Genomic DNA, 60,324 nt, shown 5'->3' on the forward strand with positions numbered 1-60,324 from the left:
TGTTTTAGTGATTTAGCTCAGACATCTTCTGGTGTTCCTGCTGTGAACTGGTAAGAATGTCTCCCTTAGTACTAAGGTTAATAAATCTTTTAAACTGAAGATACTGCTTCTGACCATTTTTGACTCCTGGTTTCTCTGTGCATTTTCCGGTCCGTCGTGAGGAGAGATTTTTTAAAGTTTTGAGTTTCATTTAGGTAATATTTTGTCTCCTCAACACTACATTTTACAGTAATTCTGATCGACAACATTTGTTGTGTCCTTCTTACCGTTTTAAATGTAAAGTTTTATTTATAATGGTCACATGGATTGGCTTTGACGTTGAGTTTATCTGGTAATTTAAAAGCCTGTTATAACTCAACTGTATTGATTGTCATTGTGATTCTAATGCTATTTTTGATTTCTCTTTTTTTAGTAACTATTAGGGTCTGATGTGACTCACGTGGGAAAAAAAGCTTCACAGAAATTATATCAAATCAAAGAATGAAATCCAGATTTTTGTTTAGTTGTTTTTTATCAGTTTTGGTTTACAGCTCTATTTCACTGGAAACCTAATCAATAAAGTGATAGGTTGTGAAAACACTTGACAAAGGCTTTTTTTTCTGCAGACCTTTTCTCTTATGAGTAAATCTCTAACAGAAGCACGAACTCCCAGTGATGCTCTCTACTTGTGTTAGTGATGTTATTAGAAATCCATAACGTACGGTTAAAAATATGTTCAGATAATGGGTTTTTAGATTGATCTCTTCTAAAATTTTGTTTCAACGATTATTTTGATTATTTAAAAGAAAATGTTTTTGAAGGACTGATAAGACATGCTGGAATTAAACTTCCAAGTGTCCTGGTGAAAAATCAAAAGAGCTATTAGTGAGTAATTCCAGAAGTTGAAGGCCTGAATTGGAGCAGAACGAGTAAATCAGTAGAAAATCCATCAGAATTAAAGGTACTCATGCAAACTATGAAATTAAATATTAAAGACAGATGTCCTAAACTATATCAGTGTGCAGTTTGAAAGAGTTTACTTCAAGTTATATGAAATTCTGAAATGCAGGTCCACACTCGATGTAAACAAACCACTCAGCTGAATTATTCGAAAACCAAACCTAATCTATCCTTTTATGTGCATACTTTACTCAACAAATCTGAGCATTAATACATACCAATGCATCCAAACTAAGATTTCTTTGTCCAATATGGCTCTTAAATGGAGGCTGCCATTGTTGATCTGTTTTCTGGCTGTTTCCGGAGGTAAGCAAATGCAAGTAGCTGGCAGCCATTCACCAATTTTTAACCCAACTTTTTGAATTCAAGGATGCTTGAACCATCAATATGAATAAAACATTTGTGCTGATTTTGTTTCTAACTTTATGTTGGGGGGGGGTTGACCAGTTTTTATGACATTGCAGTGAGTACCTTTAAAATTATCTATGCACACAACTCTGATAATCCTCTGTCATGATGTACTCACAGAGCATCTTGGTGACTTGTCTCCTGTGTCCATTCTCAGCGCTTAGCTTCCTTCTGGTGTTGCTGCAACAGTTCCTCCCCAGGTTCTTCCTGGCGTGCCGCCTTTCTCTGCCCAGATGGATGCCCATCACTAAGTACAGCATGCTAATAATTATCATGGGCATAAAGTAGAAGCACACAGTTGTGATTTGCATCACTAAGTTATAAATCCACAGGGGTTTGATCACAGTACATATGGCTGACTCCTCCAGTCTCTCTGGCAAGTAGAAGATACCGTGCAGTGAGGTGTTAGGGATCGCACAGATCATCGACACCACCCACACAACAGTGATGACTCGCTTGGCATGCTGGTTGGTTGACAGGTATCGTACTTTGAGTGGATGCACGACAGCAATGTACCTCTCCACACTCAGCGCAGTGACGTTGAGGATGGAGGCAAAGCAGACCGTCTCGAACAGGAAGGTCTTGAAGTAGCAACCTCCCTCGCCGAAGGGGAACGGGTAATTCTCCCACAGGTCATAAATCTCCAAGGGCATCCCAAACATGAGCACAAGGAGGTCCGACACCGCCAGGCTCACAAGGTAAAAGTTGGTGGGGTTTCGCATCTTCTTGTGCTTCGCTATCACCGCACATGTGAGCAGATTTCCCGACAGCCCAGTGAGAAAGATTAGAAGATAAACTGTGGTCACAGGGAAGAAAAAGGGAGATCGTTTCGGGCCAAGGATGTCAATCAAGTTGATTTCTGGAAACTGCTCAATGCTGGTATTTCCTGAGGTGTTTAACGACATGCTGGTGTTGTAGAGGGGTGTGGATAAAGTGGAACTCTGCAACAAAAGCTCCATTGTGGTGAGAAGAGCAGGAAAAATAGTGTGAGATGTCAACACATCGTGTGCTGGTGTCTGGGTTGGTTCAGCTTCAGGGGTCTGCGTTTAAAAAAGGGGAGGGAAAGGAAAAAACAATGTGATAAACAGCACCAAAGGGATTTTTATAGGGGTCAACATTTTTCTTATTCCACAAGAATGTTTTTTTGTATTTCCGTTCTTTGTTAACTTTCCATTCATTTCTTAGTGGGACATGTCTAAAGTTAGGATTGTTCAGGCAAACATCACGGATACTGTTTATTAATTTGGTAAATATTACATCTGATAACATTAGCTTTAAAATGTAACAAAACGAAATCCCTGCAAATTACTTCAAATAACTACAAAAAGTAACTTGCAGTTTCTTGGTTGGTGTGCTTTCAATGCATTCAATGATTCGAAGGAAGAGTTATTTGTCAATCTACATATTTATTCTTTTAGATTTTGATATTTCCACTTGGATGGTCTAACATTTGCCATCCTTCTGGTCTAAAGCAGAAACTTTGTTTTTTTTTTGGATAAATTAGCTGCTGTTTTCTTAATAATCAAGATGAAAATTAGATTTTTGCTCAGGTATTTTCATGATTTTTTTCATTTGCTTTGGTTTTCTTTTAAGTTGAAGAGGAAAGTTAACTGAGATTTATATAAAAAATAAAACATCAAAAATAACACATGAGTTTTGATGTGTAACATATGAGTTTTGATGTGTAAAATAACACATCAAAACTCATATATATATATATATATATATATATATGAGTTTTGATGTGTTATTTTCCCCACAGAGCATTGCACACGCTCCATGTCAAAGACGTTATTGATCATGCACAGTGAAGACGAAACCGTTAGCAGAAAATCAGTCACTGAAGTGGTAGATTTCCCTGTGGGTGGGAGAATATTGCTTTTACTGCCACAATAATGGGGTTCAAATCATTCTCATCAACCATTGCCAGTTCAGGATAATTGCCATTACAAACACTGCAATGATATATGCTAATGGGATTCCTCTGAAATGGTAATTATGTTCACACTTCAAGCAAATCCAAGGTTGTTTGATTAAAATAGTGAAATTAAATATTGTTTTGAATTTTTTAAGTGATTGGGATTTTGAATGAAAATTTTAAGTAATCAGTAAATAAATTGTTACACAACATTGTTATTTCTTTGAGGATTTTGGGAATAAATATTGCATTTTTTTTCCTCTCCCAGAAACCCATCAATCAGAGCAAATACCGTTACGCTATAAGAAACATGCACATGCACTAAAATATCAAAAATAAATCCTCACCTTGGTGCTGAGGGTCCTTTTTTAAAATATCCTCTCTGAGCTGTCATGGTTGTAAATGAGCAGACAAACAGAGCAGATGAGATGAATTACAGATCTCCAAATTAATGTAAAAGTTGATTCATTCATTCATTTCAGGTCAGTCCAGAGAGGAGCATACAGACGGAGGGTCCACAGAGGAGGAGGAGGAGGAGGAAGATTGAAACTGTGCTGCAGCTGCGAGCCCCCCTTCAGAGAGATTACCTGGTGAAAGAGAGAGAACCAGAGGGGAGGGGAGAGGGGGAGACAAACCATGAGAAAACACGTGTCTCTTCATACTTTAAACTTGCATCATGTTTTCTTAAAATCCTAATATCTGAGCAAACGGAATGAAGCAACTTTGGAGCTTTAAATGCAGACTAAGAGTCATTTTAAAGAACACACTCTAAACTCACCCCTTCTAGCAAGATCCTCTCGAATCTTTTGAGTCGTGTGCTCTTCTGAAGAGAAAATAAATAAATAAATAAATAAATAAATAAATAAATAAATAAATAAATAAATAAGAAAGCAAATAAAGAGAAAGAAAAATTAAAGCCACTCAAGACACACTGGAAACTGGGACGCTCGGGAGCTGCAGCACCCCCAGCTGGAAGAAAGCTGTAACTACAACACCCCAAAGTGTTAAACAAATCCAGTAAAGATAATGATGTTGGTGTATGCATCTACAAAACAAACGATTCCTTTTATATTTTAAATAATAATTAGCTTCAATTATAAAACATTTTGTTTTTTTAATGTAGAATAAATATGACCTCATCCCACCTGTACTGGCTCCAGTACAGGTGGCTCCAGTTTAAACATTTATTGCTTCGTTTTAAAAGTCTGAATGGCATGGGACAACCTTATCTGTCTGAACTCCTGCTTCATCACACTCCAGTCAGAGCTCTGAGATCCACAAACCAGCTCCTTTTGGACATTCCCAGATTCAGACGGAAAACCAGAGGTGACAGAGCATTTTCAGTGGTGGCTCCCAATCTGTGGAACAGTCTATCTTTGAAAATTAAAGCTGCTCAGACCAGAAAGGATTTTAAATCTATTCTGTAAACCCATTTGTTTTCACTGGCTTTTGTTGTGGTTGAGCAGAACATCTCGACTTTCTATTTTTATTGATTTTACTGCACAAGTTTATTTTGTTTATTTGGATTTTTTTTATCTGGTATGTGGCAGACATTTTGGCTTAAAACTGTAGTTAAAGTATTATAAGGACAACTGTTCGCCACCTTTTGCAAAATGTTATATTTAAATGTTATATCAGCCCATATGCATAAAAATGTGACTACAGTAAGTTGTGCTTTATAAAGTAGACTGTGCAGGGAACAACTATTTGTAAATTACACTTAATTTCTCAGATATGCTTCTTTGTTCTGTGATCGACCAGAGTTTTACTGTCTGGACACAGTGAGGGGGGAGTTTATTCAGACAAGAACCACTTAGGCTGCCTTTAAGATAACTCGAGCTTACTTCTCAGCATGTAGCCACAGTAGCCACGGTTATAATGTAGTCTGGAGTCAATGTTGACAATGTACTCAAGTTAATTCCCTGTTTTGAAGACATTAAGTTGTGTAACATGAACAACAAAAAGCATTAAAAGCATCAATGCAGACTTCTCACATATGCCAAATGCATCAGGTTTCAATGAGCAAGGCATCTCTGAAGCATCACTTTTGGGTGTTCGGGTTCTTCCGAGCTAGAGAGATAATAACTGCGTTACCATGGCAACTTCGAAAAGGTTGGCAATCACTTCCTCAATCGTCATGGGGGCTGTCAAGGTAGAGTACCCAAATGCAGAGTGGACAAATAGGCAGCAGATAAATTAAACTAACAAAAGAGCTTTATTAACAAAAGGCACTACAAGCAGGAAATCCAGAACTCAAGCATGTAATCCACAGGCAACAAGACAAGAACAAAGCAAAACACAATGATTTAGCAACAAAAGAGTCAAAACAAGGATCCTATATACACACATAGTTAATAACACTATGAAAAATTAACACAATAAAATTCAGATGTGATCAAAATATCTAACAGGAAATAGAACTGAATAAAACGTACAAGGGCAAAAGGTACCACAAAACGTAACAAGGCTCAAGGGAACCAGACTACATGACATGAGCAAAGATGAACACAAAAACCAAGAAAACTTCACAAAACTAACTCAGAAAACATTTACTATGACGTGAGCAAAATAATCTTCATGCATATTTTAACACATCTAATATCTAAGTGTAGCCAGTGGAACAACTTAGGAAACAAAACAGATACAAACTAAGAAAAGAGAAAGAAATAAAAACAGTAATCTTATATTAGGCCATTTCCTATTTACAAGATTACTATTCCCTTTCTGTTAGGATTATGGTTTAAAGGCCCAAGATGTCAGGTGAGTACACAGGAGGAAGCTTTAATTGTGAATGACTAACAGGTGAGCTGATTAACTGATGAAGGAAGCTAAAAAAGGTTGTGCTAAAAATGCAACAGAAATGACCAAAAAGTCTCAGAATGAATGAAAGAATCCAAAAAGAAACCCCAATACAAGATCAACAACCAAAAACAATACCATGTCACTTTCTTCACCTAATTTCTTTTTTACTGTTTCTTTTTATTTGCTGATGGCTGAATGTTTTTAGTTCCTGCCACAGCTGGATAATAGGCAGATAAAGAACAGATCCCTATGCACTGAAAAGTAATTGAAAAGAGATGCCCAATGCATTAGAAGATCAATGCAAAGAGCTGGAGCTGAAGGTGATGGTAATCACTGAGGTTAATCTTACCCAAAGTGCAGTTATTACCAATGTTAGCTGAAGCTTTATCAACAGCTGCAACGATTCAGTAAGCACACACACAAAAAAAACAAGAGAAACATTTACAGGCATATACAACTGTTTCTGATTTTAATTATTAGTTTCCTAATTAATTACAAATTCACGCTCGAAGGCTGTAACTCAAGGCTTCAGTAATAATGGACATACAAAGACTCCTTCTTTTCACACAGGCTATATTAATCTGGCCAATCAGGTGGAAAATATTTCTTTATGTCTAATTTTAGAATCTACACCAAAGGACTAAAGAACATTTGAGTCATACCTTAAATCAAGTAGTTTTTGTTGAGTATAATTGCTTTTGCTCACTTTTGTTCATTCATGTTTGTTACCAAGAACCTTTATAAAATAGTTATTAAATTTATGTAACAAAAGATATAACAAGAACAGTTCTGGACAAATGAGATAATGAAATAATTCAGTGCATAATGTTGTAAAGTAGATAAGTACGAAAATAGAGTGTATTCATAAAAATTAAGAGAGTTTTACCATATTTCTTTTGTAACTGGCATTAAGCATTGTTTAGGTAAAAGTGCTGCATTGCAGGTGTGTCCACATTTTTAGACAAACCACAAAGAAAGAAGATAAACTTAGTGAAAAAAAAGAAGAAAATAGTTGTTTTTAGTCAAGACTTCAGAAGGTTTGACCTCGGTTGGTTTAATTCCCATGGTATGTGGAGGCACGCTGGTGTTCAGCAAACGATTGGATGTGTATAAAATGGAGCCCTACAAAGACAGTAAGAAGACCGGGGTGAAGGACAGGAGCTGCCAACTCATTCTGTGTTGGTTTCTGGCTTTGTTTAGCTCTGGGGGCCTTCTATTAAAGGAAGTATAGGAGGAAGAACGGTGCTGTCAAAGTATAATTCTTCAGTTCAGCTTGAAGCAGCAACTCCAAGACAAGCTATAATTGTCCTCATGGCAGCTCTTAATTACAGAATAGAGACTAGTAGTGTTTTCACGGTTTACCTATAATTAATTCTAAACAAAAAAATACTAATGTTGCTTTGAGTATTGCTTTCTGTAAATGAAGCATTTGTCATTCAACTAACTTCACTTCAGATTCTTACGTTGGCAATAGAGTAATTATAATCTTTGACTGTAGTGTAATTATACTGTTTGACTCGATTGATCATCTGCTTTTGTTGTTATTGTTGTTGTTTGTGCTCAATTGTGCATATTTAATCCTAATGTGTAGCTCAGTAATCTTGTCTGAGAAATGCAAAAGATGCAAATGCATAGCAAGAATCTTCTTGGACAAAACTTTGTGAAGATAGAAAAGCAAAACAACTGTAATATTTTATCTTTTAATAAATAACTATAACAGGGTAGTTTAAAATTCAAAAGAAATTAAATTAAAGTGCAGGAAAAATTTTAATAAAACCTTCAGAATTACATTTTAAAGTAATAAAGTCAATTAGGACTAAACGTTTTTTACTACTGGACTGCTATGATGTCTTTTTGTTTTTATGGCCTTGTTTTCTTGTGTGTATTTATTTTTTGTGTTTAAATAAAAGAGCAACAATTATTTTTGTGATTATTATCCAAACATAACCAGTTTTTGTCTTTCTTTGCACCTTTGGCTGAGAACCTTTTCCAGTGTGAACATTTAAACAAGTAATTTTTAACGCCTGCTTATGGAATTCAGATTAAATAATTTAAACACAATTTAAATAGAATAATTTGAAAATTCCATTTTCTGTTTTGCATGGCCTCCAAATGTTAAAAAAGGACACACTAAATAAATGATTAAAGTGAAAAGAATGTTTTCTGAAGGCTGCCCAAAAAGGTTTTCCTCAAAATCTTGAGGCTCATGTCAGTGGACACTTGGTGTTTTATCCTCTGAACCAGAGTCACATACAGCTGTTAAAAGCATGTCAAATCCGAAATAAAGCTCTTCCTTGTTCAAGGTCTCTTCACACAGAACAGGCTATATCTGTATAAAAATAACCTTCTTTTGAAGGCTGAGACATGTGGCACTAAAGTTACTACTTTATGTTGCTATTCATTTGTGTTTATTTATGTAGGAGTACATCTTTTCAGCGTCACTCAGGAAATATGCAGGCTTGTTCACGAGGCTCAAAATAATTAATTTAGATCCTGCAAGTTTACATCTGTTACCGCCTAAATTTAAGACATTTTTCATTTGTGAAAAAAGCAAATATATAGCCTAAGGCAGGTCTGTTTACACCTGACTTTAAGAGTACAATTGGAAAATTAGACCATGAAAATATGAAACTGAGGATACAGATGTTGCATGATTTACACCATCAAGGCTGCAAACTCATTAGGTTGTTGTTCATATCACTAATATTGCTCTAAGTAAAATAAAATCAGACTAGAATGATTAAAGCTGATACATGTTATCCACTGAGATTAGGAGCCTTTTATCAAATAGCTGAACATGTTTGTGTTTAAGCAGTGTTTCATCTTCTGATGATGTAGATTGTAGGTTAGATTATCACACGTGGTGTTGCTCAAGGACATTTTACAGCATGTTATAATACAATAAAGTACACAGACTTCAATTAAAAGCGGATGGATAATTTGTTCTAATAATGCTCATGTTACTTTATGAATTGAGTGTAGCTTTAAGCAGTAATTAGCTACAACAGATGTGATGAGCAGAAAGAGATGACTGATAATCCAAAAACAGTGAAGACCAGGAGTACCTGGAGAAAACACACAGGTGCACGGAGAGAACATGCAAACTCCTGCAACCTTCTCATTGTAAGGTGACAGCTTTATCAACTCACGTCATGTGATCTCATGCTTTATGCAACATCTCACCTGAAGTCAGAATATGTGTTGTCAGCTACTACCCCACCTACCTTTAGCTCGGCATTTGTAAAATTGACTGAGTTTTACTCATTTTTGTGAAGGTTTAGGTTGATTAGCTGTGCTCGTCAACATGAATGTTGGCCTCAAAATGTAACCATTTGTAGAAGCACAACCAATAAAATAATTCAAATCTGTCCAGTAAATTATGAGATATTTTTGTGAACAAACAAACAGGTTTTGACTCTAATAGTTAACTCCAAGGTTCTAAGCAATTAGCTATGAGGGCCATCTTTAATTGGGTTGAGTTTAAAAGTTAATCAGTGGTAGACGTAAACCCAGTGATGAACTAAAATCCATCTAGTGATTCATGAGATGTTTTGCTTGTGGTACAGACAAACAAACTTGCATGCACACAAATACAAACAAAGACATTATCACTCTTTTGTCTTTGGTCTAAAATTTCTCCTCTGAAAGTTCTATTTTTGTTCAATTTTCCAGCTCTTGCTCATTTACTTTCATTTAATTTTTAAATGAGTAACAAAATGTTAACAAAAATAAATAAGATTGGGACAACAGTGAGGCGCCTCCCACACCTGCCTTGTTGATGCTTATTGACTCTGAGTCAAGTAATAGATTTGTTGTTCTTTCATGCAGGCAGAAAAGGTTACATGAAGCATAATCAGTTCAGAAGCATTTCTTCGTACATAAAACATTTGACTTTTCTGGTGATCACCATCCCTCCAAAAACAGAACATCAATAAGTCTGCTCTCTCAATATTTTTGTGCCCATTTTAAATTCACCATCTGTAGCTCATCTGTGTATACAGTGCCAAAATGAGATTGTTTTAATGTGACTGAAAATGCAAATGCAATTGACTTTGCAGTTCAGTCACTGTAGACCCAAGATTGTTTCATCAGGTTCAGCTCATTTGTTGGTTTACACCCATTGCTGTATTTCAAGACTGTGACAGTAAAAAATAAATAAAATAAAATAAGGGAGAAACAGAAAGAAAAGCAATTAACTTTTTTACTTTGGCAATTTCTTCTCAAAGCCCATGAAAGACATTCTGGCTTTGAGAACACAAAAGGAAGAGGTTCAGGTTTTTCTTTGTCCCATTCCTCCTGCAATCATGTCCCTGGGGTTAAACAAGTCATCTAAAGCTTCAAGGTACTTTTCCAAAATAATGTCTCTTTTGGAAAAGTGTAAATAAACTTTTCCATAGGTGCTGGCATAACTCCATATAGTCACAACTCCTGAATTTTAAATTTGTTTCTGCTAACAAAATGAATGATCCTTTTGATTTTGGTCCAGAGGACACAGCATCAACTTCTTCCAAAAATAATCTGGAACACTGATTTGTCTTTTTTTCCACCATGTTATGGTTCATTCTAAATACCTCTAAGATTAGAAAAGAAGTCACTCAACCTACTGACAAGATTACCTTGTTGTTGTTTTTTGTTTGTTTTTTTTCAATATCAAAATGTTAATTGAGATTTGTCATTTGTAAATCTATATTTTGGGTTTGCTTTTAGTTCTTAACAAAGGTTCCAGCAAAAGAAGAAACAAACTTTGTAAGGTGTTACTGAATTATTTTGAGTTATAATCTGGTTTATCAAACATTACTTTCCCTTTATCTTTGAGCTCCAAATTTCATGTCATGGTTTTGGGGTTTCTTGGAGATTTAGTTGGTTTGTTTAGTTATTTTCCTCTTGGCTTCATTTTGTTCCTGTCATTTCTGACAGTCATCATCAGTGTTGAGTTTCTGTTTAGCTTGACATTTATTCAGGTTCCCAGTCAGTTTGTCCTCTGATCCTTAACTCGATACACCTGTTGCTCATCAGCAGGTTTCCCACCTGTTCTCACTCAGTAATCACCATCCTTGTATATAAGGCTCCTTGTTAAAGTTTTTCTGTTTTGTTTAACTCAGTCTGTGTTAGATCCTCATATGGAAATCTTGCTCTAGCTCAGTATTGCTGCATTCTTGTTTTGTTTGTTTTTTCCTTAAAGTATACCTTTTCTTTTCTTTTTGTTAATTACTAATATTTTTGGAGTCTTCCTGTCTGCTGCCAGCATTTTTGTACTCAAATCCCCGACCACCCACCGTTAAATGTTGTGACTGTTTTAATACCCATTGAAGAATTAAAATATGCAAATGCTATTGCATTTTTCACGTCTCTATAATTATCTTACATGCTTTGTTAGACCTTATGCTCATCTTTTAAAGAGAAGTTCTGAATCACTTTGTTGTGGACCCAGACACAAAAAAATATTTATCTGCAGTAATATAGAAGTTAAGATTAATTTCCCATTATTCAGACAAATCACATAATCTAAGTATTTTACTTTTATGCAGCTTTTTATGGTGAAAGTAAGCAACAAATGTTAAGGAGAAAAAAGAAGTGGGTTGAAAAAAACAGTTTGCAATAACCATTTATGCCACTAAGAGCTTACTGCCTCTTTTCATCAATTTAAACGAATAACACCTACTTCTGAGAATACACAGAGGCCAAACAAGAGAGCATGAGTAAATGTAAAAATGTATCTTGTGGTAAAATCTCTAATTGACAGATCAGTTTTTTATGCTTTGTTTTAACCAAACTAAGCCTAATAGTGGATTTTATTTCACAGCACACCCTTCTGGTTAATTGAAGTACAGGATGTGCTTTGGTCTTCATTGGAATCCTGAAGGAAGTGTTTTACTTTGCAGGAGCTTTCTTCTCCATGTGTGTTCACCAGCTCGTTCCTGCAGCACTTTACAGCAGGGTTTTAAAGCTTTTTTTTAAAATAAATAAATAAAAAACAGCTAAGTGGTGTGGACTTAACAGCATGAAGCTGTGAAAGTGTATATAAACTGTAACACAGAACCATTAGCTGTGTGAAGCAGCAGACTGGCAGCGTGATGTTCACAAACACTTTGAAGGAAACAAATTCATCAGAGGAATGTCACACTTGCTATATATTACTAATACTCATTGTTTTTGTGCTTGTCTTTTGATGGCTGGAAACTAAAGCTGAAATGGGAAAAAAAGACTATTGTATAGTGAATTAAAGGCGTCTCAGATTGTTTAATTACAGGCTTCTGAGGCATATTTTCCAAATAAATATGTGTTTAATCATAACTTTCAGCAACCTGGTGACATTACAGTTTAGTTAGTTAACTTTTTTTGATATTAACAGCTGATTTAGTTTAGCATTAATTTAAAAAAAGCTGCCATGCTGTCAAGTTGTTAATGATTTTATATAGTCTAAATGAGTATTAAATGCAACCATAAACCTTTTATGTTTAATAAAATGTAATGCTCTAAACAGATGGCAAACAGATAACATCCAGCTGTTATTTATGTCTGAAAACATGGTGATGTAACATCATCATAATGCAAGAAATAAACAAACAAAAACCCATCCACCATTCCCAGGGTCGGCTTTTTATTATTATTATTCTTTTCTTTAAGCTAACAATCAATTCAGCCTTTCGAGAATTATAATGAAAGTAAACAGTTTTGTTTGTTGTTCTTTTTCCAACGGTCTGTGTTTCAGTTGTTTCACAGCTAATGTTCCAGCCTTTATGCAACAGCTGCAGCCACTAAAACACATTTGTTGCCCTTGACACAATGGGTTACCAACAGAGGGCACAGTTAGTTCAGATTGTGACACTGAACACATCCACAGAAAATAATGTATGTGAACCAATATGTAGTCCTTGTAATCAACTGTTTTGTACTTTTAAAGTATAGCATTAATAAGTAGACATTTCTCTAAAATCTGATCATAATACACAGCATCACGTTGCAAGCATAACTTGAAATTAGCTGAATGCACCATTTGTGAAATGTTACAGAGAGAGTGTTGTATTTTAATTTTCAAAAGTTCAGTATTTAGAAAGAGGGAGAAAATGTTTATGTGCTTATACTGACGAGCTCACCAAAAACAAAATGTTCTCTTCATTGAACAGATCCTCTCATAGGTGTTGTTTTTTGGCTTGAAACGTTTCTGTTATGGTTCCACCCGCACTGCTCCAATCCACCTTGTTTCCAGCTGCAACAAGAAACAGCCTCTCAGGAGGGTTTCAGGAGACAAAGCAGAGCTGACTCCTTCCCTGGGAGTCTTGAAAATGTGTCTGATGAAAGTGTAAATAGACCTGAGGTGGCTAACATGATTACTTTATCAATTTTACATAATACAATGTGTCTGATGCTTTGCAGTGTCATTATTTGTGGACATCTAAGGCTACAGTCCCCAGCTGTGAATAGAAAACCAAAAGAAAAGCTCTGGATCTATTATTATGGTCTGCATTAGGTGTCTGTCAGCCTTTTTCTACTGATACAGTGCTGGTGTCATTACTTAACTGAATCAGATATGTTTTCAAGCCTCAGTTTTCTTTGTTCCGGTCACCTGATTTAGGTTTTTTTTGTGTAAACTCTTGCTTGTATGCATTGTGTTAAGCAGTAAGACATGTGAGCATGACCAATAAATCACAGAAAAATTCAGTCATAATTTAAAAGTGAGGCAAATCTGAGACAAATCACATGACCTGTTCAAAGATGCACTGCCTGGCTGGTCTGTTTCTAAGGTGCAGAAAAGGATTGTGGGAAAAGAAAGCAGCCATAGAAAAGCACAAAGGTAGTCACAGAGTTGAGTCAAAGAGCTGGTAGAATGTGATGAGTCTAACAGGATACTTTTTTAAATTTCTGTCTCCACCACAGCAAAATGCTACATGGTTATTCCACCCCTTGGTCCTGCTGATCTGAACCATATCATATGCATGTTCACTGCAGGAGCTGGGGGTGGAGAAGAGCAAAGTAGTAAAGCTATATTTAGAAGCTTTTCAGGGCCACACTTCAGAGAGAGTATTATGACTGGTACAACAAGCATAATGTGTAAATTAAAAAAATAAATCAATTAGTCTCTCACTGAAATAATCAGTGCTACACAGGCTCAAGATCTATTATGTGACTAATGAAACCAAAATTAGTTTGTTACAATGACCACAAGCTAATCCACCAGCAATACAAATTAACAAAAATTTTCCCTTGTGTTTTTTTTCTATCCCTTTAGAAACCAACCACAAAAAATGCCTTTACCTTATGTCATAGATACTGCAACAATCTAGGATATCGTATTAAAAAAATAAAATTTTCATCTGCAAATGTAAAAAGAATCTGCAAAAAAACAGCATATATGCATCATAAATGAGTGTCCCATTAAATTTATGCACAGTTACCACATAAAGCTAAAAAAAAAAAAAAGCGAGATAGAGAGAATACTCCTTCATGTAATTTTTATGACAGGCCTTTTCAGGGCACATCTTTAAATGTTTCACTTATTCACTGGTTGTCAGATTAAGCAACTTTTAAGCCACATGTTTGATAGGAAAAGCTAAAGATTGTGCACCTGTGTTGACAGGAAAGGAAGTGTGGCTCCTTAGGAACAAATTTAAACAAAACATCACCATTTTCATGTCTTTCAACTCACAGAAAAACATGCCAATAAACTGGAACATCTTCCTTCACAAAATGCTGTGCAGCTACAGAGATGCAGGCCAGTTCTCCAAGGGCCGTGAGGCAGAACCAGCTTCGCACTGACGCTGCTTTAACAAGAGGAAATGTGCGTGTTATCTAAACAACAGATGAGCCAAGATTCAAAACTGCCCATGGTTCATCTTCAACCTCAGGTTGGTGATAAAGAGAGCCCGTTATCTGCAATGCAAGGTAGTTAAGTGGTTGCCACACATTTTAATCCCATGTCACACCGTTTATAAGCACAAGTAATTCAACAACACACCTTTTGAATTACAGCTACGAAAATCATAAATGAGACTAATTGAAAAGCACACCTGCTCAGCTCCTAAGACACAGGAGGATACACAGATGATGCTGTGAAACAAGCAGAATAAAATATGACCTTACCTTGTGCGAGATGAACTATCCTTGAGGAATAAATCGGTTTGAACGTATCACAGTGCCCCATTACATGGTAGAAATAGATGCAATTACACGATGGTTGTGCAGAATATAAAACAGCAACTGCTTCAGTTCAGAACATGAATGTCGAGGCAGGTTGTTTTTGGATTCTGTAGATAAATTTGAAATAATGATGCATATTGACAATCTACGTTGTATTTGTTTCATTTTGATTTCTTGTTTTTAAATTTCACATGCTCGATTTCATAGAGCAGATTTTTTTTCTTTGTTTCACTCAGTTTAATTTTGTTTTGTCAGTCAAACTAAAACATCCAGCCATCCAGTCATTTTTGTATCCGCTTTGTACCTTAACACAATATAAGTTTGTATTTCTATCTTTATTAGCCTAAATTTAATTCACACTTTAGCCTAAACCTAGTCCAGAAATGACGCTCCACTGTATTTATATTAGGCTTTGGTCCTCAAAAGGACTACTGCTCCTGATACAGTGGGTGTGTATACCAGAAAAGGTCCTAAAAAGGTAACAAAATACAGGAATGTATGCACACACTTAGGGTTAATTCAGAATCACCAATCAACCTAACATGCATTTTTCTTTCAGACACTTTTATTTAAGCAGCTTAAAAGGGCTAGTTATTTTTCCAATGACTCTCCAAGATATTAACTACATATCCAGATGCTACAAATTAAAATTTTTAGCCTAAAAAGAAAGGTTAAGCAATGATGCAACTTCTTTTGACATAAATCAAATTTTGATAACGGTTTTTATCAAGCTGCATAACATAATTAATTATAAGTAACATATGTCAAAATTAAGTCAAGTTAAGAGTAATTAAAAATGTGCAATAACATGAAGCAATAAAAAAGGTTATTTGTCTTTCTATTCACAGTGCTTTCCTTATCTTTATCACATGAACACATTTGACCTTTTACTACTCGACACTTGTGTCCTTGACAATGGCCTGCAACAAACCTGAGGTATAAATCAAAAGGACTGAACTTGTTGCTTTGAGGAGATGATTTACAGAAAAACCATCACAACTGTCTGCTTGAAAATATGAGTTTACACACATCTGCATGGCACAAAGCACGTTTTGTTCCCACAACATTAAAAAAATTGACTCATGGTTGTCTCAGACCTTCAGCTCACATTAAACCTGATGGCAGGACCTTGACCTAAATTCTGAGGATGTTGATTTAGTCAAATTACTCCTTTAGAGGTCAGCAAATGCAAATAAATGTTTGTGACTGTTTTTTTTTTTATTGTGTGTAACAAGTAACCATGGCAACAGTAAAAAAACAAAACAAATTCATCAGCCATATTTTGATTGCCGAGCGTATAAAGTTTATAAATGAGACTTTCTAAAATGACTGCCTCCTATGTCAGAACCAACCACAATGATTTAAGTACAGCTGGTAAATTGTCAGACAAGCTAAATAAAAAAAATAACTCTTCTACATGTAATTTCTGAAAAATAACACACATGATCTTTTGTTTGTATTTTATTTATTAATAACATATTTACTATATACTCAAGTGGCAAAACAAAGCACGCTAAATGATATTTTTGCTTTTGTAAATTGTTTCTTATCTCCAGTGAAGCATAAAAGAAGTTTATGCACAAGTATAAAATGTAGACACCCTTTATGCCTCCTGCAGTGCTGATAGTTGGAGATATATTTGAGCTCACTGAGCATTCAGTGCTCGGCAGGATTGCAGGATGACAGGATGACAGGATTTGTCCTTGTTATGGCAGCTTGGGGGTCTTTTAGGTGAATTATGAAACAGGTTTTTTTCTTTTTTAGCTGTGATACATTTTGCAGCAAAGGACTTAGTAATGTACTTTGGTGTGTTTTTAAAAGCAGAGTTTTACAACAATGGATATAGTACTTAAATGTGAGTGTTGATGGGAGTGCAAAATACTATAAGTTAACTTTGCAGTAATTCAAGAATTAATATAAAAATGATGGAACTTTGTACATTGCAAGAAGGTTTTCAAATTAATGCATAATGCATGTGGAGATGAGTGTGAATGAACAAACACTTTAGAAATTTGGAAAATGCATTACGAATTCATAAGTCGAGGTGAAAAAAAGCAAGGGAAATCAAAGTATTCTATGGTTGTTCCAGCTTTAAATAAACATTTCCTTCTGCTGAATTATCTCCCATGATTATGCTTCTTAGTAAAAAATCAATTTAATCTTTTTATTCCTAGAAAGATGATGCACCATCAGGAGGTTTTTTTGTTTGTTTTGTTTTCAGTAAAACTACCTTGTAAGGAAGTAGTGATTCTTAGTTATCTCTTATCTCAAACCCAACCTGCTCCTGAGCAGATTAGGTTTCTTGCATGCGTTGCTATAGTGATGCACTGTTTAAAACAGAAACCGGCTTCTAGACACAAAGATGTAAAGACACTAATAATACCTTGTAGTACAAGCAAAACTATTTTTCATGAGTGATTTTTTTGAAGTGCTGAAACTATATTTTCTATTTTGTTGTGTTGTGAAATGCTGTCTTGTTTTCTCATTGTTGCATCTTATAATTTACCCTTTTTTAAATTTTTTAAATAAACCTGATTGAGTGATTTAATCTAACAGTGCCTGGAAATGAATTTTTTTCCACAACAATTTCATACCATGACCCGGATTCAAACCGGTACAAATCATTATATGATCACCGCCAACACGTCAAACAAGAACCATATATGTAAAAGGGCATTATTGACTTGGGACCCCACTACATGTTTATTTCCACCAAATCCAAACCTATTCTTTGTTTGTTTATAAAAATGAAGACATTACACAGACCTCTGGTAATCAGATGAGCTTCCATTCTCACTGTTGGCCAGGATATCAAAACTACTGACTTCAGCAGATCTCATTTATGATGATGTTGTTGTTGTTCAGTATCAACTCTATTAATGGCTTACTTGCATAGCTTTGAGGCTCAAATTAATCCACAGCAGCCTAATAGATTGACTTTTGCACCCTGTGATAATTGGGGGGTAATAAATTCATGAAAATAATCAATATGTAATGGAAATGTCAACATAGACCACTAACCTTTTCTGACCATCTCCATTGTAAGTGTTTCCCAGACTGTGGCTGCTATAATTTAGTGCATTTATTGCCTTTTTATGAGGGGGTTGTAGGAACTCATAGTAAAAGAAGGAAACAAAAACAGAACTGACTGTTAAAAACATATTGGACCATCCAAAAGTGAAATGTTCCCTGAAATCCAAATGATGCTGCAGCTGTCTCTGGTGAAAATAGTTTCACACGTACACACACGTTCACACGTACACACGTAGGTCGTTCAAACATAAACACCGAAACAAATCTCCAGCAGAAACATCCGTGGTGCACGTGCAGCTGCAGTTGAGCTCAATGCTTGAAATCAATGCAGATAGATAAGGTACTTGGTCAGATAAAGACCACTTGAATTGTTTTGCGTTAGGTGTGTACAGCCATAACTCTCTTTTTCTTTGTACATCAAAACAAAACAATACCCATTCAATATGAAACAGCATCTGTAATTTGCCAAAAATAATCAGACAATAATGACAATTGATTTAGAAACCAACAATGAAAATTGCTTTCTCAGTTTTTCTTTCTTTAGTAACTTTATGAATACAAACACTGAGCTTGGACTTTTAGTATTGTCTGAATATAGAATTGAGTTTCCAAATCAATCAAACAGCTTAAAACTTGAGGAACTATTTCTACCAAAGATTACATGCTTTTAACTGCATGCTTATCTGTTGTGGAAAAAGAGAATCTTTGTCTTCTTTTGTGCTTAAAATTCTAAACATCTACAATATAATTCAAGGTCTAGCATTTCAAGATGGCTGCCTTTCATATCAAAGTTTATCTTATGTTGAGAAATGCCAAAGTTGTAGCCTTTTTGGTCAAACCTTAAAAAACTTCTCAATCTTGTGGAATATTGTGAGATATTAACTCAGTTGACTCTGGTGGCCATGTTAAATTAAGTTGGCTCCAAAAGGTAATGTGTTTAAAATTAAAATTAAAATTAAAATCCGTGCAGCTGTTTATGAGATATGTTAACAAACAGACTGAGTAGACTCCAAACAGTTAATGGTGAAATTTTAAGTTTTTAGCCCTCAGATGTGTTGGGATCAGTCTCCGCTACTACCACCCAACACTTTAGGTCAATTTATGTAAAACTGACTAGGATATAGTAATTTTTGTGGGGGGTTTTTAAGGTCAGTCATTTTAAAAAGGGTTAACTCTAATAGTAGTAGATGTACATCTATTATTACTTTCTGCAAGTTTCATTACATTTGTTTAGTTTACATTTTGGTAATAGTCAGACACATGAAAACATGCTGACACAGACATGGGCAAAACATTATTCTCTGCCTATTGACTTTAACAGATATGTAATCACAAATTATATATTACGAATTAGAATTTTACATTAATAGTAAACTTTTTGGACAACAATTTATATCATTGTTATGTCCTCACCTTTCTCCATTTCGTCCATGATAAGTCATCAGTATTCAACAAAATATAAAATGGCCACACAATAAAACACCTTAGTTTGTTTGCTGATTTATTTTCCAGGAACGGCAAACTGGTGGGAACAGCGGCAGGTCTGTTACCAACTAAAATGACGTCCAGACTGTGAGTAAATCAAAGAAACAAAGCAGATTTACTGGAAAATAAATAAACTTAACTATCGTGATAAATCTTCACCAGTTTAATCTGCAGTAATGGTCCAATACTTCATTTCAATTTATAGCTTTGTTGTAAAACCGTCACTTATGTTGCAGTCTAATAAATTAAAGGTTGAGACCCATCATTTGAGATGAATCTGACTCTTGGTGCAACAGTCTTAGATGGACAGTAGTTAGAAGTAATAATAGGTGTTTCTGTGCTTTGTTTTTCAGTGCATTCTTTACATTACAAAGTTCATATCATATTTTCACCTTATTTTGTTGTACTAGTCAAGCAGGACCAGCATGTACAGTACAAAAAACCCAGATAAGCATTATTCTTATTGCACTTTCAGTCTAGCTGCTATAAATGCTATAAATGGATTCAACTGTTACATATTAATTTACAACAAGAAGATAAGATAATAAACAATAACATGGGAAAATACAAGAGATTAGTTCACATTCATGTTGAATTATTATTCCCATTGATGGCGTAATTGCAAAAACCTTTTGTCTACATTCAATTAACATTTGGATTTTTCAAGTGTTTTGACATTTTATTGTGCGGTTCATTATCACCATATTGGCCAAGCTGTGATGTGTCACGTATAACAGAGAGGCTTGTCCAATTTATGGCTTTAAATCTGTCCTTAACGGTCTGATTTGCAAACTTGACTTTGGAGACATTTGTGGAGGATTTTGGGGTATTTTAGTATTTAAAATATTTTAAAGCCACTATTTCACTGAATTTCAGTGAATAAATCTAGATTTTGATAAATATGTCTATTTCATTTAATATGTAGATTTGACTACTGGCAAGACCAGGTTAGTTCATTTTAACATAAAAACCAATTTAAAATGCCCAATGTCTGTAAAATGCAAAAATGTGCTGCAAATACCACAACATAAAGAGAAAGCAAAGGGATCATTGCTTTAAGTATGTGCATATTGTGAACATCAGCTTACATTGAAGAAAGTGAAACTAATAATAAAATTTGGAGTCCTCTTATCGGTTTTGAAAATAAGTAATGAATAACATTAGCTGTATTAGAATTCCTTGAAACAGTCATAAAATGTTCGGCGAGTTGCCTTTGATGCTGATTTAAAAGAATCATGAAGCCTTACAAACTAACATTGTCTCTACTTCAGTCCCTCCTGTTACAATAATAAACACATTAATAATGAAATGCATGCACCCATATATAAAATGCTCTACTTTTTGATTCCTGCCCACTTCTGGTTTTGTCACAGAGTATAAACTGTATGACTCAGAGGGCTTTTGCAATCTTGTCTTCCGATTCAGCCCACATAACACCACAGAAGTGTTTGGGAGCAGAAGTAAAGAAGTATTTTAAAATCAATTATTTGTTTTGTGAAAATATTGTGCTAATATCATTTAGCCTGAGCTACCAAGGGCTTCAGCATTCTGAACGAGTTAGTTTATTTAGATTTTCCATCGCTATTCTTGCAAAAAATAATTTTAATTTAATAGAAAAGCATAAAAGCATAAAAAGGTAACAGATTGATTTTCTTCAAAAGTGGTAATTTAAAATTTTAAATTACCACTTTTGTCGCAATTCTTACATGAAATATAGATGTCATAATCAGATTAAAAACATAGTGAAAGAGTCGTTGAGGTTGATGTGTTGTCATTATGTCTTTGTTTGATTAGCTTCGTAACAATGTTGTTAAACTGCAACTAACGACAGCATCTGTTGCTGAAATTTTGGAGTTTCGAAAGCTAAAAAACCCAAATAACACTGATGTAAGCCCTGTTTCAAAGAGCACCAACTGATGGCTTCTTTACTTGAATTCAGGACTGTGGCTGATATTAACATTCAACATCTTCACATTTAGAAAATGTGGGACAGAAATGACTCTCTTAACAGTAAGATGGGTGAGTGGATCAGATGAATACTCAAAGATACTCTATCCACACACAAGTGGACTGTTTACTTTCCTTCACCTTGAGTAGTGTCCATTAGTCTTCTCTTGTCTGAAAAACATTTCCTTGTGACTTGGAAACTAATTTTACATCTCAAAAAGACAAAAAAGACCCAGGTGGTTTGGTCATCTCTGACGATGGCAGACAAAGACTAGCTTTAATTAGCTTCAGGGTGGTGATGACAAACCAGGAACAGCTCAGATGTTTTAACCTGAGCTCAACCTCAGTCATCACAGGAAGTGAAATGTCAAAGTCATGTTCACCATCTGTGCCCAGTGCTTCACAACCCATCAGACCATGACAAGGTTTTTTTTAATAATTCAGCTAATTTTAAATTATTAACAGTCATCAGACTACATTTTTTCTTCGTGCAACTTGTCACGTCCATTTTACTCTGCCCACACATTTCCTGTGGACAGACCTCACGTTTTCCTGGTAGTCTGTTTGTCTGATTTCAAAACTGATTACCTGACATGAAGATTATTGATTAACAACGCAATCATGTACCACTCCCAGCAGTTTGCACTGACTGCATGAAACACACAGTGCAATTACTGATGACTAATAAAGGCTCTGAAGGAAGATGGTGGCATTGCTCCATGTTTTCATTAGTAATTCATACCTTATACCAACTTATTCAGAGCAAAGTCACAAAGAACTAAAACGTATCCCTTAATAGACTCAGTGATAATGTACGCTGCCATTCTGACACTGAGCTGAATCGATGTAGAAAAAACAACCATTACTATTGTTTCTTTGGACAGAAACCACAGCATCTGGAGGAAACCAACTTAGGTGGGTAGATTTAATGAACTGGGTCCAAAAATACTATATTGTGAGAAGCACCATATAAGAACATTAACAAAACGTATTTATATTAATGCACTGCCCAATACGGTTTGCTATACACATAGAACAAACTGGAAATTGGTTGTGAATACAAATCGTCAAATGTACTGGTGATTGGAATTACAGGCTGTGGCTTCGAGCTAAAAATAAAATGGAACCAGATGATTTAATCAATATCTGCCCATAAGTGCCAATAAGGGCTTCTGGCGGGTCCAAATCAACTTGTGTAGCAACTAACATTTACCTTGAAGCTATATAAAAATGGATTTTCTCCTGGTAATCATAATTTTATGATTCTCACATGCCACATATGTTATTTTTAATAAAGTGGGGGCTCAAATTGAATAGTGCAGGTACTGCGCAAATTGCAAAGACATTCACAATCAAAAGTGGTCATTATAATATTCGAGCAGGTTGTTAATCAAAAGTGTTATTGTTTCCTAGTGTCTGAAGCTGAATGCAAAAGGAAAAAATAACTATCACATTGTAATTAGCAGGCGAATCACCATGTGAAGTGGATGCTCTTACCCTTTAATAATATTTGCACATAAAAAGGTCAGAAGTATCATGAATGACATCAGAACTGCATAGACAGACAGCAGTGATAAACACACTTCCTATAAAGTTTTTATGTGTGGGTTAAAGATTTGTGTTGACAGTTTCAGATAAAAGAGCAACGCCAGTGATTGGGAATATAAATATAAAAGAAAAGAGATGTCATGTAAACAAATGTGGCAAACATGTTGTAAAAGTTAACTGAGTTGCAGAAGCAGATGAAACAAAACATTATGTAGCCCAAATACTGTTTTTTCTTAAACCTCTTAAAATTTTTGCACTATTCCAAAAGTTAGACAAAAACTAGGTGAAATATTGCACTTTAAAATTTATGATTTATTTATGTGTAACTGGATGAGCTGAACTATATTGTTCATTTAAACCATGCATGAATAAAACTTAAGCTGCTGCTTGTTAACATTCTGTCAATCCAGTCATGTTGTAATAAACCTGGTTAATTCTAAACTGATGAAATGCTGCTTTATTCTTTACCACATCTTGTAAATCCTATAGAGTTTTGTTTTTTTAAGCATTTCAAGACTAAATCAAGGATATTAGTATGCTAATTTACCCAAAGAGTGACTGACAGAAAATTATACACTGAATAAAAAATTTAAATAAAATAAAATGATCTTTAATTAAAAATAATTGTTCTAAAGTGTGCTTGGGTAAATTTTAATGACGCAGTCCTTCAAGTTAGTGCTTCATTACTCCACAAAAATCTGTCTGGCAGCCTGATGCTGCAAAACTAATAAGCATGACCAGATTATGACTCTGGTGACGCAAAAAGTGTTCAAATTACATGACTAACAATGGACACGATGAAAAGTGGAAGTTGACTCATAACAATCGTATGAATAATGCATCATGTGGTGTGCGCAAATATCTCTTTATGCAGCAAAGAAAGTGTATATTTTAAGAAAGAAAAAAATAGTTTGAAAATGAACAAAAGGAAAATTGCTCACTTAGTTTAGTTAGTTGGCTATTACCTTTTTGTTTTAGTCACTTTCACTCTCCTGCTTTTGTTGTTTTAACTGGATTAGCTTGAACAAAAATAAAACAATCCTAGTTTTAGGTTAGCTCAGGTCACACCTCATTCATCAGCAGAGCTCAACAATGACTCACATGGGGGGGTTGACCAGCTCTTTCTCTTTCAGTTAATGCCGTCCACCACCAATTTTCACTGTGTCTCATTTCATCAGTGTCTTGTCTGCAATTGATGGTGCTTTGTGCTGCACTTGGCTGAGTCTTTTCTGCTCCACCAATAGGGTTCAGTGCCGTGTGCCCTTTCTGGGTAATCGAATGTTATATGGGCTGCCATGTTCTGGATGATCTTCAGTGGTTTCACTCTGTGACAGACAGAAGATTGCTGCAAATTTAGATCATTAAGGGTTTTTTACTGTAACAAAATCAGCACACTGAGTCAGGTACACCCTGACTTTACAACTTTCACAAGTTGTGAAATGGAAAGCAACTTGACCAAGAGACAGTGGTCATCTTTTAGTGTGAACAAACCCCAACCAACCAATTTTGAAACAAAGACTACTTTTGTGGGATAATAGTGGTCATGTTAGCGATGATGAAAGATAGTTCAGAAAGTAATGATAGATCTCTAACAATGGACTGCAACTTTCCAAGTATTTTTCATGAATATTTGGTAATATGTAATTGTATTTATTCCTGTTTTATTTTTCATATCTGTTGGAAATTAAAGTTAGATAACTACAAAGCGGTGAAGATGCCCTGTGCCACACCCAGTCTGTTAGTCAGACTGAAAGTCCTTCATGGTCTGCCTGAGAAATTGGGCTTCATAAGGTCATTATGAACCTCTGAGATGTGTCGCCTCTTTGCTAGTTGCTTACAGTATTTTGTGTGTGTGTGGTTACCAATTTGGTGCCACACAAAAGCAGAATTAATGGAGTTTTTTTTCTTTTTTTCAGTCCCTGCTTGTTATTTTACCAGAAGGTCACAGGTCTGCATTCAAATGCTGCTGACCACTAAAAAGGGCAAAGCTGTAACCCGCAGTGAAATCCATCTATGAATATTTGGGGGTTTTTGTGCATCTGAGTGATTTACGGGCTTTGTTCAATTCAGTTTAGCCCCCTACTTCAATTCCCTGAAAGCTTTCACAGCTGCAGGAATAAAAACTCTGTTTCCAGCAGGCCCAATTTACATGTTTAACAATAATTAATTCAGATTTGGCAAAGCACAATGGCTGAACAAATCAAATTATCTATATGTTTGTCTGCTTCACGTGCAGGAACAGTTCTCAATTCATGCAGCATTCAGTAAGTTGTGTTTTCTGCACAAAGGGCTAATGAGACCTTTACTGATATTTGACAAGGCCAAGAATAATATTTGCATATAAATGTAATGGTCTCTTTTAACATTGTTTTGTTTTGTTTTTTCCATAAATTGCATCGCTTTGACTTGCAGAAATATATATTTGTTTTAGACCTGGCACACACCAGCTCATTTTGAACAAAACTGAATAGTAAACCTAGGTGTAAAGCTGTGTAACAATGATGTGTGGTTTTGTCATCATCATTCATGCTCCTGGTCACTCTTTAACCCACCAGGTGAGATCAGCTCAAGGCACAGCAGACTAGTGAGCCACACATCCATAAACCTAATCAGACAGAGGATGAGGTCAAAGTTGGATTTATGGATTCCTCTTTACAACCCTGAAAATACATCACTACTCATTAACCCGTGAGAAAAACTTTGCTCCCCTTTGTAGCTGCAGGGCTCAGGTGTTTAAAAGGCGGCCCGGGGAAGGAGGGAAAGCAGACACACTGAGCAGAGCACCTGCTGAGAACAACAAGAGACAAACAGGCTGCAAAACAAACCGCTGTCAGCTGCCACCATGAAGGCCACAATCGCCACCGTTACTCTTCTTGTCCTGGCTCTTGGCATGACCTCTGAAGCTGTGGAAGTTGAAGTAAGTTTTTCTCTTTAATTTGATTATTTTTGCATAAGCATGTGTCTCATCATCTGAGCTGATGAGAGCACCAGGCTGGATAATATTTTCTGCTCAATAGAAGAGGCAGAGTCGTTTATTTGAAGGTCGCACGGCTCCCATTGCAGAAATAATACTCATGTAAACAAAAGTTGCATATTTCTCTCTCACCTTGAAGCACACCCACGCTGTGCAAACTGAATGTTACTTCATATATTTACAAAAATGAGCCTATGTTGATATCAAAATCTCCTCTTTGTTTCAGGAAAATGGATTGTCTTTCTCCTTGGAGGCTGTGAAGAGACTCCAGGAGCTGGCTGAAAGCAGAGCCATCACAGGACAACAAAGCCCGCGACTCAGGGCGAGCACCATGTCCTTCTGTGCCGAGCCCATGCTCCCACAGGAGCTGTTGCCCCTCTGCAAGCAGAGAGGAGGATCTGCATCCCTGCTCAGACTAGGTAAGCTCGTTATAAATTCATGAATTCAAATAAGGGCCCGTTTAAATTTTAAAAGACTGCATCAGGTCATGAATATAAAGAAAGAAAATTATTGGCTCAGCAGACTCATCTGTCTGTTGTCTTTATTTCAGCTGCGGTTCCCATGGATGTCTGTGAGATCTGCGCGTTCGCTGCCTGCACCGGCTGCTAAAACCACTTTCTGCCTGCCTGAAACACCTTGCCTCGCTTAAGACTACTGATTCTTCTCCCAAAATCCCCTTGATACCTTGTTCAAAGAAGCTCAAATACTTTTTTTTACTCACAGAGATGAGCCAAAAGCTTTATCTCTGAAATCTGATGATGCCCTATTTGGCACCTGATAAATTATCCTAATAGCTGTTAGTACAAAAACGGCCACCAAAAAATGAAAAAAAAAATCAGACAGAAGAATGTTCTGAAAGCTGTTACTTTTTTTAACCTGTTTATTTTTCTGCCAACAACCCCTTTTACCAAACTGTTTATTTTTTTGCTTTTTATGCTGTATGTTACATTTCCTGTGACTTGCTTTTTAATATTAAACGAAATGTTTTCTTTTTACATTTTTCCTTTTTTATTATTATTATTGTTTGGAATAAAAAGCTTTTATCAGTGAACTGAATGTGCATTGTGCTCTTTCATGACAATTCATATTGTTATTTCTGGTAACCCTATATTTAACTGTTCACACTTTTTGCTGGAAAAAGTGTTATTTTGAAAATACAGATGGTCATCGGTACCCTTACAGCTCATTGAAACAATGTTTTATTTCTTGTGAAAAATAATTAATTTAAAAGTAATTATTGAATATATGTCTGCATGCCTTTAGTATGTAATAAAGTAAACAAAGAACTGTGGAAAGAAATGATTTGTTATTTATTTTACAAAGGTAAGCCATAATAATATGAACAGACTTGTTGATACCCCTAAAGAGACTAATAATATTAGCATTAATGTCATATTTCAAAGTAAATGTGATCTTAATCAGTATCACAGGCAGTTTCAAGCTTTTCATCAGCTATTTAGCTTATTTAAAGGCAACAAACATGGCTCTGGTGTCATTGTGTGCCCCACACTGAACATGAAGCAGAAAATGCAAAGATGAGTGCCTTTAAACATTATTATCATGCTGATAAAGTGTCAGTGCAGAGCTCCAGCTATTCTCAGCAAACCAGCATGGCTTCACATCTGCAATGTGTTTGCTGAGGACGCATAATTAAAGTAATAATGAGTCCAAGTGGTCTATCTGGTCCTGTTTGCTGTACTTTTTATTATTTAACCTGACAAGTAAATTACATAAAGCTGAAAGTGGGAACTGGGGGAGAGAAAAGCAGCTGAGAAACAACCAACTCAAACTTTTGAACTTTTCACATTGGCAAAACAGGGTCTGAGTTCCACAGGAAACGATGGGCTGAGTCATATAAATAAAAGGGAAATGTGGTCAACAAGTCAACTGACATACAAAACTATTCATGACCTTCATTTCTGACATCATCCTCCTTTTATACTTTTTGGTGCTGTAAGTTTTCCGCAGCAGCTACGTGTCCTGCATGCACTGGCTCAGAAGAAACATTTATGAAGGGTTATGGCAGTTTTATCTCTTTTTTTCTAACAGTACTTTATAAAATGTTGTCAACAGCTGTGTGTTGTGACTCTGCTTAAGGGATTTAATTGTGATTTGGAACATTTATGTATTTCATGCTGTCACAGTTTTCAGTCAAATGGTGCTTATTCTGTCATCAGAACGCGCTCAGAGACAGGAAACAGATTTTTCATCATTTGTTCTGCAGCCATCTGGAACATTTGCAGAAGAAAATTAAATGGAAGGTATTGGTGTCCCAAGATTAATTTTAGGTCACTGTAATTTTCCTGATGAATGATTCTTTTACTTACTATCCATGTTTTCAGTTTGATCTTTGCTTTCTTCTGTTTGAAAGTTTTTAAAATCGTTTTTCTTCATTTGTTTTTGTCCAGGTGCTGCAGAGACAAGCCAGCGAGGTTAATTTGTGCTTCGAAGCAGCCTATATGTCTGAGGTGTGACACTGCACGGTTGTCTGTCTCCGTGATGAACTGGACACCTGCGCTCGTGCTTTTGATAATGAAAGCACACCTATGCATGCGCCTCGATCAATCTCCCATGCAAAATAAGGTGCCAAAAATAGAGCAGGGGAAGGAAAACAACATGAAAACTGTTTTGAAGAGAAACTTTGCGAGGATGTTTTGCAGAGAGGTGGACTGAAGTGTGAAACTGTAGATCAACTGATGTGAATAAGTGGGAAGCTTTAGTGCAGCTGACACAAACTGTGGTACAAATAGAAACATATGCTCGTCAGCAAAGTGCCAGTCGGCTCACACCCACAGAGACGACAACCACAAATTGGCCTTTCATTGTTGACTGAAGAGCTGTGACTCAGGAGGATAGCTACTCCTTCACACCAAAAACAATCTCCTCCGTTTAGATTCACAGGATTCTTGCTGATGTTTTCCTTAAAACTTACTCACATACTTTTGATTTTTGGCAACTATTTTTGAATTCCTTTTATTTTGTAAGCTCTGTGCATTTGGGATTGTTTTATTTGAAAAACAAATGGATTTTTGTTTCTGAAGCCAAACATCAGTTTTTTTAATGAATTTGAATGCACCCATGATGATCAGTCAGTTGGTTTGCTTGATATGACACGGCACTGGTTGGGAATTGCAAAAAGGAGCCAAGAAGAAACTTAGTGGAGATTAAAAAAGGGTAGAAATTATTCATACCTAATGCACCTTTTAATCCTCAAGAAACTGTGTTTCACTCGCCGTTAAAGGCAAGAGGCCATAATGTTTTTGCCCGCATTTGTTTTCAAAATATTTCATTAACCACTGGAGGGAATTTAATGAAACTCTCAGAAAATAATCATTGGATGAGTCAGTCCTATTAAAGATGGTCAACACAGCTAATCAATATTAGCCAACTCAAAAATTACTATAAGTTAGTCAATTTTGCAGATACTACACACAAAATGTGATGTGGTAGTAGCTGAGAGTTATCCTTACATTGTCGAGATCTTACAAAACTGCATGAGATTCAGTTGGTATGAGGGCAAGAAACGGTGTGCAGAAGAGTGCTGCAGAAGCACCAAAGACATTCGCTTTCAGAAACAAAGATGACAAGAAATTTGAGAAATATTACTTGCTCATATTATATTGTTTGTTTGTTTTTTGCCCTCTTCTAAGGAACGGCTGCCAAATAGCAAAATGGAAAAATGCTCTCCACTCAGCTTTATTTATTATTGCTCTGTTCCACTTCTAAAAACTTTACAAAACTATTTTGTTGGCACAGCAACTGAATAAATACACACTAACTGTAAGGGGGTACAAGCAAAAGGAGAAGAAAAACATATTTTCAAACCTCAAACTGAGGCTGATAACAGAGTGGAAGGAGTTAGCACTTTTGTTTGCTTACTTGCTGAGCAATTTCTACCACAGATGAATCCATACACACATTTTATTTACCTGTATAAAAACCTGCAGAAAGAATATTGAGGATCATAAGTCTGTGCTGCTTTCTATACAACAAGTCTTATAATAACTTTTCCATGTCTGCCTACTGTTTTATCTTTAGATGTAAAATGTTTCTCAGTGTTTGAAACATTAAATTATAAAAAAACAACCATTATATAGAGTATTGCTTTAGGCTTTCTTTTTACATGTAGACCTTTAGTTATAAGTACATAAAATCAAGTAAAATGTTAGTTTATTTGCAAATCTTTCCTTCTGTTCTTGTTTTACTCGAAAGACTTCACCTGAGGTGAACTTCAGTGTTAAGGTGTTCACACAAAAAGCTGGTGGGAATTGTCAACTATTGCAAACATCGTTGGCATTAAAACAGATGACCTGTGTGGTTGAGCTGGTTGTGTATCGTTTTATACAGCATTTCTAAGAAGAACATCTGTGAGAGAAAGTCAAAAGGATGAGATTTATTGGGTGGTATTGCGTAGATCTGACACCCAAAGTCAACAGTGAAATAGGATGATGGAGTAAAGAGCACAGCTGTAAACAAATGACAAAAGAGAGGTTATAAATCAAAAAGAGGTTTCAAAAAACTCACTGTACATTCAGTCTTTGGTTATCTGTAAACAGTGGCTGTACCTTTAATCTTCCTCTAACTTAGAGCCAAGCGTCTTTTGTTAATAAATCACTGAATAATCTGTCCTATATAAGGAGGCAGCGCAGGAATATGAGCTCCAGAGAAGAAAACCTGCTCTGAACTGAAAGCTGTCATCTTACCTTGTGCAAAAATGAGAGTCATCTGTGCCGTTCTTGTTCTGCTGGTGTGTGTGTGGAGGGAGGCTCTGAGTGTGCAGGTCAAGGTGAGTGTCCTTGATTCTTCATACCGATTTTTATTAGTATTATTATTATTGAATTTCCATACTTGTCATTAAAGGTGCAAATGCCAAATCTTAATTAAATTATTCACCCAGCCATCTTGTCTAGTTCAAATTTAAAAACAGTCAGCTTTTGTCTGCTGTTGCAAAACTGTTTTTCATTCAGAGTCTGCATGTGGAAAATTTGGATTGTGCAACGCTTTTATTGCCCCTAAAGCCTCTTCTTGAACATTCCCCTGCAGGTTGGAGACAGGAGCTTCCCCTTGGAAGCCGTGAAGCGGCTGAAGGAGCTGATGGATGTAGAGGACGACGTCAACCCTCGGCTTTCAGAGACGAGCACCACGGCGGTTTGTGCCCACCCGCTCCTGCCTCAGGTGTTTCGTCCAGTGTGCCAAGGGAAGGGGGCCGGGATGGTTTTCTCCAGACTGGGTAAGGTTGAGCCAAAGGGAAATAAACAGATATGAAACAGAAAATCATTTTTTTCCCTTAAGGAAAATGTCAGTGTATTATATTTTAATACTGCTATCACTAAGCTGCATCAAATATACTTTTTGACCTCCATATAAATGCAAATGAGCCCCTATTCATCCAGCAGATAGCATTTCATATAAAAAGTTGTTTTGGCTGCTAGGCAATGACAATAACAGCATGTTAACATCTTAAAAGAGGATGTTTTTTCTTTCAACAATCAATGTTTAAATGGAAGGAAATATTTTTATTGTGTTTGTATTATTTATAACACAAAAAGAGCCAAACCCACATTGTTATTCTTTGTTGTCTAAACTTTCTTTATCCCACTGTGGGCCCCAGTCTTTTCATTCAAAATAAGATGGGAATCTTTGCAAATAAAACCTTAAAGGAAATTGCAGCAAAAATGCAGCAAACAGCTTTGTACTGCCATTTTTTTATACAAATGTTGGTGATTATTAGCTGCAATCTGAAAAATATTTATTGCTTAGATTTTATTGAGTTATTATGGGGTGGATTTGAAATTAACTAAATGATTAGCATGCCCTTTTGTGCAATCATGTGGTTAATTTTAGGCTGTTTGTGAGACTTTTAGCAGCTGAAAATCACCAAAATTTTACCTTTGACTTTAAAGAGAATGGCTTAAGTATTCAACAAGTTGTTAAATGAGCACAATGAGTGGAAAACATTTGAAGTATAACAAAATATGCATAGTAGATAACTTAGAATATTAGCAAACCAAAGGTAACTGACTTTGTTTCAACCATGCAATCATCAGGGAATTAACAACCTTATTTTTCAAGTCTCAAGATGAAAACGACCAACTGCACTTCCCAAAAGTCAAACAGTTTCTTATCAACTAACCTCCTTACCCATTTGAGCTCTTACTCATTTCCCTGTCAGCAGCAGCTATATTTCGTTTTTGTGACATTAATGCAAGAAAAAGCCCCACGTGTTCTTCAAGTTGCTATTTAACCTTTCTTTTTATCACCCAGGCACACATCTTTTTGAGACACTCAAACCAAATTAGTTTGTTCAAATATATTCCTAGATTTCACTGTTTACACTTTGTATTATCCACACCCTGCAACTTCCGCTCCATAAAGTGGCTCTGGAATGGTAATACCACAGAAGAGGCTTATGAAAAGCTGAGCAAATAGCCTTTAGGGGTCAGTAAACCTCATTAGACTCAGAAAGTACACTTGTTGCTCCTGAAACAGAAATGGATCCCATTGTCACTATAAGTAGTATTCCATTAAAATAAAAAGCTCGTCCATGAGTGGTATAAAAGCATATTTAAGGTCATATAAATACGTATTCTTCCCTTGTTTCTTTTACCCTCTGCAGCGTATATCATCATGTCGTCAGATCCTTGTGAAATATGTGCCAACCCCTCCTGCTTTGGGTGTCTGGACTGAAGCTGCCACACAAACACATTGATCCAGAGCCTCAAGGGGAGTCATCTTTGGAAGTTTTTCCACATCTCTTTGTATAAGGCTTCTATGGACATAACAAAGCCCACATGACACCCAAAAAACAGCCCCAGAAAGTCCCATGGCTCAGTGGTCAGCAAACTGGATTTTGGATATTAGTTACATGAGAAATCTGAATATTGGGCCATTTGTTTATTCTCTGTTGTTTGGTAAAATAATACAATTCTTTCACTGAGATTTTGTCAGTGATTTATGACATGGATCAGATATAAATTGGCATTTCATCAGGTAAAATATTCAGTGGTTTATTTATTTAACAGAGTTTCTGCATTACTGCTTTCCTTTTTCAATGTGCATCACATCATTAATCAAATCCCAATGCAGTAGTCACACTTAATCCCGTTATTTAGGAAACTCCAATTTTATATTATTTGAAGGTACTCTGCTGCCTGCTTAATGTAAATTTCAGTCAGTGATCTGTAAATTTCACATAAATTGAGTCCAGTGGATCAGTTAACTACAGTGTCAATTAAATTGAACATTAAGCAGTCATGTACATGTTTGTGCTGATTTTTCTTACAGAGAACGTGTATTAAAATGTTTGCAATTAAATATATGCTTATTTTCTTTTAATGAATTTTTCCAACATAACATTTTTATTAAAACAATTTTGGGCTTAACTGTTGTAAAAAAAAATGCACTATTTGTTTCATTTAGAAAAGTGCAAATATGTTGCAGTAAGGTTAAACAGATGAAACACAGGGAAACAAAATCAGAAATTTGGATTTGGTGATTAAACAGTACAACGCCTATATATAGCACAATTACATGGGAGTAAAAAAAAAAAAAAGGATGAAAAGACTCCAAGAAGCAGACGTTTAACCAATACAACCTCCCAAATGATGAGTTAGGATTCAACAAAGACGGAAATACATAGTAGTGATACCTCTTGCCTCGTTTGGCTCTTTGGCTCGTGTTTTGGCCGGGGAAATGTCGCCCTCTCGCGGCCGTTTGTTGACATTACAACAAATGTGATCGGCTAAAAAAGGAAAGAAAATGGGTTTTACTCGCGGTTATGTTGGAGCTTTTCCCTAAGGAATTGGACCTTTTGACTTCTTTACAAAACAAAAATAAAACCAAAGTTTAAATAACAAACTACTGTTTGTAGGGGAGGATACGTTTTTATGTACCGGAAGTTAAACAAACACTTTAACAGTTAAATCCTGGAGGACCTAAAGTGGAGATAGTAAACCTTCTAATACACGATGTACTCAGTTTAGTAATAGTACTGTCTGCTGATAAAAGCACAAGTTTGTCAACAAATCAGACTATCAATGATTATGATTGGCAAAAAGTGGCTAGTGGGTCACGTGGCTCGTTGGTCTAGGGGTATGATTCTCGCTTAGGGTGCGAGAGGTCCCGGGTTCAAATCCCGGACGAGCCCTAATTTTCTTTTTGTTTTTTTCCTCATATATCAATTATTTGTATGTTCTCTTTCTTTTTATCACCCGTGGCTTTAAGGCCAAGACAGACATGTGAGTGTGTGTGTGTTGGGTTTGTTAGCAAAATATTTCAGGAACCACTGGGTGTATTTCTGAAGGTAATCGTTGTATATTAATCTACAACTGATTACCTTTTGTAGTCAGTTCAATTCAAAATGGCCACCGCAGCTAATTAACATTAGCCAACACAAAAATGGGTATAACTCAATCAGTTTTACAGATACTGAGTTAAAATTTAGTGTGGTAGTAGCTGAGAGTCAGACCAAAATGACTGCAACTCTGTCATGATGAACTTTTTAACCTGAAGTTTTAATCCCTTCTTGAAGTACTGTATACTTGTACAGTGTCCTCATGTACCCCTTGTTAACAAGATGAAATGTGTTTTTATGTTAATGATTACCTTAGTTTATGATGTATTAAATTATACCCTGTAATTGGTTTATATGCGTATCACAGATTGTTATTATTTACCCAGAGTTAATTATTCTGGTACTTTAAGACTTTTTAACATGTTTTGAGACTGCAGTTTTTGCAGTTGCAAAAACAGCAGTTTGAATCAACTTACTGCATTTACTCGTGTTGTATAATATTCAGCAGTTTTCACACAAATGTTTGTATATTTATTCATTAACTACAGTTACTATCAGCTGCAGTTTATTTTTATGAAAGTTATTGGTTCTGCAGCATTAATGTTAATTATGTTAAGTGGATGATGTGTAGCATTTTAAAATAACTGTTTTTTTAATCATTTGTTTCACTTGTTGCATTAATAGACGACTGTGTTTTGGGGGCCTATGCATTACCTTTGATACCCAGCAGAGGGCGCATTTCACTGAATTATTTAAGTCATATTCCATTTATTTTCTATTTTATAAAACTGACAAAGTGCACTAACAAGAAAAAATATAGCTGTACTTGGTGTTGCTTGGAATTTCAGTGATCCATTGAGTTTATTTTTATTTGTTTTCATCTTCGTTGAGAGAACTTTTAACAAAATAAATAACTTTTAAAAACACTGCTTGACAGTGGTTTTGAAGAACAGCGTTACTATAAGATTATAAATCGTTGACAATATAAATACGCCAGAGGTTTTTGCCATTTTCCTTTTTTCTTATTATTTCCTACTTTTATTTCTTTTGCCAAATCATGTAATAAAACCTCCTTCCAGTAAACATCAATGTAATTCAGCACAACTGTGCTCATGTTTATCTTAAGATTTTCTTAAAATTATGCTAAAATAATTTTAAAAATCAGCGATACTACCTTGCATATTGTTAATATTGCTGTTCCTTTCTGAAGGAACATATTCCTTTTACTTAAAACAGCTCTTAAATCTTCCAGCAGAACCCTAAGGAGTACAGCATGTGCAGGAGTATATCCTGTTCCTGCAAGGATCACAATAACCTCAGTTTTGCTTTTTTGTCATTAGGAACCATCAGGAAAACTGTCATTTCCTGCTAACCATTTCTTTCAAAGTATTTAAACTTCTTGAAATAGTTTTATTTACATTCACAGAATGTTTTATGCAGATAAGAGCCAGATTCTGTTTCAAGGCTACATTTCTTATCTGGTTCGGGGCCAAGCTTGTTCGTTCTGGGACCTGAAATCCACCGGTTGTCCCCAAGGCGTTTGGTTGCACATGCACAGCCCACACAGAAAAGAGCCTTGTGGTGGGTCTAGTTTTAATTTAAAGACTTTTGTTTTGTAGTTAAAATGGAAACCAAGTCAAACTATGAGTTTTTAATTTAAATTATTTTGAGTTTTTAAAGCGCTGTGCCTGCCTCCATCTTTTAAAAACCTGTGACGATAGATCAGTATAAAATGTGAAAGTCAGTTTTGACTTGGTTTTTTTGTTTGTTTGTTTGTTTTTGTGGTTGCCTTAGATCCGTCATAATCATGAACCGCCCTGTTTCCCCCAAGTAGTAGAATATTTGGAAGACCGTTAGTTCTCTGTCAGCACAAATCCCTCCTTTCTGCGGTTCTCTCTGCTTTACCGACTGAACAGGTTTTATTTTCCCCGGCAGTTATAACTGATCCCAATAAAAAGTCACTAATTTAATCAGCTGTAAGCTTTACTATATTTATCCAGTGAAAGCAAATCATCTAATTATCCAAACATGTTCACGTGTCAGAGCAAGTTTTTTTTTAACATTAATAAAATGTGTCAGGTGGGAAAAGTAGCATATAAATTACACTATACTGCCAAAAGTATTCGCTCGCCTCCCTTCGCACGCACATGAACCTGAGTGACGTCCCATTCTTAATCCACAGGGTTTAATATGAAGGAATTTTTGACCATTCTTCTAGAAGCACATCTGTGAGCTCAGACACTGATGTTGGACAGAAAGCCTGGCTCAGTCGCTGCTGTGATTCAGGAGTAAAAACTAAACCATTAAGTGCCCAAAAAAGCTGATTAAATGAATGTTTTGATGTTCTTCGTGAGCTGCTACACTTTATCTGTTACAGAAAGAAGTGACAGCCTCCAAGTAATACTAATTAGTTATTAAGAAGCCCTGTTTTCTCAGTCCTAATGAATGTACAGACAAACTTTTGTCTTGTGAAGGAGACACGATGACAATAACAGTCTGGAAGCTGTTAGACGAGTAGATTGGTCTGGCTTTGTGTTCATGTTTGCTTTATGTGAGATTCGTTTGGTTCCAAGTTGTGACTCAGAAAAGGAGTATTTATACTTCAGATTAAACATGCACACAGGTCACATCCCTCCCTCCTCCTCTCACAAGAAGTCTTTTGTGTTCTTCCAAGGTTTTGTACTGTCGAGTGTTTGTCACAGACTATGTCCTGGATAAAAACCGTCCACACGTGGGTGAAATTATGGCAGCACATAATGACTATTTTATCCTCATAAATGAGATCTTTTCAGGCGATTCCCCAATAATATATTTTGGTTCCAGACCCCATGTGTGTAAAGAAAGAGAAGCTAATGATTCCACAAGGTTTATCTGTTTTTGACTTTGTTTTGTTTGTTTACTGCTCTGCTGCAGTCAGTGATTATTCTGATGAATCTCAGTTCTTCAGCAGATGGGCAGATAAGGAGTTTCAGCAGGATGATATTATAATGTGATTACCATGTTTTGAAATCTATCAGTGCAAATGCTGAGTCAGGATTCTCACTCAGCATTTGGATTTTCTGTCTCTTGTTTTTATGAACATTTTTTGCAACCTGACGACTTCTGAATAGTTTGTGCAATTCTAGTGGTTTGTGTATCAAAACGTTCAGCTCGTTCAGGAGATGGGTGATAAGACTTTTAGTCTTTCTTACACTGTTCAAAACATTTAATTTTATTTTAAAATATTTTCTACATAGAAATACATAAATATCTTTTCAATTCATTTTGTTACCGTTAACTTTTAGCTAACGCTTTGCTCTTTTTAGGTAACATTTTGCTATTTTTTAGCTTTTAATTTGTGTTTTGCTACTTTTAGCTAGCCTTTTGCTATTTCTGGTTTTTAGCTAGTTCTTTTTCTTTTAGTTTAAACAATTCAGTTTCAGCTGCTTTTGTAAACTCCAATATTCAGCATTTACACTGTTTTGTTTTTGCAGAAAATGTTATTTCTTTAGTTAATAATAGCAATTTATTTACTCATTAACATAAGAAAACAATAGAACTTATGACGGAGGTGGATGCAAATGAGTTTCAGATCTAAAGAAGGGTTAAATGCAGACTGACTGTACTTCTATATGAACTTTTAGAGCCTACACAGTTCACGCCATGGAAACCAATATGTTTGCTTTTTGTTGGTGGCACCAGTTTATTGAAGGGAGGAAAGTCCGTCATGATTCGGTGGAGAACAAGTGGATCTCAACGGTCACTCATTAGCAAACATCAAATAGTCCGCTGTTTCCATAAACTGTGAGGCAGCTTATCATGTGCTGTCATACTGAATGAGCCGTTTAAATGAAGAGTAGCTGTTTGTTGTTAAGCAACAAGGCAAACGCTTCACACACTCTTCTAATTGGGGCTGTTATTACCAGTGGGAGAGGAGATTTGGGTTCGCTAATTAGGATAATTGGACACTGAATGTACTCGGCCTGTAATTTTCTTTTGCAGCCATCAGATAAAACCAGCTGTTTCTGGAGATCCGCTGAGTGTGACATTCAGTCAAAGTCAAACCTGAGGCGGAAGATCCAGAACCTAGATGGTCAGTCATCAATTCAGTAACAATTATCAACACTGAAAACAATAAGAAAAAGGTTTTCATTCTCAGTCATCCAGGACTTGGTAAATCCAAAAAAAGGGGCTAATTTAGATGATGGAAGCCTGCTGGAATTTACGGGAAATGGGAAACAGTTTCAGGACAGAACTGGGGAGCAGAAACTGACTGGGGAAAATGACTCAGAGGAAGCAGAGAATACATAATAAAAATACAAGGAACACAAGAGTCACACAATGCAGAAACATGACCACAAAGAAAAGAACCTGAACGAAACAAACACGATCAAAGATTAACCAGAAACTGCTGACCTGGCAGTTGTAGTGATTGTATTTAAGTCCAGCTAAATTGTATTAGTGACCTCTGACCTAGACGTTCAAGTTTTGCTTCAACTCGGTACAAAAAATGGTGTTCAGGAAGCAGTGGATTTTCTCCTGACAAGGATTTTTTTTTTAGCTCATAAAACAAATCAGTGTGGCTCATAATGAACAGCCTGACAACATCCCAGGTCAGGTCACCCTGTTGGCTTTTTACCTGTCAGCTAAAAACAGACAATCTCACAGCAATTCCATCTGAAAAACGTCCAAACAGTCAAGATTAAAAAGAATAATGAGACGCTGACCTTTTTGATCCTCCATAGAAACCACCAGAGCACTGGTAGTCAAAAGCTGGATAAGACTAAAACACACACACACACACACACACACACACACACACACACACACTTTATTAATACTGGATAAATCTGCAAAATGACAGGTCAGTATAGAGTATGTAACTCATCGCTGCAGCTCAACTAAACCTATGTGACAGTGTTTTATGTCAGGCAGGTATTGACTTGCTGAACAGAAAGAACATTATTTAACTCACACAAAATTAGTATTTTCTATTCAGTGTACCATTTCCATTAGGATAGTTTGGACAGGACTTCATCCCAACAAGGCAAGCCTTGGTAAATGTCATTGATGCGTGAACTTTTCTCGTAAACTTTTGATATTTCCAGTGTTGTGGGGTGAAGTCAGCGGTGTTTAATGGTCTCTCAGTAAACCCCTGTCCAGTCTGGCTGCACCGTCCTGGCAGAAGAAGCCCAATAAAGGTTAACCTGGCTTCCTTTCCCGTCCTGGAGTATTTAAAGGAGGAAAATGGTGCCACATGTGGATCGACTTTTGTCTGCAGCTGTCCAGCGGAAATGCTTGGCGGGGGAGGTGAAGAGTGACTAAAAGGACGGGGCAGAGGGCAGATGTGGCCCTTGGGGAAAGTACAAAAGGGATTATCTCTCCTCATTTCAAAGGTCTAAACACAAAACATGTTGAACAATGGAGAAAACCGGAGAAGACTTTATCCAAAGTCTTTTCAGCCTGCAAAGTTCAGTCAAAACCTGAGATCTGGAAGAGAAACAGCTGAAATAGCTCCTCCAAGTCATCTGTAAACACGACTTATCGTCTAACATTATGTTTATCAGCATAGTGGCAGCTTTGCTATTTCTGCACATTCTGTTTTACTGCCTCTACTCAAAGCCTGATTGTGTGCGTTTCTCTTTTAATTAATTTTTCGTTTGTTTTTCATGTGAGAATTGTGTTCTTTTCATGGCTGCACAAATAAAGTGGATTTCAGGGATGAAGAAGATTTAGTGTGCTCCTCGAAAAGAATCTCAAACATAAGTCCTGGCTGTCTGACAGCTGAATGACTGAAAGCATGTGTCCCGACTGTCACACTCGTGAGTCGGATTCTTTTTAAAAAAAAAAAAGCAAAAGTATTCTTGAAAATTTAATTACTACATATTTCTGATGATTTTTTTTTTGTGGAACTTCTTTTTATTGTTATATTTTGTCGAATAAGCATCATCTCTGCAAGGATTTCTGATAGAAGCATTAGATTAATTCATTTTAAGTATTAAATTCCTGCACCCACATGGGCAAAGATGAGTTATCAGATTTATTCCCTATAATTCACAGGCTTTTAACAAGCATGTTTTTTCTGTTAGATTTTCCCCAAAATATAGGTCTCTACCATTTTTATGCTGATTCTTTTTTTAAAAAAAGGACAAAACACAAGTTTATTTTGATTAAAACTTTGAAAAATGAGTCCATGGCACTGCTTCATATAAACCATAAAAAAAATAAAATAAATAAAAGCTAAAGCAAACTTTTGATGTGTTGCCTAAAACGTAGACAACTTGTGATTTTATTTTTCCCCCATGACTGTAACCATATTCACTTTTCTGTGTACAAGAAATGTTAGCTTCAAGTATATGTGCTTATTATCCCTAAACACATGACAGATGTGTCTCAGAAATCAAGTTTTGTTTCTCATAAATGTTTCTCAGGCTTAAAAAGCAATAAATAAATCAATTGGGGTGAAAACATGAACATTTATCAGCTGTAAAACCAGCTGTACCAATGCTTCTGCTCACAGAAACCTTGTGAGTTTACGACTTTGTGTGTTTCTAATTGATTAGATGGGGAAGAGTTTTTCCACGCAGAGGGCCGCCGTCTGCAGAATTGTTAACAACGTGCCCTGTGGCAATAAGATAAGAGGCTGCGGAGCAGAATGAGTTACCTTATCAGTGGTTAACAGTCGGTGATGTAGCAGGGGTAATGATTTTGGCTGACATGCAGACAATATAAGCAAATCCTAACGATTGTTATCATGTAAAATGTAGTCAATTTAAATCCACGTCTTGGAAAACAGGCTGTTGCTTTGCAGAAAAATAACTCCTTTTTATTTTGTTCTGCACAAACTAGGTTAATTGAAGCTGTTTTGTACAATGATAACATCTTAAAATCCTGCTTTTGTAGAAGTTTACAATTCATGGTGAAAAGTAAATACATTCTTTTATTTTAAGGTTTATGGGTCGAGTCATAAAAATCATCAGGTTTTAAGCCTCAGATAGACAATAAAACATGTTGTTATTCGTTTGACATGAATTAAAATCTGTGATTCAGCAGCTTGTTAAAGCCACCAGAAATTACATGAAGCAATCAACTGCTTAATGAACTTGTTAGGCTCTCATCTTGTTGCTGGGAATTGAATTCCTGACTCACTTTCTGCAGCTAGTTAAGGTTTTCTGGCTCTTGTAAGGTTCAGCTACAGCATTTCAATCAGGCTGAGGTCCTGACTTAAACAGGCTGTTTTACTGCCTTCATTCTTTACTTCAGCCATTCTGTTGGAAATTTGCTGCTGTGAAAAAAATTGGTTTCCCCACTTTCAGCCAAGCTTTAGCTGTTAATGTTAAACAGATGGCCTTACATTTGACTCTAGAATACTTTGGAGAAGATTATGGTCAGCTCAGTGACCGCAGGGTATTAAATCTCATGGCTGCAAAACAAGCACAAGTTTTCACCACTCCACTTCTGCTTGACAGTTTGGTTTTCACACACAAAAAAAACTCCATTTAGGTCTCAACTAACTAACGTACATCCTTCCAGACGCTGTGTGGTTTGCTCAGAAGGAAACATTTCAAACCTGCTGCTATTATTCTGGCATGTTCTCTTTTTATAGAGGAAGCCTTCTCCTGGTAACCCTTTCAAACAAGCTGCCGTGCTTTAGTCTCGTTAACTCAGACATGCAGCGTGGGACATGGAGCTCTTGGGTTCGGTTGCTTTTGGTCTCTTTGAGCAGTACACCCTCTGACCTCGAGGTGAACTTTCTGGGACACTAACTCCTGGGATGACAGGCAGCCGTCTTAAATGCTTTTCCATCACAAAGAATCTGATAATGACAGACATCAGATTGTGTGGGCATGGTCATATAACCACTCTGAGGCTGATGGGCAGAGTCACAGATTGTTCTCCCACATCATAGCTGATGTTTTTTTCTCCTTGGCCTTGTGACAAAACACACCTGAAGGCTCCAGGGTAACAATTTCTTATACAAGTGGTCAAACTTGCTGATAAACAGTTCATTGAATGCATTTCATTAGCAGCGCCTGGCTGTTAAATACACTGTTTACATATTCACACTTCAGGTTATAATTACCTAACTTTGAGAGCAGGTGATGGTCAGATTATTGTTTATGAAGCTCAGATTTATTAAACTTTAGAGCTGCAGGACTGAATGACGGTAAACTTATTGAACGTACCAGCCAGATTTCATTTAAATGTTTTATCTCCCATCAAACTGATCACACTCTACTTCAGTCTTTTTCTGCAGTTTATGTACATTTTTCAGGCACGGCGTTTATGATTGGCTCTCTTTTTGTTGGTGAAATTGTGAATCCAAACGGAAATATGTTTGATGCCATTAGCCTCTGAGGTATTAAACATTTTAGGATCTTGGATTAGTGATGCACAGTTATTTCTAATAAACTCCCTCAGCTGGACAGGACTGCCAGGAGGATGGGGAATGCCTCGCTCGTTCCAAATAAGAAGTGTTAGCATCCTCCTGCCGCCTCACTGCTTCTTTTATGAAGCAGACCCTTTAGCTGTCAGTTGTGAACACAAATTGTCTTTTTTTTGTCATACCCACAGCAAATCACGAGACAGATTGCAGTGACGGTCTTCTAACAGATACAAAGAAGCTGACGTGAAATGACTGAAACTGTTCAAAATAAACGGAGGAGAAAAGATAACAGAGGGGATGAAAATGAAAAGTCTGAGCTGTCACACATTTTGCTCGGAGTGATTGACATAAATCTTAAAGAACTATTTCATTTTGACCACTTTACAGCGTCTGACACTTTGATGACACAGTGAAAAATATCAAGAAAAGTAATAAATGATAGTGGAGCAGCTTCAGTTTTTCATGGCATCTGAGCTCAAAGAAATCTTTGTGACTGCAAGCAAGCAGATTTAAATCTTGATGAAAATATGCATTTGCAAAGAGATTCTGCTAGTGAAGATGACTTTATCTTGCAAAAATTTCCAGAAATTCCAGAAATTGTAGCCAGTGTCTTTTGAGTCATGCAAAACAGATTTTTCAAATATAGCAGTACCAAATTAACACTCTTTGGTAGGTTTTAGTCTGTTCCAGGTCCCTGTTGAAGCTAAATTTATTTGCAATTTTGTTTGATTGAGTCAAAAGCACAAAATAATTAAAACAGTCAAACTATAAAATAAAGGTTTCAATTCTCTGAGCCAAAACGTGTCACAAACCATTTTAATGTAAATTAAAATGGTTAGTGACACGTAATTTACAATAAAATGGTTACATCAGTGTATGAATGTGATCTAAAGCACTAATTAGAGTCTAAAGAATGATTTATTCAGGTTAGCTTTGGTAAGTGGTGTGTGAATGTGTGTGTGGAAGAGGATTTCCTTCTTTAACTTGGAGGCAGCTGCAGACTGCTGCGTACCAAATATGGAAGAAAGGGTAACAGAACCTGTGTTTGTGTGTTGAGAGAGCATAGAACTTTCCAGAACAGTACTTAGAAAGGATTTGTTAGAAAGGTTGTTAATAATGTTAAGACAGGTCCTGGAAAACAGTGGGTCCTTACTGGGCCGGACTGATCTGGCAGCCTGGCCTGTCTTCCTGCAAATGACGTAGGAGTTATGTAAACTTCTGATCAATCACGAACTGGTCAAAAGTATGCAATAAACACCAATGTATTATGTCTGTTTAAATACGCCCTGTTTCAAAGATACTTTGGGATCTTTGTGGAATTTGTGATGACGAAATTGTATGCATAAATGTGTGTGTGGACGGGTAGTGGTGTGTGAATGTGTGTGTGGACGGGTAGTGGTGTTGAATGTGTGTGTGGACGGGTAGTGGTGTATGAATGTGTGTGTGGACGGGTAGTGGTGTGTGAATGTGTGTGTGGACGGGTAGTGGTGTGTGAATGTGTGTGTGAATGGGTAAATGAGTCCACAGATTGTGCTGTAAAGCGCTGTTAGTAGCATGATTGGGTAGAAAGGCGTTATATAATTACAGCCCATTTTCCATTCATGGTTTCCTCACTTCTTCAGGATAATTGCTTTTGTTAATGATTTAATTTCTTTATCTGTTTGCCTTTGTTTCATACTTCTCATTATGACAAGTATTATAACACAAGCTTTGGTTGTTTATTTTTATTTTTTTTTTGTTGTTGTTGTTGTTGTTCAATCTTTAAATCTTGACATGAGAAAGACTGCAGGGGATGTTGCCAGCTGTTGTTTTTACCATAACTGCTCCCCTTGATCTTAAAAAAATCCATCACCAAGCAGCAGCCTTTAAGAACAATGCACACACACACACTACTCCTTTCTCGGATTTCATCATCCATTTCATCATTTTGGCGAGCAGAATGTTTCATTTTCTGGAAGTACATGAATCCCAGTGAGTCATATAAACAACGTGAGAATAGATGAAGTTCACACGGCCCGACGCAAACTCTGACACAGCCTAATACCCAGCAGTGAGCTCTGAATGTAGAATAAAGAAAGCAGGATTACAGTGCAGACATTTACCCAAAGACGCAGATATAAAATCTGAACTAGCTTGCAGTGTCGCCTGATGAAGCTCCTGTCATGATCCCGGGGCTGTGTATTCATTTATGGTTATTCAGTCATTTTCTTTGTTGTACTCCGATATTTTTGTGCATTGTGTGTTTTTTGTTGCTTAATTTCTCCTTTGTGCCATTAGCCATAGTCTCTAAAGTCAGTTTTGCCTTTATCAATCACATCCTTGTTCAGTCTGCTCATTAGTTCAGCTGCACGCAGTCAGTAATCACCTCTCCCAGCATACTTCTAATCCACAAGGTTTTGTTGTCCTGTGTTCCTGGTTTTGCTTGTTATACCTTCTGTCTCCAGGTTTCTGCTCCTAATTATTTGCTGCCTCATCAGCATTTTTGTTCCCTTTTAATAAAGTGTTAGATCCCTCAGTTTCAGTCTCCTGTTGTTTTAGCGTGCACTTTGGGTCCTTTAAGTTCAGAGGGTTGAATAAGTGATACATTTTTAGGTGAAAATACTGATTTAGCTTATTGTTTCAGATATTTATCAAAAATATTCTAATATAAAAGTACTCAACTAGAGAAATCATCCTGCATTGCTTTAAACATCTCATAGTCTGTTTATTTACTTTTTTTAAATCAAGCACCATAAAGTTGTTTTGTAAAAATGTTTTAATGTATCCTCATGTTTCATTTTGTTTGTACAGAAGCATTTTAGTTTTTTGTCAAAGTGTTGATCAAGTCTTGATCACTAAGCATGCAAGTAAACTGTGAACATATTGTTTATGTTGGATCAATTTCTTCACTTTTGTCATTTTTGTCAGGATTTGGAGGTCTTTGTGTTTTTTATATTGATTTTATTGGTTCTTTAAGTCCGTTATTGGGTTCCTGTGTCTTGTTCCCTTTAATCATTCACCTTTCCTCTGCTCAGTACCTGTCAGCCTGCCTCAACCACCCACACCTGTCCCTTGTTCAGAATCAGTCACCTGTGTTCACTTTCTAATCATCGTCAGCTTTTAAAACCTGTTCATCTCCTTCACTTCTCTGCTGGTTCATTTTCACTCCTGAGCTGTCTGGGTTTTCCTCGTGTCTCGCCCCTCATGTCTTGGATTCCTGCCTTGTATGTTTTTGTTATTTAGTTAGGTTGTTGCCTCGTCAGCTTTTGTTGTTCCATTGTTAATAAATTACTTTTCTTGAGTTCCTCCTTGTGTGTCTGCATTTGGGTCCAACCAACTCTCCCGCACTGTGACGCAAACTTATCTTACTGTTGCAAAAGACCAATAAAACTAACAATTAATATCAAGTTTTAAAATGGAATTGTTTGAACTGTGCATGAATGGGTTTGAAAACATGAATATAAGGGTAACTGGCTATTCTAAATTGTCTCTAAGGGTGTGTCTCGTTTGTCTCTACATGGTCCTGCGATAGACAGGTAACTTCTCCCCAAATGACCATGGAGATAGCTTCCAGTGACCCTAAACAGAAACAAGTGGGTAAAGAAAATGGATGGATATTCCTGGTGTGCTTTTAAAAGTTTTAAAGAGCATTTATAAATCTTACTTGAGTCATATTTGTGAATATTTATGCACATGTATATTTCACATTTATTTGACGGTGAAACAAACCAACAGAGGTTAAATAAAACAGCATTCACCAGTGTACAAAAGCAAACATATTTTCTTTTCATTTGTCGTCAAGCAGCCGGTAAATGGTCAGATATGAAGAATGTGATAGTGACAGCACGACAGTTTAACTTTACAGCTGCTTTATCTAAACCTCCCTTTTTCTGTTTCAGTCAACACGAGTCCTGTGATGTCAGACTGACCGCATGCTGCAGAGGATTGAGAGGCTTCAGTCCGTTCACATTCCACACGGGTTACAGGAGAGCGGATGGAAAAACACAACATGTGGCACGCTGAAAAAGAGCGTCCTCACAGACAAATCTGCACATTTTAATTGTAATATTACTCATTAACCCCCCAGAATATTTATATTCTAACACATATATAAATTTTTATTTGTTCATGATATTTTTGTTTAGTCAAAGCAGACATGATTATAGGAAAACGGGTGGATTTATTTGTTACTAGATACAAATTGTTCTTGAACAAACAGAAAGAGGACATTCTCATTGTGACATTTGGTATGAAGAGAAAATCAAACGTGTTATTGTTTTGTCAAATAAACATTCATTGCCACAGGTTTGCCACAAAAAAACAGTTTTTCTAGTTGTCTCCTGAGAACTCACTACTGTCATGATTGATGATTATGAGGCCTGTGAGGTAGATTAATGTCAATTCACAATGAAAATATGAAAGTAGTTCAAACACTTGTGGTTTTTTCTGTATTTAAACCAGCAGGGTTTACAATAAGCTATGGTTTCATAATTCTAAAACAATTTAAAAGATTTTAGTTTCAAATCATCATTAAGGTATCTGATTTTACTGGAATTTCTGCTAAACTCTGTTTTCTATCTGTGCTGTCTGAATAATATATTGGTCATTTTCCCACTGACTCAAAGGATATTTTGTCCTCAAACTAGGCCAAGCTCACTCTTCAGGTGAGTTGTAAATTCCTTTCATTGCGTAAGACTGTGTTGGTTTGTGGAAGAAGAAAAAAAACAATGAAGAAACAGGAAATAACTTGAAGAAAAAAATGTAAATTAGTGAACGATTTTGAATATGGTCAACAAATCTGTCCTGTCCAGCTGCAAAGATGGACAGTTAACCAGCATCCTTCTGCAGATAACAATGTTCAGACAATAGTTGCTGTTAATCCAGGATCTGGGTATCAATTTCTCCTGAAAAAATCTTTTGTGTAAATTTTTATTATTATCATTATTACTATTACTGTAAATATTATAAAAAATTAGTGTGGTGCATTTAAAATCCCTTAAGTGTTTATGCATTTGTGTATTAATTATCACAAAACATGTAGTCCATTCAGTGGTCCCAGAACAACAACATTTTACAGCAGTGGTGTCCAATCCTTGTCCTGTAGGGCCCCTATCCTGCATGTTTTAGTTGTTTCTAAGCTTTGAAACACCTGATTTGAATGAGTGGCTGATTAACATGCTTCTGCAGAACTTGAAGACCTGTGAAGAGCAGAGAAACAACTAAAACCTGCAGAATAAGTGGCCCTCCAGGACCAGGATTGGACACCACTGTTCTACAGAGACTTTTAAAAAAATGAAAAAAAAACCAACAACTATACAATAAAATCATAAAATGAGAGACTAGTTAACTTAAATCATCAGGTAAAATCAGCACAAAGTTGAGTCACTGCAAAAATGGCTGCGAGCTTGAGAGGACTGGTTGTAACCCGACGGTCCCACCGCTCGCGCCACAGTGGTCCCGGTTTTGGCCGATACAGGCTGCGTATGCCATGACGTGGGGGATGTAGTTCTGCTCCTGGACCCCATGTAGCAGGTGAGCCATGGGCCCCTTGGCAAACACAGCCACATCCTCGCCTCCGTGAGTCTCTGATGCGATGGGAACAGCAGACTGGGCCTGGTAGTTGTCTTCCACTGAAAGGAAAAGACGCAGAAACAGAAAGTCTTTAATCTTAGTTTTGCTCTTCACTTAAAACTAAATGTAAATATTTTTTAACAAAATTGAGTTGATTTTTTCATTGTGAATAAAATTTACTCACTGTAGTTAATGGTGGAAACATTCTCCCTTGTTCCATTGATGATTTTGTAACCAGGTCCGTTTCCATATAAAATGGAAGTGAAAGGCTTCTGGTCAATATCACTCACCATGGGGGCCAGACCTGCAGATAAACCATTTTTCATTGTAACCAGAACCAAAATGAAAGTATAGTATTTATACAGTATCCATACCAAATATTGAATTTCCTCTGCGTGTGTAGCCTCCGAAGGTGAACACATGAGAGTGGTCAGCAGTAACTACAGTCAGTGTATCGTAGACGCTGGTCAGGAGATCAGCCCGTCCGATGGCCCGGTCCATTTCCACAGCTTCATGCAGAGCCTGCTTGGCCTTGCCCTCGTGGTGTCCGTGGTCAATACGTCCCCCTGTAAAAGGATTATTCTTAATTACTTCACCTGTAAAACTGCCATTTTTGTGTTTTCTGCAGTTAGCTGACTGTGGGAATGATGCTGACTTAGATTAACTCCAAAAGGGAATCAGTTGTAGTTGTACAACGAGTGATTACTTTCTGAAAGTTTCATTAATATCAATCTAGTTGTTATTGAGGCATTTTCTAAGAGACAGACAGGGCTGACACCAGTAGTTGATGGCAAAGTTTTAACCAAAGTTAGCATTCAAAGTGTGTGTAGTGGGTAGTAGTGGGTGATAAACAACAAAAGATACCATTTGTATAATTTGTATTTGAGTATAATACAACTATCTAATACATGCCTCAACTTGCATAGATATCAAATTATGTTTATTTCTTTGTATCTGCAACCCTGTCGTTCACTTTTTTCCCAGTCTTTAGGTCTTTAAGTGCTTTGGTTTTGTTAGTTAACTTGTGTTTTGGAAACTATTCAGTATTATTAATACATTCACGAACAGATTTTTTAGTTGAAGGATCAAGAGCTGCTTTTTAACTTAACCTAAACATTGGTTTACAGTCGACCCTGTTCAGATTTCTCTAAAACAAACTTTAATCACGATATTTGGCCAGTCACTCTTGAAAATCTCCACCGATCTAAAACTAAAGGATGAAATTTAAAAAATGGAGGTGGCCAATGGAGTAACTGTGGTTAGAGGACCTCAACCACAAGTTAATGATGAGATGGAAAAGCTGCTTTTGGTCTGGATTAATGACAAGTGTTGGAGGCGATTTCATCAGTGAAGGTGGAGGTGTCATGTTGAGTACAACCAAAAAGCTGTGCACAGTGTGGGAGAACCTGCAAAGCTTCTGTTCACACCATCACCAAAATAAAACTGTTCCCTCACGCAGCATAAATCTATACAGTGACAGGGTCATGGCACATTTTCATGACATTATGAAGTGCAGACTGAAGCAAATGTCAGTGGACCAATTTCTTGTTAAGTGCAAGCCTGGATACAGTGATGTGAGTGCCGGTACTGCTGAAGTATGTGAGGTTGTGGACCCTGTGGAAAACTTCCTAGGAGAGAGAGAATCCCTCCTGACTTCCCAGAAGTCATAATTAAAGGGAATTCAATAACCTTTTTGTCTTGGTGCCAGCTGCAACTCCTCACAGAGGTTAGTGTATTTTAGAAACTCTGTTTATTGGCTTTACTATTTGTTGTTTCATTTATTTTTCACCACACAGTGCTTCTAGCAATGTCATTAGGTGGAACTAATAACTCTATTGTGCTAGAAATTACCATTATAGTGAGTATTGTGCACATCTTTTGAAGGGGTGTGGGGGGGAGTTAGAACAAATACTTTGTTCTTTTCACTTTAATGGAAAATACTCGACCACATATGAATCTTTAACAGACAAAATCACCAGTTTGAGTGAATAAAATTTGTTTTCAGAGGGTTTATTGTATTAATACACTGTGCTGTGATGCTGCTGTGTTTTCTGTCACACAATCATGTCTAAAACAACCTCAGTTGTTTATGATTTTCAGCAGACCTGGATAGAATTATTTTAGACGTGAACATCATATACTAGTCCCACTGTTCATGTCAAACAATACCAAGCCATCTGACAGGAGCTCAGCCTCACTGTTCACAGGCAAACCCTGCTGTTTCAAACAAACATTGCTCACATTTTCCAAATACCAAATTGCCATTGGGTCAGCATGACCACAGAGCAAACAGGTAAAGCAGAACTCCCAATAAAACTTGTGTGTAAACACATTTTATAAATACACAGAATTTCTGACACCTCAGTGCAGAATATGTGGATTCATTGAAGATTTGTGAATGATTAATGCCTTATGCCTAATAAAGGAATGAGCAGCAAAAAAACTATGAAAACAAAAAAAACAAACTAATAGTGACCTAATTGTGTTTTGATTTGATAAAGACCTAAGTGGTTCATATTGCATCACCCTTTCTCCACATTTAACAGCCCATGTCATTTTTGGCATACAGCAAAGTGAAATATATTTTCCTCTTACATTGCTCAGCAGGTGTGCTTTTTACTACATTTATTAAGCCAAACTACGTCTCTGGGAAAGGAACACGAAGGCAGTGAGTTGGAAATTATGAAAGACTATAAAACAGGGGTGCTGTAAGTAACGCAGTAACAAGAGGTCAAAGAGAACGTGAAAAAAATCCTCTCTTTATGTATAAATCATCAAGCTGGTCCTGCTGGTTCTGCAGCACAAACAATGCATCTTATTGACAGAACAACATGAATTCAGCTGGTGATGCATAAAGTGCAAAAATGTGTTTTTCATATTTTCTTTTAAAGCCATAACTTCTTGGTTATGTGATGGTCTTGCGTTTGGCATGAGGGGGTTTTCAGTAACATGTTTAAAGGTCTTTAAAACTCTATATTTGCCTTTAATCCCTATTCAGCAGCGTTGCCCTTTAATGTATATATAATTTAATCTTTACTTTTGGAATAAACAGAGGCAACATATTTCCATGCTTGCAGTTTTCTTGGTTTGCATTGCCAGTGCAGCCAAAGGAAATAATTAAATAACAAAACATATCACACTGTAAGAGCCTAGTGAAATGCTTCCAAGTCTTTATTTCTTCAACGATAAGGGAATGATGTTCTGTGGTTAACAAACTCAACTCAGGTACTGAAGAAATAATCTCACCCTCTACAAGCAGGTAAAATCCTTCCTGGTTCTTCTTCAGGATCTTTATGGCTACGTCGACCATTTCTGTCAGGGAGGGATCCGTTTCAGCGTTCCTTTCCAAGTCGTAAGTCATATCCGAAGGTTCAAAAAGACCTGGAATAACAGCATCAACAGAGAATAGAGAAACTGCTTATTAATCACAGGAAATAGTCTCCAACAAATACAGACACTAATGCCTCTTAACACTTCAATGAGAGCTCAAAATGACACAGACTTACCCAACAAGTAATCCACGTTGTTTGGGTTTAGAGAAAGGAGCTGCTTCTTGTTCCATACATAATGGCCTTTCTGGAATAAAAAAAGACTTGAGTCACTTTGAACTTCAAAATATGAAAATGTAATTAGGTTGATAAAAAGGAAGCAGGAAAGCAAAAGGGGGAAAGACGAGGAATTAGAAAAAAAGTACCTTATCCTTCACCCTGTTTACCCACTCCTGCACCAGGTTTCTCCCGTCTTTCCGCGTGCCGTTGTGCTTCGTTTGAGTGGGATATTCTACATCTGGCGTGTCTTTTGGGATCATATATTTTCTCCCTCCTCCCATAACAACCTGAAAAGACACAAAAAGGAAAACGTATTCGTAACTGCAGTCACAAAAATTATCAGATCTGTTAAAAGATGAATAAAAGAGAAACTGTCAAATCAGTTAACAAAACACGACTCACATCAATGTTGGGAATGTTTTCAATCAGCTGCCTCGCGATATCTTTGCATCCGGCCTGCAGAGCTTCAGCTGGCATCTCGTTGTCGGAGTACCAGTCTCTGTTCACAGAGTGAGCGTAAGCAGCGCTTGGTGTTGCGTGGACGACCCGCGTTGTTGTCACGATTCCCACAGACTTTCCTGCAGTAAATACACAAAAACAAGTTAGGGTTAAAGCACAGATCAGCAGTAGTTAGTTACAAACATTTTAGCACAACCTTACCTTTTTTGTATCCATTATTTTCCTACTGAGCTGTAGTAAACAATAACACAAAGCTAACCCATGCTAACAATTGCTGCTTTATCAATTTTAGCTAAAAATGGGTAAGTGCTGTATATGTACCTGTTACATACCGGCTCAGTACCAGATACCTAAGGGGATCAAACTGTATTATAAAGTGACTTGTTATCCTCTACTTTCTGGGTATGTTCCTGGTACATACTGGGTAAGTGTCAAAATATAGCTCTAGACCTATTCAGACAGGTTGGAGGCCCCCATGACAAAACTGACAAGGGTTTAAGACTCCTGAAACGACTCTGTGACTATTTTGTTACTATAAGCAACAAGACTGCGAGCCTCTGCAACTCAAGAAAACTGAGAACCTCTGCAAACATTGCAAGACATTCTGGAGACTCCCTTGAGAATGCTGTTTAAAAACTGTTTGCCAGCAGTCGCAGGCCAGTGAAATACTGCCTTTACATTTCCCTCCTTACATTATCTGCAGAAACAATTGTTTTCCTAACACATGACACTTATTATTTTGAATAAAAATGGCACAAAACACGTCCCGTGTCATGTTTATTTTGTGTCTCTTCACCTGCATCCTTGGCCCATCTGAGGATGGAGGTGACTTCGTTGCCCTTCGTGGTGTTGCACTGGAAGCGAACAGCAGCTGCACTCACTCCCACTGTGCCCTCGTTGGCTTTAACCCCACAGAGGAAAGCTGTGGCTGTTCCAGCACTGTCTGGCACCTGTGCATCAGTGTTGTATGTCTGCAGAGACACAAGATATGAACACGTTAGTATTGTTTCCAATCATTATGAGATGCTTTTGATTGCTTTGAAACTTGACTAAATATTGCATTTACTAGACGTACAAAAGGACCATGCAGAACACTGAGCCAAAATACAATAAAACACTTTAAGAAGCACAAAAGGTAGTGCATAAGATCAACTTTTAATGTTTTTTAACTTCATGTCTATTGGTGTAGCTCTAAGCCACTAATAAGTTCATAAATATTTAATTGTATGCATATAAGTTTATTATGCCAACCATTTAACAGTCAGTTAATGTACTTTTAATGGTATTTATTAGGTATAAAAAATCAATTTCAAACATTACTAGGCTAAATGAGTTTTTGTACTGTTAATCAAAACTACAATGTTACACAATACTAAACAGGGCAGTGGCTATTTGCTCTATTTTCTAACCTTAAATAATTAATAATTCAACCGTTTAGTTCGTTTTCTAAGAGCTTCTTTGCATTCGTTGAAACCACCTAATTTTATAGTGTGTGGGTTTGCAACAGTAATAAGTAACTTTTTTAAAAAACTTGTTACTCTTTAGCCATCTCACAGCCACCAGTAAGAAAGTTCTGTCAAAGTTCACACTTTTGGGTTTTTTTTTTGTGGTTGTTTGTTTTTCTTTGTTGATTTATTTGAGGGTTATTTTGCTTAGTTTTGTGCTGTTTGAGCTGCTCCTTCCAGATTCTATTTCTATACAATCAGATAATTGGATTGTGTTATTCTATCTTTTTTGCTGATAATGATAGTAAGACAGATTATAAGGTCATATGAGGCTTTAGTCACTGATGTTTCACAAAGTTTACTCATTGCAACATCTTTTTTTATCAGATCTGTTACGAAATACATTAGTGACTACAGCAAAATCAATATAATCTCCTGCATAACATAATAATATATACCTTAGCCAAAGAGACAAAGGGGAACTTGTCCATTTCCAGCACTGTCTCCTCTCCACTCTGTCCGTTCAGCTGACCCTTCAGTATTCGAGCCGTCGTCACAGTTGGGACTCCCATCCCTAAACACAAAAAGCAGGTCAACTTTAAAGATTGATTTTGCCTCAGCGGGGACAGAAAGAGTCCAACCTCACGATGCTAAACATGAAAGCTTTTCATTCTCCGTTTTATTGTTCTCTGTTTGCAACAAATGTGCATGTTTTCATTGACATTTTAGAATCGGGGGAACTGCTTCAAGCAAAACATTTTCTTTGACTCGCATTGCATGAAAAGAAACACAAATGGTTACAAAGAAGTGGGAATCTTTTGTACTGCAGTGAGAAATTTTACTCTTCTCTACAGTTTTTGTTTGGTTATCTCTACCAAGAAATGAGGCTACTCACAGCAAGACGTGTTCACACAAACTTTAGGTCAAACTTTGGAAATGTGCTGAATGATTCTGTTTACTTTTCTAACATGAGTGCCTGAAGTAAAGTGTTTAAAATATGCCAATGTAGCAAACTACTGTAACCTCTCTTTGTATTTGTGTTTATTTGGATAAAACGTTGTTAAAGACTTTCGTGCAGTTTTGAAGCTCTAATTTTTGACCAAAACCAGAGGTCTGCAGAGGTCAGGCTTTAACTCTCCCTCACATAATAGGAGATAGTACTTGGAAATCATTTTCTAGTTGTTATTTTTCTCAGTATTCTGTAAATGGGCTAACATGAGCATGAACGCAAGAATATGCAAGAAAGAATGTCACGCTGGGTGAGCAGAGCAGAAAGAAAGCAGAGGCCCGATGGAGGATAAAGGTTTTTGTGGAAACAGTGAGCGTCCCAACACAAACAGAAGCGCAGCGATCTGATGGCAGCACGGCAGCTTCGCCTGCTGCTGTTCATTTCCTTCAGGTTAGAAAATTTCTGAAAAATCTCACTTGTCTCCTGCATCCATGACTCTTTTATGGTATTCAAGCCTAAATAAAAGAATAACTAATCTCTGGAAATTATCTTCTGAAAAATTAAAACCCATTACTGCAGTGTTTCCCGTTCCACTTTATTTCACATTATTTAAAAACAAACATTCTTGCCATAAATAAGGATGTAAAAGTAATTTCACTGCTTACCATCACCAAGAAAGAGGATGATATTCTTTGCTTTGTTTTTATTGAGATGTTGGACTGTCAACGCAGACTTCAGGGCCCGCTGAGCCTTTGTGTGCCAAAACTTGGGATCTTTTTCTTCTTCTGTGTAATAAAGCAAGCAGATCAGGTTAGATCTGATGGTTTCATGAAGCAACAGTAGAAGGTTTGTCTGTAAATATGCTGAGTGTAATAAATGGGAGGAATTTTGTCAAGTCAAATAGTAATGACTGACTGTCAAAAGTTCAACTATGCAGGGATTCAAGCAACTTATGAAAAAGAAAGAATAAATGTTGAGCACGAAGCAGAATATGGTAAACATTCGTTGGTAAAGAAAAGACTTTTCACCACAGAACCAAGTTTTTTTTTCCATTTTCAAGGAAATAAGACTGTTGGAGATTAGTTGTAGACGATATAGATAGATATATTATAGTTCGAGACAGAACCAGAAGCCACACAGGATGAGCGCCCCCTAGTGGCTGGCTGCAGTACAATCTTTAAGTCCCGCCCCTTCATGTAAACAAAGGGAACATTTTCCTGACGAAAAAATAAAAATACACTTCAGATCATTTTTTTCAGATGTTGACTTTTGTTGATTCCTGCAGCTTTCACTTTGCTGCTGTATGTTCAAAAATACATTTTTTAAATTAGTATTGCTAGTAATTAAGGCTTAAATAAAAGTGTTGTTTTACTGTGATTGGCAATATTTAAGCAAGTTAGAACAGTGTGTAGGTGGGACTTTCATATCAACAATACTGCCCTGCATTCCTAGCGCAGCACCCAAAAACCAGCCATTTTGGCTTCAGTTCAGAACAACAGGAGAAGGCAGAGATACTTTGTACATCTTTATTAATGTTGATGTTGAAGACTTAATATTATGAGGAAAATGCACAAATTTTCAGTTTCAGTCATACTGAATTTGTACTTATGATACAAGCCAGTTAGTTTGCACTGGGAGTATCTGGCAACATTCACACAACAACAAAATTGTTAATTTATGAAAACTTGTGGTTGCCAACAATCGTGCACAGTTCTCAGAAATGTTGTGCAACAATGGCACGACAATTATGTATGGGAATTGAGAAATCTGAGGGCTGTGCCCTGGCAGAACAGGATGGTGGGATTAGAAAACCGTGATTACTGGATTTCTAACTGAACTGACAATATTTGTCTGAGGTGACACCTTTCCTTCTTTCCTCCTTTTCTTTGTGTGCTCTCAGAGCTCCACAGCACACCAGCAGCTGTGATCATCAGTAAAATAAGTTGTTTCAAGACATTACCTTGCAGGTTTGTTTATTTTGAATTAATTAAGTCTTTGTTACTACTTTAATAAACTTTGACAGCTTTTAATGTGTATAAAACTTGACTACAGCTTGTAGCAATAACTGCTTTATAAATTAAAGTGTCCACTGAGAATAAACACTTCAATACACATTTTATTTTTTATGTGTCTATTTTAAAAGTGCTTTGTGCACTTAAAGTGCTTTGTGCCCCGAGTGCTTTGTTTATATTTAGTTTTGACTCGTAGTTCAGAATTGCTTATCAATATATCTGAAAAACTACGGAAGTAAACTCTTTCAAACTGCATCATTTGATATAGTTCAGGATAACATTTTTTACGTTTAGTTTCATACATAGCAATGAGCACCTTTACCAAAAATCAGCTGCATCATATGAGATTATTTGATAGATTCTTACTTGTATTCAGATCAAACAGGACATTTCAAGTCTTCTCTGGAAGATGAAAATATGACATTCTCCACAGCAGATATTCATCAGAAAATTTGCCCTTACGCTCTAAACCACTTTTTAAAACTTGAAAGGCCCTCTCAAATTCGGTCAGTAACAATAACACAACTTCAAAAGACAAAATGGAGAAGTCTCTAGCTTTGAGGAGAACAGATGCTTTGGAGAACTCTGAAACACAGAAACTCAACTTTACACCAAGCCAGAGAAAAGGACCAAAACAACACATTATTTCATTTAATTAAAATATCATGTTAGGGTTAAATGACAAATTTCTAACCGTAATAATGATGTACTTGAACTTTGAAAAAGTACATCTGTAAAATATTGTGATTGGAAAAAAGGGATGAAGAGGTAATTAACTGAAAGGACTCCGGTTACAGCTTCAACTACAACAATGTTCCAGCAGCATAGCTCTGGGTGAGCCTCTAAAGTTCAAGTCTTATTAGAAGTTAGAAGTTGTTATCAGGAAAAACCTGTCAATGTCAGTGCAGCAAGATAACATTGTTCTTAAATTCCTGTTATTTTCTGTGGCGCCAAGAAACTGAACTCAGCTGCAAAAATATTCACTGTGTTTTAAAACAAGAACTTCCTTAACTTCCCTGAAAAATTAGAAGCGTGCTCGTGAAATCTTGGAAACATCCTGTTTGTGGCAGGCATCTCCTGCCAAACTATAAACAGCTACTTAAGGAGGGTTTTTTTTTTTCTGCACATTAACTCACCTGGAAATGGCGGCTTCCCCAAGCTTCCTGAGATAAAACAGGAGCAAGCGATGAGCAGGCCAAACACCTTCATGCTGTGGTCTGACTGTGGCTGATGCGTAACTCTAGACAGCCATAAGATGCTACTTTGAGAAGCTGAGGGATCCCGTCTGCAGTCGAGTCACAGCTGCAAGAGAAGAAGAACACACGCCAGTAATTAAATGTGTCACCTTGTCATTCACTGACTCTGACATGCTTCTTTAATATTTATTTACTCCATGATGATTTGACTAACCACACATATTAAGCTCAATGTGTCCAGTGGGATGTTGTTTGTGGACATGTTATCATATTTTAGAGTTAAAGTTAGCTTTATTTTATGGCTAGCTTGACAACAAACTTCAAGGCTTGTGACTCAGTTTGTTTTTCTGTTATGACCACTGTGGTCAGATTCTTTATTTAACACTCTCTTCAAAGAGAACACAAGCATATTTTTAAGTTTATGCAATATTTTTCATACACATTTACATTTCTTCTGAAACCCTTATTTAAATATGTTTGAATAATAGCAAGTCCAATGTTGTGACGCATAAAGGAGCAATGCCCTGACTTGATTATGTTTGTCACATTCCACACAAAGAAAATACAACTTAAGAGAAGCAGAAAACTCAAGAAGAATACTGACAATTGTTTCCATCTCATAAGGCTGCATAATTACAGATATGTCTTTGATTTGTTGGTCTGAGAAGTCAAAAAGTCCCTGAGACCCAAACAAGCTTTGCATGGGAAAGAAAAGCAGAGTTTTGTAAAGTTGAGCCTGTGGTCACAACTGGGGCCCTCATGAGTTCTGGTAAGGCTTTTATATATAATTATCCACACCCTCCTCCTTTCTTCCTTGTGCTTATAGTCAAGGTCATTTTAATGGGATTGAGAGGCTTAAGAGCCATAACAAAACTTAAGGTTACATTTGTAACCCTGGCTCTCTGATTGCATGAGTGAGGTATGTCACTATGAGCTATGCTCTCCCATGAGCTATGCTCTCCCCCTCAGAAGCTCCTATTTCATTACGCCAGTCATTAATGGTTGGCAGCTGTGACACTGATGCCAAGTAAATATAAGCCAGGAACTGTAGTTATTCTAATGGATACATCTCTTCCTTTCTTCAAGCAAGGAGGGTGAACAGGTGAGATACCTCACTCATGTTATCAGAGAACCTCAAGTTCTCTTTTGAACATTCGCCTGGTGTCTCACCATGAGGATATATAGAGTCCCCACAAACTGCAGGTGAACCTGACTGCAGATCATTTCAGAGGAGTTGCACCAGAGGCAGGTGTATCCAGAAATAAACCATGCCAGTGTAAGTGCAGTGACATCCAACCTGAAGAATGCTGCAAAGGTATGGAGCTCAGTCTTGTAGAGAAATGCCAACGAACATGGCCCCAGAATCTGCTACTCCACTTGTGGAGTGGGCACAGAGGCCTTAGGGCGTCTGAAGGGTCCTACTCACATAGACTATAGGAATACATAGCGTCAACTAGCCAGTGAACCATATTCTGTTTATAAATGGGTTTGGAAGCATGTGGTTTAGCCCATGAGATGAACAGCTGATCAGCCTCTTGTCCTATCTATGCAAAGGTGCAGGGCATGAACAGGGCTTAACATATGGAGCTGTTGTTCCTCGGGTCAGGCAAAAAGCAGGGGGTGGAAGGACTACAGTTCAACAGGAGAGCTCAGCAACATTGGGTTCTTAAGAACAAATGCTTGCCTTGGCCACAGTGAGATATTTAAGTCCTCGACCGCAAACTGAGCACATTCTGGATTAACAGAGAGTGCATTAATGTCACTAACCCATATGGCAGAGGCCAGAGCCAGCAGGAGGGGATATTTTAAATGAGAGCACCTTGATATTCACTTGACCTATAGGCTAAAAAAAAAAGCCTGTGACAATGCGTCCGGATCAGTCAGGTGGTCCCAAGGTGGGGAAATCTGTTTGGACACCGGCCATAGCTGGAGAGCCCCTTTCATGAAGCAATAAACAAACGTGGTGTAGCCCCACTGGCGTGTTGCAAAACCCAACATGGCATGCAGAAACTGCTGCCAGATAAACTCTGATGATAGAAAAAGCCTTTCTTTTGTCCAGTACTTCCTGCAAGAATGACAGGATGACGTCTATGGAGCAGGTGAAGCACCACTTTTTAAACACCCTCCATTTGGAGATGTAGAGGATCTTTGTTGGAGGTGATCTAGTGCTTTGAGCTGTCAAAACAACATTAGCAGGAAGGTCAAGGATGGTGGAGAGTGTACTTCACAGTCAGATACCAATTGACTGCTTGATAGAGACCGAAATAACACCAAATGATCAACTGGTCCTACCAGGAAAAAAAAAAAAAAAAAAA

The 60,324-nt window shown here is 36.8% G+C and overlaps 4 protein-coding genes and 1 non-coding gene across 5 annotated transcripts in view; 3 read left to right on the forward strand and 2 right to left on the reverse strand.

Moving 5' to 3' along the window:
• The window catches only part of nmur3 (neuromedin U receptor 3), a 19,388-nt gene extending 17,011 nt beyond the window's left edge, over positions 1-2,377 (reverse strand). Inside the window, exon 1 of the mRNA XM_017408657.3 lies at positions 1,466-2,377. Within this exon, the coding sequence (XP_017264146.1) occupies positions 1,466-2,306 (841 nt within the window). The 5' untranslated portion in view covers positions 2,307-2,377. The remainder of the gene's footprint in view (positions 1-1,465) is intronic.
• Positions 2,378-25,969: 23,592 nt separating this feature from the next.
• Positions 25,970-27,243, forward strand: si:ch211-220m17.5 (guanylin family protein). The gene is made up of 3 exons (XM_017408656.3): positions 25,970-26,135; positions 26,419-26,611; positions 26,743-27,243. Exons 1-3 carry the CDS (start codon positions 26,061-26,063, stop codon positions 26,799-26,801), a joined length of 327 nt encoding a protein of 108 aa, XP_017264145.1. The 5' UTR covers positions 25,970-26,060; the 3' UTR covers positions 26,802-27,243.
• A 3,589-nt stretch (positions 27,244-30,832) lies between these two features.
• Positions 30,833-33,506, forward strand: LOC108231565 (guanylin). Its single transcript, XM_017408653.3, has 3 exons — positions 30,833-30,978; positions 31,236-31,422; positions 32,809-33,506. Exons 1-3 carry the CDS (start codon positions 30,907-30,909, stop codon positions 32,877-32,879), a joined length of 330 nt encoding a protein of 109 aa, XP_017264142.1. The 5' UTR covers positions 30,833-30,906; the 3' UTR covers positions 32,880-33,506.
• Positions 33,507-34,266: 760 nt separating this feature from the next.
• trnap-agg lies at positions 34,267-34,338 on the forward strand. Its single transcript has one exon. It is a non-coding gene; the product is annotated as a tRNA-Pro (tRNA).
• Positions 34,339-48,068: 13,730 nt separating this feature from the next.
• Positions 48,069-60,324, reverse strand: part of LOC119616561 (alkaline phosphatase-like) — a 16,848-nt gene continuing 4,592 nt past the window's right edge. The window contains exons 2-12 of the mRNA XM_017408902.3: positions 57,950-58,115; positions 55,467-55,586; positions 54,311-54,426; positions 53,204-53,378; positions 52,351-52,526; positions 52,095-52,235; positions 51,907-51,976; positions 51,647-51,781; positions 48,775-48,966; positions 48,585-48,704; positions 48,069-48,459 (exon numbers count right to left, since the gene is read on the reverse strand). Coding sequence (XP_017264391.1) covers positions 48,212-48,459; positions 48,585-48,704; positions 48,775-48,966; positions 51,647-51,781; positions 51,907-51,976; positions 52,095-52,235; positions 52,351-52,526; positions 53,204-53,378; positions 54,311-54,426; positions 55,467-55,586; positions 57,950-58,022 — 1,566 coding nt within the window. The 5' untranslated portion in view covers positions 58,023-58,115 and the 3' untranslated portion in view covers positions 48,069-48,211. The remainder of the gene's footprint in view (positions 48,460-48,584; positions 48,705-48,774; positions 48,967-51,646; positions 51,782-51,906; positions 51,977-52,094; positions 52,236-52,350; positions 52,527-53,203; positions 53,379-54,310; positions 54,427-55,466; positions 55,587-57,949; positions 58,116-60,324) is intronic.

This window comes from Kryptolebias marmoratus, linkage group LG4, assembly GCF_001649575.2.
Source record: "Kryptolebias marmoratus isolate JLee-2015 linkage group LG4, ASM164957v2, whole genome shotgun sequence".
Lineage (NCBI taxonomy): Eukaryota > Metazoa > Chordata > Actinopteri > Cyprinodontiformes > Rivulidae > Kryptolebias > Kryptolebias marmoratus.

Bases quoted from the DNA above. Each gene is read 5' to 3' on its own strand.
- LOC108231565 (XM_017408653.3), top strand. From the start codon at position 30,907: ATGAGAGTCATCTGTGCCGTTCTTGTTCTGCTGGTGTGTGTGTGGAGG. The intron at 30,979-31,235 runs GTGAGTGTCCTT...ATTCCCCTGCAG, and splicing joins CTCTGAGTGTGCAGGTCAAG to GTTGGAGACAGGAGCTTCCC. The intron at 31,423-32,808 runs GTAAGGTTGAGC...TACCCTCTGCAG, and splicing joins GATGGTTTTCTCCAGACTGG to CGTATATCATCATGTCGTCA.
- si:ch211-220m17.5 (XM_017408656.3), top strand. From the start codon at position 26,061: ATGAAGGCCACAATCGCCACCGTTACTCTTCTTGTCCTGGCTCTTGGC. The intron at 26,136-26,418 runs GTAAGTTTTTCT...TCTTTGTTTCAG, and splicing joins CTGAAGCTGTGGAAGTTGAA to GAAAATGGATTGTCTTTCTC. The intron at 26,612-26,742 runs GTAAGCTCGTTA...TCTTTATTTCAG, and splicing joins TGCATCCCTGCTCAGACTAG to CTGCGGTTCCCATGGATGTC.